This window comes from Salmo salar, chromosome 04 (assembly GCF_965601325.2).
Source record: "Salmo salar chromosome 04, fSalSal1, whole genome shotgun sequence".
In the NCBI taxonomy this organism is placed as follows: Eukaryota; Metazoa; Chordata; class Actinopteri; order Salmoniformes; family Salmonidae; genus Salmo; species Salmo salar.
Genome location: NC_138294.1, coordinates 62999859 through 63071798, shown reverse-complemented (window position 1 = coordinate 63071798; position 71940 = coordinate 62999859). Strand labels below are relative to the sequence as shown.

At 42.3% G+C, this 71940-nt stretch overlaps 5 protein-coding genes, 1 long non-coding RNA gene and 1 pseudogene across 12 annotated transcripts in view; 1 reads left to right on the top strand and 6 right to left on the bottom strand.

The window, feature by feature from the left end:
* The window catches only part of trpv1 (transient receptor potential cation channel, subfamily V, member 1), a 26412-nt gene extending 24521 nt beyond the window's left edge, over nt 1-1891 (bottom strand). For 2 of the 5 annotated variants that reach the window (XM_014197075.3, XM_014197074.3), the window contains exon 1: nt 1669-1891. The gene's annotated coding sequence lies outside the window, so the exon portion shown is untranslated. Of the gene's footprint in view, nt 1-661; nt 1135-1668 lie in introns of those variants that run through there. The other 3 variants (NM_001140498.1, XM_014197073.3, XM_014197072.3) reach the window with 3 other exon arrangements.
* A 13310-nt stretch (nt 1892-15201) lies between these two features.
* LOC145878659 (uncharacterized) lies at nt 15202-17079 on the bottom strand. Its single transcript, XR_014392168.1, has 2 exons — nt 16690-17079; nt 15202-15893 (listed from the first exon to the last, which is right to left on the bottom strand). It is a non-coding gene; the product is annotated as an uncharacterized LOC145878659 (long non-coding RNA).
* A 1605-nt stretch (nt 17080-18684) lies between these two features.
* Nucleotides 18685-19934, top strand: LOC106603502 (ER membrane protein complex subunit 6). 2 transcript variants are annotated; one of them, XM_014197278.3, is made up of 2 exons: nt 18685-18941; nt 19135-19934. In XM_014197278.3, the coding sequence occupies exon 2, from the start codon at nt 19171-19173 to the stop codon at nt 19501-19503; it is 333 nt and encodes a 110-aa protein (XP_014052753.1). In that variant the 5' UTR covers nt 18685-18941; nt 19135-19170; the 3' UTR covers nt 19504-19934. The 2 variants fall into 2 exon arrangements, with proteins under 2 accessions (XP_014052753.1, XP_014052752.1); XM_014197277.3 differs by having other exon boundaries at nt 18717-18941; nt 19138-19934.
* On the bottom strand, nt 19932-43423 carry LOC106603501 (P2X purinoceptor 5). 2 transcript variants are annotated; one of them, XM_014197275.3, is made up of 13 exons: nt 43040-43423; nt 30229-30379; nt 29267-29338; nt 28564-28639; nt 28155-28239; nt 27890-27970; nt 25424-25565; nt 24467-24600; nt 24019-24112; nt 23851-23916; nt 21653-21735; nt 21313-21504; nt 19932-20754 (listed from the first exon to the last, which is right to left on the bottom strand). In XM_014197275.3, exons 1-13 carry the CDS (start codon nt 43174-43176, stop codon nt 20742-20744), a joined length of 1326 nt encoding a protein of 441 aa, XP_014052750.1. In that variant the 5' UTR covers nt 43177-43423; the 3' UTR covers nt 19932-20741. The 2 variants fall into 2 exon arrangements, with proteins under 2 accessions (XP_014052750.1, XP_014052748.1); XM_014197273.3 differs by having other exon boundaries at nt 19932-21504; nt 43040-43422.
* Nucleotides 43424-47855: 4432 nt separating this feature from the next.
* LOC145878658 (ubiquitin) lies at nt 47856-48392 on the bottom strand. The gene has a single exon (XM_082974609.1). It carries the CDS (start codon nt 48182-48184, stop codon nt 47951-47953), a length of 234 nt encoding a protein of 77 aa, XP_082830735.1. The 5' UTR covers nt 48185-48392; the 3' UTR covers nt 47856-47950.
* On the bottom strand, nt 48334-49672 carry LOC106603500 (polyubiquitin-B). Its single transcript, XM_082973816.1, has 3 exons — nt 49628-49672; nt 48385-49104; nt 48334-48353 (listed from the first exon to the last, which is right to left on the bottom strand). The coding sequence occupies exons 2-3, from the start codon at nt 49094-49096 to the stop codon at nt 48334-48336; spliced, it is 732 nt and encodes a 243-aa protein (XP_082829942.1). The 5' UTR covers nt 49097-49104; nt 49628-49672.
* Nucleotides 49673-59907: 10235 nt separating this feature from the next.
* LOC106603508 (N-acetylglucosaminyl-phosphatidylinositol de-N-acetylase-like) overlaps nt 59908-71940 on the bottom strand; it is a 37132-nt pseudogene continuing 25099 nt past the window's right edge.

Sequence of the window (71940 nt, the reverse complement as noted above, 5' to 3'; positions counted from 1 at the left end):
TGATTACCAACCCCTCCCTACTTACAAAAAAACAAAACCACAGTGTCTACCAACTGTAGAACATCAATGATGAGCTCTCTCCCACCACAACATATAGTCTGTTCCTCATTAAACACATTGTTTTTCCTATGCTAATTTCATCTTTTCACATTAACTACAGTATAGCTGAAACTCAGGCTGAATAATCTAATTGTTGTGCTTGTTTTATTCTGCTCTGATACAGTCTTTATGTAACCGTGTACATTTGAATTGTCCTCCTGTGCAGATCTTGTTAAAAAACAACTAGACTGGTAGACAATGACATCATGGATCATCATGAAAACAAAGCATTTTAGAATCACAGTTTGAGACACATCTAACTAATATGCAAACATGTAAAACCAAACAGTGAGTAATTGTCATTTGGTTATATTCCTGGTTTCTATTAGTAGCCTGCTCTACAGTAGTTTCTCACAGTGAGCTCATGCACGACATGTTGACTGGAGTGAATGTTTACAGTTTGGAGTGAATTCAGTTATGGCAATAGAAGAACTGAAACTTTCCCACATAAACAAAGCAAATGCAAAGCCATCATCAACACCTGCTTATGATTCAATAATTCAAACATGGACATGAAGCCATCTGGGACCTGAAGGTTTAACATACAGATAACTGTACTTACACAGAGATGAATTAATTCCTTCCATGTATGTACGAAGACAACTTCACAGAGTGGTCTGTTGGATCACATTTTCTCTTATGTCTCTGTCTATCATATCATTCGTATATTAAATAAACACCTTAAATCCACAACCGCATGACAAATCAACCTCTATGTACAGAGCGTGTGTGTGTTTGAATCTTACTCAATACTACTGTGAGTAGTAGGGAGGGATGCTATGGATAAAGCGATGGGGATGATCTTGGAGAGCGGAGAGAGAGCCAGATGGAGAAAGATAGTTAGAGCCCATCCCCAGGGAGTATCAGAGTACATTACCACCAGAGAGAGCTCTGCTCTGAGAGCTTAAAAGGCTACATGGCTGACCCTTCTGTTGCACTGCTGAGACAGCAATGATATAGTGACCAGGAGATGCACAAAGGATCTTAGCTTATTCTTATGAATGTTGACAAATAACTGTTTTAATGTACATGTGTTTTGTTAAGATTATATTCAAAAGTAAATGGACATCAGTTTAGCCATTGGCTCTTATTTACCCTCTGCATCCGAACTATATGCATACTATATCCCTATTGATAGAAACATAGAATACCACATAAGTACATTGATACGGTGCTGAACCAACATTCTTAGTAAATCCTCAAAGTTCGCATACACACATATTCAGTGCACACAATGCAATGGTAAAATTCTGCATTTCACAATCTGTTTCAAAAGTAAATTCCAGTATCCTGATTTGCCCCTTGTTGTACAATATTATGTTGCAAATTCTTAAAGCCAAAATATCATCCCCTTCTCATTACTTCACACATTGAGTAGCCTACAAAATTTTGCACAGATGATAAATTTTCTAATATCCCCATAAGACCTAATGGAACAGTGTAGTTAGTTTGATGCAAAGGCATCTATCTTCTTGAGTACTGTATATGTCATAACAATGTAATAACACAAACATAGATGATTAATCTAATCGTACATAATTACATATTATCAGATAATACATTACTTACTTATTGTTTTGAATGTGTCTCGTCTCACAAGGGGTTTCCTTCTCCTTTAATACAACATTCAAGTCAGTAAGCGTTTCTTCTTTTTTCTTTCAGAACAACTTTGCAGAGCTTTTTGAGTGCCTGCCTTCTCTTAGATCTGCTGCCTCGTGAGCTGTGTTGTTGGTGAGTCTGTTCCTGTGACTAAGATTGTGGTCGGAAAAAAAAAACTTGTCTTGTGAGATTAGACTTCTATATACTGTAGTTAGAGGGATCAACAAACTTTATGACTTCTTTTACATGCGCCATGATAACATAACAATTTTATCATTTAGTAAAAACAGTATTAAATAATTGTAATCATTATAAATGATAGTTGTAATGATCAACAATACTAAAATCTTGTTAATAACACTGATGTGTAAGCTAGCAGTAGCAGAACAATGTTTTAGTTCAAATTTCAAATTCACCAATGTAAACATTTCAAATACAGTACATTATTTTACTGTAGTTAACTATGTCCTACATTACCACTTACCCATTAATGTAGGCCTAATTTAACTTTTAGTTTGTACTATAAATGTGAGACATCATTTTGATTGGAGATTGCACAATGAATTTCCAATAGTATTCATTCATAAACATTTCTGAGGATATCACTGGATAGTAAAATAAGCATGATGTTGATTGTAATGGTCACTGTTAGCAAATCAGAAAAAATACTATTCAAGTATTCAAATATTCAAGTAAACTGTCACGTTGGCATGAGTGATTCGGGAGACAGGTGCAGGAATGCGTAACAGGGTTTTTTATTTTTTATTTACCCAAATTACGGCGTGCCGTGTTAAGGCACGGGGACGAAGACCAAACAAACACGTAACAAAACACAGGGTAGAAACCCAAACAAAAGAGTGAGGAGTACCTTGAATAAATAACACAAGCGCACGATGATTAACACACGGGACGAGACACGTAATCATCTGCGCAATCCACAATGGCAGAAAAGACAAAAAACACAGCACAGGTACTCACACGAAACAACGGACATTGTAACAATAATCGACAGCACCATGGTGAACAAAGGGCACATATATACAAATACAATCAGTGGGAATAGGGGCCAGGTGAGCGCAATGAAAGTTCCAGAGGGATCCGTGACATAAACAAATAGGAATGCCCCTCTGTGTGTGAATTTATAACTCATAGTCTGCCATGAAAGACCATAACCACGCCCACAGCTGTCCACATCCTGCCCATATTCCACAGGTAAAGAAAACATCCTCTGCTTCCTGTCTGAGCACCGCGTTATGGGAAAAGGCACTCCCACTGCCCATGATCCTTTGCACTCCGACTTCCAGAAGGAAGATAGGGTGCATCATGGAGGTGATATTGTCCAGAATGCCCGGCACACCGCTCTGGTTATGTTGGCCAGGGAGAGGTTGGACGGGTGTATTTTTTACACCTGGCCCAGGCTGAGCGGGTTGTGTCTTTCCCCCTCGATGGTAAGACTTACCCTCAGGTCACTACTGTCCACTCTAAGGGCACATCTGATCAGCTTCTCATTTTTATTTCACCTTTATTTAACCAGGTAGGCCAGTTGAGAACAAGTTCTCATTTACAACTGCGACCTGGCCAAGATAAAGCAAAGCAGTGCGACAAAAACAACAATACAGAGTTACACATACGCAAACGGACAGTCAAAAACACTACAGAAAGAAAAATAAATTGAAAAATCTATGTACAGTGTGCGCAAATGTAGAAGAGTAGGGAGGGAGGTAAGGCAATAAATAGGCCATAGAGGCGAAATAATTAGAATGTAGCATTAACACTGGAGTGATAGATGTGCAGATGATGATGTGCAAGTAGAGAAACTAGGGTGCAAAAGAGCAAGAGGGTAAGTAATAATATGGGGATGAGGTAGATGGGGTGCCATTTACAGATAGGCTGTGTACAGGTACAGTGATCGGTAAGCTGCTCTGACAGCTGATGCTTAAAGATAGAGAGGGAGATATAAGACTCCAGCTTCAGTGATTTTTGCAATTCGTTCCAGTCATTGGCAGAAGAGAATTGGAAGGAAAGGCGGCCAAAGGAAGTGTTGGCTTTGGGGGTGACCAGTGAAATATACCTGCTGGAGCGCGTGCTAAGGGTGGGTGTTGCTATGGTGACCTGTGAGCTGAGATAAGGCGGGGCTTTATCTAGCAAAGACTTATAGATGACCTGGAGCCAGTGGGTTTGGCGACAAATACGTAGTGAGGGCCAGCCAACGAGAGCATACAGGTCGCAGTGGTGGGTAGTATATGGGGCTTTGGTGACAAAACGGATGGCACTGTGATAGACTACATCCAGTTTGCTGAGTAGAGTGTTGGGGGCTATTTTGTAAATGACATCACCGAAGTCAAGGAACGGTAGGATAGTCAGTTTTACGAGGGTATGTTTGGCAGCATGAGTGTAGGAGGCTTTGTTGCGAAGTAGGAAGCCGATTATAGATTTTATTTTGGATTGGAGATGCTAAATGTGTGTCACGACTTCCACTGAAGTCGGTTCCTCTCCTTGTTCGGGCGGCGTTCGGCGGTACCGGTTTTCTATTCATCGTCGATCCACTTTTAATTTTCCATTTGTTTTGTCTTGTCTTCCTACACATCTGGTTCTCATTTCCCTCATTAAGTGTTGTGTATTTAACCCTCTGTTCCCCCCATGTCTTTGTGTGGAATTGTTTGTTGTAAGTGCTTGTGCACATGTTTACTGGTGCGCGTCGGGTTTTGTACCCATGTTGGTTATTGCTTAATGCCGTTGGTTTTGAAATTAAACTGCTCCGGCTATTACCTAATTCTGCTCTACTGCGTCTGACTTCACTGCCACCAGTTACGCACGCCTTTACAGAATTCCACACCACACCATGGAGTCAGCAGGAGCAGGTACCCCGGTTATAGGAGTTGAGGAGCGTGTCAGAGAACACGCAGCGATGCTACAACATCTCGGCGTCGCGATGGACCCCGTCATCCAGACCATGGACCGCTGGGAGAGACAGGGAGTCCCTCCAGCGCCTCCACCAGCACAACAGGGGTTCCCACTACTCGTCCCTCCTGTACCCGGTCCCAGTGGGATGCGTCTCGCCCTTCCCGGGGAGTATGATGGGACGGTGCCAGGGGTTCCTGCTACAGCTGGACCTATACCTGGGCACCGTTTACCTGGCTCCCTCGGGAAGGGAGAGGGTGTCCGCCCTCGTCTCGTGCCTCTCAGGGAGAGCTCTGGAGTGGGCTAATGCCGTGTGGGGAGAAGATGATGCGACGTTGGACGACTTCACAGAGTTCACCCGCCGCTTCCGGGCAGTCTTCGACCCCCCGCCCGAGGGTAGAGCGGCGGGTGAACGTCTTTTCCACCTGAGGCAGGGGACGAGGAGCGCCCAGGAGTTTGCCCTGGAATTTCGGACTCGCCGCAGGAGCGGGATGGAACGACAGGGCCCTTATCGACCACTACCGTTGTAGCCTGCGCGAGGATATCCGGTGGGAGTTGGCCTGCAGGGATACCACCCTCACCTTCGACCAGCTGGTGGACCTGTCCATTCGGATGGATAACCTGCTGGTCACCCGCGGACGTCCCGAGAGGGCTCTGTCGATTCCTTCTCCTAGCACCACCACTCTGGTGCCTATGGAGCTGGGTGGTGCTGCGCTCAGGGAGGCGGGAGGAGGGGCTTTCCCGTGTACCGTCTGTAGGGGTCACTGGTCGGTGACGGGTTGGTTCCTCTAGGGGTCGAGGCAGCAGGCAGGGCACTCTGGCATCGCCCCAGGTGAGCATGCACCACTCTCATCCAGAGCCCTCTGTTGTACACCTGTTTGTGCTTGTTTACTTTCCTGAGTTTTCCCCGCATTCCCAGCATAAGGCGCTCATCGATTCAGGTGCGGCTGGGAATTTTATCGACAGAGCATTCGCCCATAGGTTAGGGATCCCTACTGTTCCAGTGGTTAGGCCTTTCCCAGTTCACGCTCTGGACAGTCAACCATTAGGGTCCGGGGTAATTAGGGAAGCTACCATCCCCCTGGGCATGGTGACGCAGGGGGGTCACGATGCGAGAATCAGTCTCTTCCTCATTGACTCTCCTGTGTTTCCCGTGGTACTAGGCCTTCCCTGGTTAGCTCGTCATGACCCCACCATTTCATGGCAACAGAGGGCTCTCACGGGGTGGTGGCGCAAGTGTTCAGGGAGGTGTTTAGGGGTTTCCGTTGGTGCTACTACGGTGGAAAGTCCAGACGAGGTCTCCACCGTGCGCATTTCCCTGAATATGCCGATTTGGCTCTCGCAGCCCGTGCAAAAAAAAAAAAGGCGACTCAATTACCACCCCATCGACGGGGGGGGATTGTGCGATAAATCTCCTGGTAGACGCTACACTTCCCAGGAGTCACGTGTATCCCCTGTCACAGGTGGAGACGGCGGCTATGGAAACATATGTCTCCGAATCCCTGCATCAGGGGTACATTCGGTCCTCCACTTCACCCGCCTCCAGGAGTTTATTTTTTGTGAAGAAGGAGGAGGGAGGTCTGCACCCGTGTATTGACTACCGAGGCCTAAATCAGATCACGGGGAGGTACAGTTACCCGCTACCTCTTATCGCCACAGCGATTGAGTCAATGCACGGGGTGCGCTTCTTCACCAAACTAGATCTCAGGAGCGCTTACAACCTGGTGCGTATCAGGGAGGGAGACGAGTGGAAGATGCCGTTCAGTACGACCTCAGGGCATTATGAGTACCTTGTCATGCCGTACGGGTTGATGAATGCTCCATAAGTCTTCCAAACCTTTGTAGACAAGATTTTCAGGGACCTGCGCGGGCAGGGTGTTGTGGTGTATATTGATGACATTCTGATATACTCTGCTACACGCGCCGAGCATGTGTCCCTGGTGCGCAGGGTGCTTGGTCGACTGTTGGAGCATGACCTGTACGTCAAGGTTGAGAAATGCTTGTTTTTCCAGCAATCCGTCTCCTTCCTAGGGTATCACATTGGCTTAAGGGGGCTAAACACCCTTTTCTCATCTGGACTAACCACCACAATCTGGAGTAGATCCGGGCAGTGAGGAGACTAAACCCTCGCCAGGCAAGGTGGGCCATGTTTTTACCCGTTTTGTTTTCACACTTTCTTACAGACCAGGTTCCCAGAACATGAAGGCAGACGCACTGTCCCGGCTGTATGACACAGAGGAGCGGCCCATGGATCCCACCCCCATACTCCCGGCCTCCTGCCTGGTAGCACCAGTAGTATGGGAGCTGGATGCGGACATTGAGCAGGCGTTACGTGCAGAGCCCGCTCCCCTCCAGTGTCCCGCTGGGTGTCTGTACGTTCCGTCTGCTGTCCGTGATCAGCTGATCTATTGGGCCCACACGTCACCTTCCTCTGGTCATCCAGGCATCGGTCAGACGGTGCGCTGTCTGAGTGGGAAGTACTGGTGGCCCACTTTGGCCAAGGACATGAGGGTTTATGTTTCCTCTTGCTCGGTGTGCGCTCAGTGTAAGGCTCCTAGGCACCTGCCCAGAGGTAAGCTACACCCCTTACCCGTTCCACAACGGCCATGGTCGCACTTGTCGATCGATTTCCTGACCGATCTCCCCCATCACAGGGAAACACCACGATCCTGGTTGTTGTGGATCGTTTCTCTAAGTCCTGCCATCTCCTTCCTCTGCCCGGTCTCCCTACGGCCCTACAGACTGCGGAGGGCTTGTTTACGCATGTCTCCGGCACTATGGGGTGCCTGAGGATATAGTGTCTGATCGGGGTCCCCAGTTCACTTCGAGGGTCTGGAGGGCGTTCATGGAACATTTGGGGGTCTCGATCAGCCTTACCTCGGGTTTTCACCCCGAGAGTAACGGGCAGGTGGAGAGTTAACCAGGATGTGGGTAGGTTTCTGAGGTCTTATTGCTAGGACCGGCCGGGGGAGTGGGCGGTGTTTGTGCCCTGGGCAGAGATGGCCCAGAACTCACTCCGCCAATCCTCCACTAACCTCTCCCCCTTCCAGTGCGTACTGGGGTATCAGCTGGCTCTTGGCATCCTTGGCATCAGAGTCAGACCGAGGCTCCTGCGGTGGACGACTGGTTCCGGCGCGCGGAGGAGACATGGGACGCCGCTCATGTTCACCTTCAGTGCACCGTGCTGCACCAGAAAGTCAGCACAGACCATCACCGCACTGAGACCCCGGTGTTCGCACCGGGGGACCGGGTCTGGCTTTCGACCCGAAACCTGCCCCTCCGCCTGCCCTGCCGGAAGCTGGGTCCGCGGTTTGTGGGGACATTTAAAGTCCTGAGGAGACTGAACGAGGTGAGTTACAGGTTACAGCTTCCCCCCGATTACCGTATTAACCCCTCGTTCCATGTGTCTCTCCTCAGGCCGGTGGTGGCTGGCCCTCTCCAGGAGTCTGAGGTGCGGGAGGTTCCTCCGCCTCCTCTGGACATCGAGGGGGCCCCGGCGTACTCCATACTGGATTTGAGGCATCGGGCGAGGGGCCTTCAGTACCTCGTGGACTGGGAGGGGTACGGTCCGGAGGAGAGATGCTGGGTTCTGGTGGAGGACGTGTTGGACCCTTCAATGCTGCGGGAGTTCCACCGTCTCCGTCCAGATTGCCCTGCGCGTCGGGGGGCTACTGTCACGACTTCCACTGAAGTCAGTTCCTCTCCTTGTTCAGGCGGTGTTTGGCGGTCGGCGTCACCGGTCTTCTAGCCATCATCGATCCACTTTTCATTTTCCATTTGTTTTGTCTTGTCTTCCTACACACCTGGTTCTCATTTCCCTCATGTTGTCTACTTAACCCTCTGTTCCTCCCATGTCTTTGTGTGGAATTGTTTGTTGTAAGTGCTTGTGCACATGTTTACTAGTGCGTGTCGGGTTTTGTAACCATGTTGGTTATTGCTTTATGCCGTTGATTTTGAAATTAAACTGCTCCGGCTATTACCTTGTTCTGCTCTCCTGCGTCTGACTTCACTGCCACCAGTTACGCACGCCTTTACAATGTGAGTCTGGAAGGAGAGTTTACAGTCTAACCAGACACCTAGGTATTTGTAGTTATCCACATATTCTAGGTCAGAACCGTACAGAGTAGGGATGCTAGTCGGGCGGGAGGGTGCGGGCAGCAATCGGTTGAATGCATTTAGTTTTACTAGCATTTAAGAGCAGTTAGAGGCCACGGAAGGAGTGTTGTATGGCATTGAAGTTTGTTTGGAGGGTTGTTAGCACAGTGTCCAAAGAAGGGCCAGATGTATACAGAATGGTGTCGTCTGCGTAGAGGTGGAACAGAGAATCACCAGCAGCAAGAGCGACATCATTGATATATACAGAGAAAAGAGTCGGCCAGAGAATTGAACCCTGTGGCATCCCCATAGAGACTCCCTGAGGTCCGGACAACAGGCCCTCCAATTTGACACACTGAACTCTATCTGAGAAGTAGTTGGTGAACCAGGCGAGGCAGTCATTTGAGAAGCCAAGGCTATTGAGTCTGCTGATAAGAATGCGGTGATTGACAGAGTCGAAAGCCTTGGCCAGGTCGATGAAGATGGCTGCACAGTACTGTCTTTTATTGATGGTGGTTATGATATCGTTTAGGACCTTTCAGAACATCAGCTGTCTGAATTTGGGTGAAGGAGAAGTGGGGGGGGGGGGGGTGGCATGGGCAAGTTGCTGCAGGGGGTGCTGAGATTTTGGCCGGAGTATGGGTAGCCAGGTGGAAAGCATGGCCAGCCATAGAAAAATGCTTATTGAAATTATCGATTATCGTAGATTTATCGGTGGTGACAGTGTTTCCTATCCTCAGTGTAGTGGGAAGCTGGGAGGAGGTGCTCTTATTCTCCATGGACTTTACAGTGTCCCAAAACTTTTTGGAATTAGTGCTACAGGAAGAAAATTTATGTTTGATAAAGCTAGCCTTAGCTTTCCTAACTGACTGAGTATATTGGTTCCTGATTTCCCTGAAAAGTTGCATATCGCGGGGGCTATTCGATGCTAATGCAGAACGCCACAGGATATTTTTGTGCTGGATAAGGACAGTCAAATCTGGGGTGAACCAAGGGCTGTATCTGTTCTTAGTTCTACATTTTTTGAATGGGGCATGCTTATTTAAGATTGTGAGGAAAGCACTTTTGATGAGCAACCAGGGATCCTCTACTGATGGGTTAAGGTCAATATCCTTCCAGGATATCCGGGCCAGGTCGATTAGAAAGGCCTGCTCGCTGAAGTGTTTAGTGAGCGTTTGACAGTGATGAAGGGTGGTCGTTTGACCGCGGACCCATCATGCACGCAGGCAATGAGGCAGTGATCAATGAGATTCTGGTTGAAGATAGCAGAGATATATTTAGATTGCAAGTTGGTCCTGATGATATCTAAGAGCCTGCCCATGGTTACGGATTTAGGGTTGTACCTGGTAGGTTCCTTGATAATTTGTGTGAGATTGAGGGGAACTAGCTTAGATTGCAGGATGGCCGGGGTGTTAAGCATGTCCCAGTTTAGGTCACCTAACAGTACAAACACTGAAGATAGATGGGGGGTGATCACTTCACATATGGTGTCCTGGGCACAGCTGGGGGCTGAAGGGGGCCTATAACAAGCGGCAATGTTGAGAGACTTGTTTGGGCACAGACCTGGATAGTAATACAGAACTCTGCAGGCTATCTCTGCAGTAGATTGCAACTCCGCCCCCTTTGGCAGTTCTATCTTGTCAGAAAATGTTGTAGTTAGGGATGGAAATTTCAGGATTTTTGCTGGCCTTCCTAAGCCAGCATTCAGACATGGCTAGGAGATCCGGGTTGGCAGAGTGTGCTAAAGCAGTGAATAAAACAAACTTAGGGAGGAGGCTTCTAATGTTAACATGCATGAAACCAAGGCTTTTACGGTTACAGAAGTCAACAAATGAGAGTGCCTGGGGAATGGGAGTGATGCTGGGGGCTGCAGGGCCTGGGTTAACCTCTACATCACCAGAGGATCAGAAGAGGAGTAGGAAAAGGGTATGGCTAAAGGCTATAAGAACTGGTCGTCTAGTGTGTTCGGAATAGAGTGTAATAAGAGCAGATTTCTGGGCGCGGAATAATAGATTCAAGGCATAATGTACAGACAAGGGTGTGGTAGGATGTGAGTACAGTGGAGGTAAACCTAGGCATTGAGTGACGATGAGAGGTTTTGTCTCTAGAGCGGGGTGGAACAAAGAGGGGATGGAACAAAAGGGCTAGCTAAGGCATATTGAGTAGGGCTGTAGGCTCTACAGTGAAATAACACGAAAATCGCTAACGAAAACAGCAATAGACAAGGAATATTGACATTAGGGAGAGGCATGTGTAGCCGAGTGATCATAGGGTCCAGTGAGTAGCTAAGCGAGCTGGAGACACGGCGATTCAGACAGCTAGCAGGCCGGGGCTAGTAGGCTAGCAGATGGGCCTCAGGGGGACGTCGCAATGGAAGAGCCTGTTGAAACTCTCTCGGACGGTTACATCGGCAGACCAGTCGTGATGGATCAGCGGGGTTCCATGTCGGCAGCAAAGGGCCCAGGCCAATTGGCAAAAGAGGTATTGAAACCCAGGAATTGTCTGATGGATCTCTTTGGCAAGCCGGGATATAGGCCTAGCTCGATGCTTGCTTTGGGACAGAGACGTTAGCCAGGAGTAGCCACTCGGATAGCAGCTGGCTAGCTGTGATGATCCAGAGTAAATGTTCAGAGCTTGCGGTAGGAATCCGGAGATGTGTTAGAGAAAAAGCAGTCCGATATGCTCTGGGTTGACATCGCGCTGTGCAGACTGGAAGGAATTGGCCGGGCTGAGGCTGGCTGATGTCTTAGTTAACGGTGAGGACCGCTAGCAGTGGCTAACTGACTACTAGCTAGTAGCTAGTTAGCTGGCTAGCTTCTAATGGGGGTTCTGGTTCTAAAGTATAAAAAATAGCAGATCCATACCACATTGGGTGAGGCGGGTTGCAGGATAGTATGTTCAGTCCATAGATTGAAATTGAGATTAAAAATATAAAAAATATATACGAAATATATACGAAGAAAGCGATATATACACGGGACAGGACAAGACAAACAAAACAGACGCCCGACTGCTACGCCATCTTGGAATCTCATGCAGGCTGGAGTCGCTCACCTCCACCTCTATAGGTAAAAATATGAAATAGGTGTAATGACTCAGTAGCTCTGTCTCTCGTGGACTTAACAGGATTTAACAATCCTTCTGTAAGTGACACAAATTTACAGGGTTTGTGACTAAGTCAGTGACAGTATGTGAATGATTCATAAACAATGTACCTAGCTCATTCATCCAGCCACTCAGCATGGCTACAAGAATGGCCACCACATTTCCCCCATTGAGCGATGCTGCCACCGCCAAGTAGGAGGCATCGAAGTAGAGGAAGTAGGAGATGGAGGAGGTGGGATCAGGGATATTTGGCGGAGTGAAATCAAGTGGCATGGCATAGGTCAGCTGGGCTGAGGTGCTTATATTGACAAATGCAAATAGGGATAGAAATAGTTAGCTCAGTATAATCAATGGTCAAGTTGTGATTTTTTAAAATGTATTTAACCTTTATTTAACTAGGTAGGTCAGTTAAGAACAAATTCTTATTTACAATGACGGCCTACACCAGGCAAACCCGGACGAAGCTGGGCCAATTGTGCGCCCCCCTATGGGACTCCCAATCACGGCCAGTTGTAATACAGACTGGAATCGAACCAGCGTGTCTGTAGTGATGCTTCTAGCACTGAGATGCAGTGCCTTAGACCGCTGCGCCCTCGGCGCCCCCCTACCATTAGCATTTAGGCACTACTGTAGATCTGAAAGATGGATAGGTGTAAGCACAGAATGGTTCGTTTTCCACCTAGGATATTAGGAAGTGTAAGGTGGAGCTACTACCATATAGCTTAAACCTATCCAATCCTCGTTCAGCAATACTATTGACATTCAAAGGTCAGACCACCCCTCTTCCCCAGGCTTCACCTGCGTCCGTCCTGTTAGTCATGCAGGAGTAGACAGAACACTGGAAGTCCCCCAGGGCTGCCCCTACAGGTGTGTTGGTGTGGACACCATGCCACTCAGAGCACGTCTGCCTAGCCATGCAGCCAGATGGCACACACTCAGGGAGCAGGTACACAGGAAAGCCAGCATCGTTCAGATTAGAGCATGCACACACACACACACACACAGTCTTGCGCAGCAAACCTTGTGGGGACATACAATTCAGTCACATTCAAAATCCTATTTTCCATAACCCCTAACCCTAAACCTAACTCCAACCCTAACCCGTACCCAGGGGCGGAAATCCCGGGGGGGACGGGGGGGACACGACCCCCCCATCCTGGGAAAAATATGATTTGTCCCCCCCAATATATCACTGAAACATAACTATGTAATTTAAATAATATTAATAATACGCAATGAAAGCAATTGTGCTGATTATAGACACTTAATAGCTCGTTATTTAAGTTACAAAAGATTGCGACCCCCCCCACCCTTTGCCTCACAATGGTTTGATCCACTGCCAATTCCTTAGCTTGCGAGGTAACGTAGAGGTCGTATCTACTGTCTGAAAGGCACTCAATGCACATAACTGACGTGAGGTTAATCCAGTCAATCGCGCACACACACTAGCTGAATATGCAGAGCTAGCGCGCAAATATTAACTATTAAGCTAGCTAGTACCTATTCCATTTATGTGGCGTCGTCAAAGATGGAATCTTTGCTATCGTCAATTTATTCCAAGATCAGCATGCATGTAAGTTAGTGCTTCAAAGTCCCTGTGATAAGGTTAGCGATAAACTGAACAGAACTACACTCTCTTCTACCATTGTTTTAAATATATTTAATGGTCTCGTTGCAAAAGCTAAATTGTCGCAAGGGAACTTTTATTTATATATTTTATTTCACCTTTATTTAACCCGGGTAGCAAAGATTATAGCAAACACCACTGAATTGGTGTTCGCTAGCTTTGCAAATTCAGCTATTGTTAGAAGCCAGCCAATATGAAACAAACGATTAAAATTACAAAAGGTTGCAGCATATGTTGTGTAAATGGTGAACTCATACAGCTGTCAACTCTTGTCATTGCAATCCGTTTCACACTTGCTAGCTACCTTTTAGATCGAAGCCCATATAGAATGATAGAAGATAAGATGATAGAAGCCCATCTCCTACTGTAAATAACCTACATACTGTGTGTGTGTAGCCAACCAGGTAGAAAAATGGCAGAAAAATGGCAGAAAAAAGACGGACATCAGAGTATTTTTCAGTACACCAAAACGCAAAGTAAGAACCCTAGTAGCCTAATATCTCAAAGACTAGTTGATAAAATGTTCATAAGAAAGAAATGAAATTCTAATGGAAATGTTTCACAATGATGTCATTAGGCAGAGCAGGCAACAGATGGCACACAGACAGCAGAGTTGGGGACAGATATGCAGGGTCAGACTGGCAGAGACAGGGAGTCTCAGGTAAGTTTGTTGAGTCTTTGTTTGGCAACATTATGAAAGGTTCTCAATTTTTTTACTTGTAAAATAGGAACATAATTGGAAAATGCCATGGATACCCCCACTCTCAACTTAAACTGGTGACTGAACTAAGATTTGTTAAAGGCAATGGTATTGCTGTTGTGATTAGTTGTGTAGTTTTGGGTACCGGTAGTTAGGAGTACGGCAAACACCTTATTTCTTTGCTTCCTCAATATACATTTACCATATTAAACGTAGGCTATGTGTTACAGCACTACTTTTGGTGTCCCCCTCAGGAATTGCTCTTGAGAAAATGTAATGTAATTGTCCCCTCCAAAGTTGATATCAGATTTTCGCCCCTGCCTGTACCCTTACCATAACTCTAACCCTGACCCTAACCTTAACCCTAACCCTAGCTCCTAACCCTAAAACTAAACCTAGCTCCTAACCCTAAAACTAATTCTAACCTCAACCCCCTACAAACAGCATTTGACCTTGTGGGGACCAACAAAATGTCCCCAGTTGGTAAATGTTTTGTTGGTTTACTATTCTTGTGCGGACTTCTGGTACCCACAGGTATAGTTAAACACGTCCACAGCTGCATGTTAGCTAACCTACAACATAACACAACACATCCATTCAAATAATGTTCAGTATGTAGTATGTTAGTGATAACATCCTTCTTTACTAAAATAGAATTAGTGCTAAAAGAAGAAGAACAAGAAGAACAAGAAGAAGGAGGCCAGGATATTGTGCTCACATATCTATGTTCCACTGGTTGGTGGCAGTTTGAAGTAGCCCCAGCTGGCTGCATTCTGGCCAGTCATCATGGCACAGCTCTCCGAACCTCAAAGAATGGACACCATATATTCATTGATGGTTCTTGTCACAGTGAAGTCAGACAGGAACCCCGGCCTGCATTCAAATGCAAAGTGAAAAGCAGAATGTCCAAGCTTTCTGAATCTATCAGTATATATAGTAAACTCCTGCACATAGGATAAGTGTGAACTGGGTGCATAGACATGCACTTATGAGGAGTCCACTGGCTGTATATGAAGTACACCTATTGCTCAAAATCAGCCCAGTCATGTAGACATGATATTATAGGCCTATCAAATCAATTCAAATCAAGTTTTATTGGTTACATACACGTGTTTAGCAGATGTTATTGAGTGTAGCGAAATGCTTGTGCTTCTAGTTCTGACAGTGCAGCAATATCTAACAATTTCACAACAAATACCTCATACACACAAATCTAAGTTAAGGAATGGAAAGAAGAAGAATATATAAATATATGGATGAGCAATTTCAGAGCGGCATAGGCTAAGATGCAATAGATAGTATAGAATACAGTATATACATATGAGATGAGTAATGCAAGATATGTAAACATTATTAAAGTGACATTATCAAAGTGACTAGTGTTCCATTTATTAAAGTGGCCAATGATTTCAAGTCTGTATGTAGGCAGCAGCCTCTCTGTGCTAGTGAAGGCTATTTAACAGTCTGATGGCCTTGAGATAGAAGCTGTTTTTCAGTCTCTCGGTCCCAGCTTTGATGCACCTGTACTGACCTCGCCTTCTGGATGATAGCGGGGTGAACAGGCAGTGGCTCGGGTGGTTGTTGTCCTTGATGATCTTTTGGCCTTCCTGTGACATCGGGTGCTGTAGGTGACCTGGAGGGCAGGTAGTTTACCACCGGTGATGCGTTGTGCAGACCGCACCACCCTCTGGATAGCCATGAGGTTGTTAGGTGCAGTTGCTGTACCAGGCGGTGATACAGCCCGGCAGGATGCTCTCAATTGTGTATCTGTAAAGGTTTGTGAGGGTTTTAGGTGACAAGCCAACTTTCTTCAGCCTCCTGAGGTTGAAGAGAGCTGTTGCACCTTCTTCACCACACTGTGTGTGTGGGTGGACCATTTCAGCTTGTCAGTGATATGTTTGCTGGTATATGCCTCATGTACCAAAAGATAGTGACACAATCAAAGCCCGTGGCTATGATGAGATGTGAATCTGGGTTTGGAAGAGTACACAGGAAATAACTGTTGCAGCACCCATCCTGCCTGGTGATCAGCTGTCTGGTGTCTCTAGGTCTGAAGAGCTGACAGCTGTCTACACCTGACCAATCACAGCCTGAGTGTAACGACAGTTGTCATGGAGAGAAGACCAAGGCGCAACAGGTATGTGAATACTCAAATTTAATTTACAAAAAGGAGTAAAGCATCCACTTAACAAAACAATAAAGGTGACAACAGCAACAGTTCTGCAGACTATTAAACGCAGTGCAAAAACAACCACCCACAACCCCAAAGAAAAACACACACACCTATATAGGACTTCCAATCAAAGGCAACTCAACACACCTGCCTTCAATTGGAAGTCCCAATCAACAACACAATCATTCACATACACAAAAACTGCCACGTCCTGACCCCAAAACTAATACAATAGCTCCATCTGCTGGTCAGGACGTGACACTGAGGGTATACAGTGATCATAAAGAACTTGTTTGGATAAAGAGATCTGGTATTTTCTAAATCAAAAATCTATATCACATAGGCCTAATAGTGGGTGACACACTATTTATGACCCAAAAAATGTTTTACCTGTTTGGGCTTTCCAGAATATAACCGCATGCATTTGTCCAGACACCCCAATTCTACAGACATTCTGGAGCTTGTCTCTAGGCAGAGATGTGATGCACTCATTCAGAGTTGTTATGATTTGTCACATGTCCTGATTTTTGACCTGCAAAAGAAAACCCAATCATATATTTTTTTACCAAAAAAGTGTTAAACAAATCAAAATATATTTTATATTTGAGATTCTTCAAAGTAGCTACATTTGGCCTTGATGACAGCTTTGCACACTCTTGGCATTCTTTCAATCAGCTTCATGAGGTAGTCACCTGGAATGCATTTCAATTGAGAGGTGTGCCTTGTTAAAAGTTCATTTGTGGAATTTCTTTCCTTCTTAATTAGTTTGAGCCAATCAGTTGTGCTGTGACAAGGTAGGGGTGGTATACAGAAGATAGCCCTATTTGGTAAAAGACCAAGTCCATATTATGGCAAGAACAGCTCAAATAAGCAAAGAGAAACTACAGTCCATCATTACTTTAAGACATGAAGGTCAGTAAATCCAGAAAACGTCAAGAACTTTGAAAGTTTCTTCAAGCGCAGTCGCAAAAACCATCAAGCGCTATGATGAAACTTCCTTTTCATGAGGACCCCCACAGAAAAGGAAGATCCAGAGTTACCTATACTGCAGAGGATAAGTCCATTAGTTACCAGCCTAAGAAATTGCAGCCCAAATAAATGCTTCACAGAGTTCAAGTAACAGACACATCTCAAAATCAACTGTTTAGAGGAGACTGCTTAAATCAGGCTTTCTTGGTCGAATTGCTACAAAGAAACCACTACTAAAGGACACCATTAATAAGAAGAGACATGCTTGGGCCAAGAAACACGAGCAATGGACATTAGACCGGTGGAAATCTGTCCTTTGGTCAGATGAATCCAAACTTGAGATTTTTGGTTCCTACCTCCGTATCTTTGTAAGACGCAGAGTAGGTGAACGGATTATCTCCGCATGTGTAGTTCCCACCATGAAGCATGGAGGAGGAGGTGTGATGGTGCTTTGCTGGTGACACTGTCTGATTTATTTTTAGTTCAAGGCACACTTCACCAGGATGGCTACCACAACATTCTGCAGCGATACGCCATCCCATCTGGTTTGAGCTTAGAGGGACTATCATTTATTTTTCAACAGGACAATGACACAACACATCTCCAGGCTGTGTAAGGGTTATTTGACCAAGAAGGAGAGTGATGGAGTGCTGCATCAGATGACCTGGCCTCCACAATCACCCGACCTTAACCCAATTGAGATGGTTTGAGATGAGCTGGACAGCAGTGAAGGAAAAGCAGCCAACAAGTGCTCAGCATATGTGGGAACTTCTTCAAGACCGTTGGGAAAGCATTCCAGGTGAAGCTGGTTGAGAGAATGCCAAGAGTGTGCAAAGCTGTCATCAAGGCAAAGGGCGGCTACTTTGAAGAATCTAACATATATTTTGATTTGTTAAAAAAAATAAGGTTATTACATGATTCCATGTGTGCTATTACATCGTTTTGATGTCTTCACTATTTTTCTACAATGTAGAAAATAGTCAAACAAAGAAAAACCCTTGAATGAGTAGGCGTGTCCAAACTTTTGACTGGTACTCTACATACATGCGTTTCGTCGCTGTAGATAGCCGTCTTGGTTTGCAAAGATAAGCTATCCGTTACTGTTTTTGATCTAATATCAAGTAACACAACTTTGACTGAAGTAATTCCTATATCTATGTCCAGAACATAGTTCGCCATGGTTAGCTGCTTCTGAGATTAGGCTCCTTAGCCTATTAATTATTGTACATTTTATCCAGAGCCCAGCGATTGTAAACAGAGGGCGTTACTAATTTGATCTAAGGCGGACACCATAGACCAAAGTTCGTTTTGGTCACAGGTCACAACAAATACAGTTTAAATATATTGCAAAATTGAATTCAAGAAAATGAATGTGTGATTAAATTGAATTGAAAAGCACATTCATCCACTGACTTCATCAAAAACGAGCAGTTGATACACAAATAAAAGTCCCAGAATGCATTTCACAAAAAAAGGGTAGATTCAGAAAGACTGGTGGCGTCGCAGTTACCTTTGCGCTATTTAGCTAGAATTAGCTTTATTTCTGTAATTACATTCCAGTAGTGAAGGGGTTAGTAAATCAATTGACATGGAATATTAAGTGTCACAAACTAGCTATGTGCCTTTGATGTGTTTGTGCAGTAAACGAAGCACTCGATATTATTTTTAATTCGGTGAGTAAACCGCTTGCTAGCTGCTAACGTTAGCTCCCAGTGTCCAGATGTCAGCTGGCAAGCCGGTTCGCTAGTGACAAAAATGCTTGCTTTAAACAAGATTATTCAGAATTTGTACGATACAATAACGTATATGCAGCAATGAAATCATTCAATATTATGTAATTATTTTCTAATTACCTCTTGTTTGCAGCAGTCATCGCTGGAAAACAAACAAGGGGGTGCCGACATGGCCTCAGTCGTAGCGAAACGAGAAGGGCCACAGTTCATCAGTGAGGTTGCTGTGAGGGGCAACGCCGCAGTGCTGGACTACTGCCGGACGTCGGTGTCAGCTCTGTCGGGAGCGACAGCGGGCATCCTTGGGCTCACAGGACTGTACGGATTTATCTTCTATTTCCTCGCCTCGTTCCTCCTCTCCCTTCTTCTCATCATCAAGGCCAGTCGCAGGTGGAACAAGTGCTTCAAGTCTCGGAGGATGCTCTTTACAGGAGGGCTTGTTGGAGGTCTTTTTACCTACGTCCTGTTCTGGACTTTCCTCTACGGAATGGTGCATGTGTACTAATAAAATTGACCAGAATGTTGAGCAAGTTTTAAACCTAATGTCATGTAAATCCAATTATAACTGTCTAACTGCCCGCAAACTTTGTAGATATAGGCGATTGATTAAATACTTTGTTAGATTAACTGTTTATTATACAGCTACGTGAAGTATGTCTGTCAGCAACTCTATACATAAACTAAAACATGTCCTGCTTTCTCTCATTTACTGAACTGTTAACTGCTGCAGTATGTTATTGTTTCTCTGCTCTATTGCATCTCTAGGATAACTGAATTTACCAAATTGTGTCATCTAGCAGTTGATACATGTTATAATAAACATTGATGGGAAGTGTGCATCAGAGTGATGTGCCTGATGCTAAAATATTTTTCAAGTAGTGTAAATAGGATATAACGGCTCTGGTTGGATCCTTCAAAATAAATAACTCCAACCTGTTTGTATAATTTATTGATCATAAGATTTGGCAGACAACTGATATGATTGTTCTGACAATGGCCATTAGCCCTAAAAATGCATTATCATACAATGTTTTCCATTTAAAGGAAATACATTCAACAACTTGCCTCATACTCCTCTAGTTCTGACTTTGTATATACAGACATATTGAACCGGACAAGGCAGAAGTTACAAGCAATCACAAATGAGAAGTATTTATGATAGACAACCTTAGACCCAGTGTATTTTTCAATTGTGTTAAAAAGCAACCGTTCTCTCACGATGTGGTATTCCATCATATGACTCAAGGATTCATTCTACTACAAGCGGTCTGTCAAGGTTTGAAGGAACACCGCTGCCAGCATAATAACCTAGTTGAGCACTCTGCAATGGTTTGATTGCATGGCCTAATTGACCCCTCAACAGATTCGATCTTGGAACAAGTAAATAAGACGTCAGAAATAGAATAGTGCTTTTTCTCTTTGATAAATATCTCGCTTCTTGGAGCGTCTGCATTGTCATTGCAGCAGTAAAGTGTAAGGAAAGGAGAGCATTGTCATTTCTATTTTCCAGCCCATCAGTCATCATGTCCAATTAGGACATGCATCACTCCTGAGAGACATAGGAAAACCAGAGCCATGCATCAGTAACCTCTGCTGGAAGAGGAGAAAGAGGGTGGGCATCGGGATCAGCACCTCACCCACCCTCATTTTACTTTCCACCTGCTACAGGACACAGTCTAGACATCTTGACAATAGCAGAACTTCTTTGTTTCAGGTCTCTCTTGAAAAACAGGTCTTCTGACCTCAATGGGACAACCTGTGTTAATAAAGGATAAATAAAAATGTGTCTCACAGATCCGCCTCTAGCCTTTTGGGAGCCCTAAGCGAGAATTTCTTAAATAACATCTACTGCAGTTCTACACATTTTGCCTTGACAAATGCCATGTTAGTACGATATCCGGGTGTATAAACAAAATCAATGGGGGCCTTCTGGAGGTAAAGGGCCCCTGGAGGTCAGGGCCCATGGGCACGTTCCCTTCGAGCCCAGCAGGTAATTCAGCCTTGAAGGTTTATTTTATTTATTTAACTAGGAAAATCAGTTAAGAACAAATTCTTGTTTAGATAGCTGGCTAGACTAACTTACCTAGCAATCCTATAAAATGTTAGCTGACATGGGCTAATAGACATTATAGAAGAACTGCTGATGCACTACCACATTTTTTAATTGCACGTAAAATCAACGTTTATTGGTTGCGTACACAAAGTTGTGTATTCTACTATGCTATCTCAACAGTAAGTTGTCCTACGTGCAGCTTCTAGTCTGCTGTCTCACTCTGAATTAATCGGTTAGTGTCGTGGAGGGTGAGTATTATACCGTTGCCCCACAGTTCGTGGAGAGAGAATGTGAACCTCGTTTTTCTCTCCGGTTTTAGGGTCCTGTTTCTCCTCGTTCTTCGTAGAGAGTGTGGTAAGCTCGTGTTGTTCCCCAGCATGTTTCCTGTGTTTTCTTGTGTCTCGGTTCACCAATGTCTTCGCAATCTCTTTGTGCTTCTTGATCCGTTCTTTCCTGTTAAAGGGATGTTTTATTTGTTTTACTGACAGACAGAGAGAAGTAGCAAGGCAAACAATTCAAGACTGAAATTATTTACTTTACTGAATAAACGACAAAGTGTAAATTCTGTAGTTAGTAGTAATACCATGTCATAGTGTCTTACTTGAGAATCTCAAATTTCCTGTCTCGGTAGAAGGAACTCGTGCTCAACATGTAGACAAATATCATATCACATGCAAATTTTCCCTGAAACAAAGACAAAGGCAAGGTTCAAGTCAAGACATACAATAGAGTCACATTAATCATGATAGAAATAAGGCCAACACCCCCAATAAAGCTTCAGGCAACTTCACAGGCCATAGTGAAAACAAAAAGACAAAAAACACTAACTGTCCTGTGGATGTGTACAGCAGACTTCAAAGAGCTGTCTCCTCAGATAAATAAGACTGAAATAGGGCACTAAACCTTTTGCTAGGGGGCAGAGGGCTTCTGAATGCCAAATTGACACCTATACACCCAAGGTACTCCTGTAGATATGACAGGTTTAGACAGTGAAAAGAAAATGTAGCGATATTGCTTAGACCTACTCGAATGTTTCAGATCTACAAACAAGGGGATAGGGATCAATTTGGAATGAAGAAGATTAGTATATTGTATGAAAAATGATAAGGGATCGCCCTCCTGTGGTGATACAGTGCATTCAGAAAGTATTCAGACCCCTTGACTTTTTACACAGTTTGTTACATTACAGCCTTACTATAAAATGGATGAAATTAAATACAAATCCTCATCAATCTACACACAATACCCCATAATGACAAAGCGAAAACAGGTTTTTAGAAATGTTCGCAAATTTATTAGAAATAAAAAACAGAAATACCTTATTTACATAACTATTCAGACCATTGGCTATGAGACTTGAAATTGACCTAAGGTGTATCTTGTTTCCATGGATAATCCTTGAGATGTTTCTACAACTTGATTGGAGTCCACCTGTGGTCAATTCAATTGATTTGACATTATTTGGAAAGCCACACACCTGTCTATATAAAAGGTCCCACAGTTGACAGTGCATGTCAGAGCAAAAACCAAGCCACAAGGTCGAAGGAAATCTGTAGAGCTCCGAGACAGGTTTGTGCTGAGGCACAGATCTGGGGAAGGGTACCAAAACATTTCTGCAGTGGCCTCCATCATTCTTAATTGGAAGAAGTTTGGATCCACCAAGACTTTTCCGAGAGCTGGCCACCCAGCCAAACTGAGCAATCAGGGGAGAAGGGCCTTGGTCATGGAAGTGACCAAGAACCCGATGGTCACTCTGAAAGAGCTCCAGAGTTCCTCTGTGGTGATGGGAGAACCTTCCAGAAGGACAACCATCTCTGCAGCACTCCACCAATCATGCCTTTATGGTAGAGTGGCCAGATGGAAGCCCCTCCTCAGTAAAAGGCATATGACAGCTCACTTGGAGTTTGCCAAAAGGCATCTAAAGGACTCTCAGACCATGAGAAACAAGATGCTTTGGTCTGAAGAAACCAAGATTGAACTTTTTGGCCTGAATGCCAAGCGTCACATCTGGAGGAAACCTGGCACCATCCCTACGGTGAAGAATGGTAGTAGCAGCATCATGCTGTGGGGATGTTGTTCAGCAGCAGGGACTGGGAGACTAGTCAGGATCAAGGGAAAGATGAACGGAGCAAAGTACAGCTAGATCCTTGATGAAAACCTGCTCCAGAGAGCCCAGGACCTCAGACTGGGGCGAAGGTTCGCCTTCCAACAGGACAACGACCATAAGCACACAGCCAAGACAACACCGGAGTGGCTTTGGGACAAGTCTCTGAATGTCTTTGAGGGGCCCAGCCAGAGCCCGGACTTGAATCCGATCGAACATCTCTGGAGAGACCTGAAAATAGCTGTGCAGCGATGCTCCCCATCCAACCTGACAGAGCTAGAGAGGATCTGCAGAGAAAAATGGGAGAAACGAGACTCGAGGCTGTAATCACTGACAAAGGTGCTTCAACAAAGTGCTGAGTAAAGGGTCTGAATACTTATGTAAATGTGATATCAGTTTTACATTTTTAATACATTTGCAAAAAACTTGTCATTATGGGGTATTGTGTGTGGATTGATGATAGATTTTTTTTTTTTAATCTATTTTTAGAATAAGGCTGTAACAAAATGTGGAAAAAGTCAAGAGGTCTGAATACTTTCCGAATGCATCGCATTTCAAAAGCATTTGATAGCATCCAACCTGGGCATGCTGCATGAAACAGAATTACAGAGAAATATTTGGGGGGGGGGGGGGAGTAAATAGACAAGCATGTGTATTGGAAACAAATTAAAACACAAATCTATTAAATGACTTACCATACCCATAATAGCGAGCCCAGACCCAATAGCTATTACTGTGGGAATGATGTTGAATTTTCCAGCCTGAAGAACAATAAAGAACATTTGATCTGACACAGACTGTAATATTACTACTACCAACACATTCAATTAGACAAGTAAGTGTAGCTAGAATCACTGTCATACCCGTCCATTCACCATGATATCAAAGCGAATCCCATAGACTTTATACAATGTCCGATAGCTCTCTCCAGCTTCATCTTTGTAATACCGGGCATATCTGGAAAACAAACAAATCAGCTGTTTGGAACAGAAATGTCAACAACTGCTTGGTAGAGATAGATCTGAGATTAAATACAGTACTTCGAGAGAGCTCAAGATAATAACTTTTCAGAATTAGTGCATGGATTATTATATCTGCATGAAGTAAAACGTGCTTAAGATGCAATACGGGGATCTTAAGCACAACAAATTTGTAACATGTTTTACCAATTGGATTCATAAAATATCATGCGAATTGCAACAACAACAAAAAAATGGGGACCCGATTCGGCTCATGAGCACCACTTTCAAAACTACTGGCTGAAATTATACAAAATTTGGGAACATTACTTTAATGCATGTCAAGATGTACCTGAAGTTGTAGCCTGATGTGACAGAGCTGTTTAAGTTCATATCCAAACGAGTAAAGCTGTACTCTGGGTTACACTGTGAGTAGTCCTTATCCAAATCACAGTTCCACTCAATCAGAATTCCAACTGACCCACCCTGAGAGACAGAGACAGAGAAAGATTACACTGTTTATGAATAAACATCTGTGCTTGACGTTGCTCTAAATATGGAGGATTACTCTATTGCCCTGCTATTCATGATTTACTTTCTTAACCTTGACTATGAACTGTGGTTACATTTACATCAACTCCTCGTTAAACATTAACAACTAGGAACATAAATATACTGTACTTCACAACATTAAAACTGGCAACTCTAATGATAACACAGTAGCTACTACACTGCTGATCATCTTCGCCATATATGGTAAGAATGGCTCTGGTTAACCCATTGTCTTGTTCTATGCTGGGTGTCCGGCTATATTAACAACAAAAGTTAGTGTTTACTTGTAAATGTCTACCCTGAGCTTACTAGGGAGTTGAGGTGAAAGCACTTTATGCAGGGCTCTGTGACAAGCCACTTAATACAGATCTAGCAACTGCTATGTTTCATACTGTTGTTGCAATTATGCAACCATCATTGTTATTCATTTAAATGTCAGGCCTAATGACTGCAGCCTACATGGCAAATGTCCAATTAAATGTAAACAAAATTATGGTAATTACCTAACTGCCTGAAAGCAAGCATCATTATCAAATGGACTGGAGGAAAATAGAATTACACCACTCCCGCACTGCTTGGATAGAATGATGAAAGCCTGAAAAGCCTAATTTGGATTCAGTGGACTCAGTGTTTAACAAGAAACCCAACCCTCTATGCCAGGTCTCTCTCTGCCAGGGAAAGCGGTCTCCTGACCTCAATGGGACAACCTGGTTAAATAAAGGATCAATTGAAAGATTAAAAAAATACATTTATGTACCACTACAGCCATGTCCTGAAAATCATGTCCAGTCCTGCTGACTAGGTCTCCCAGACGGAAGATGGGGCAGTAGGGATGTAGGTCATTGTCATAGGAACATCTCTTTAGATAGGAGTCATTACCGGTGTCCAGAACATTTGACCTGCGGGGAAAGGAGACAGAACAGGACATGTCATTTGTTTATATGTGATTAGTAGTCCAGTATCATACTTTTCCTTGGCTAAATCCAAAAAAGGTCATAGGCCTAAACCAAATAGAATGAACAATTAAGTTATCTTATCAGCTTGAAATGACACGCTTCTCTCTTTAGGCCGTGAAAATACTGCCCCCTAGCCCCAACAGGTTAAGGAATAGCACAGAGTTACATATATTATCTATCATTTCTTAAATAGCTCATATGGCACGTAAATATATTATGCTATTTCAAGCTGCACATCTACTAAACTGTTCATTTTATTCATGCTGCTCATTCAAGTAACTTCAAATCTGTCGTTCTGCCCCTGAACAAGGTAGTTAACCTACTGTTCCTAGGCCGTCATTGAAAATAAGAATCTGTTCTTAACTGACTTGCCTAGTTAAATAAAGATTTAAAAAATATATATATATATAAGTAACGTCATAGTTCAAGCACTTCATAGTTTAGACACTTTCCATTCAATACACACAATGTAGGGGGGAGAGGGGTATGTTGAGACATTTTTTACATTCAGTATCACTACGTCAAGGGAAATATAGTATTCTTTCTAACAAACATATGTACATTTATTTCAGGATATTGTGTATCCTGGAACTAATCTGAATTATTGTAAACATAACCGTTTTAAAAACATTGTTTGTACAAAACAAGTGGTCTCTTGGCACAACTTACCCTGGGTATGGGGTAAATTGAGCATAGGGACAGGGTAAGTTGAGACAGCTTGGGGTAAATGGGTGATGGTGTCCTGTGCCAGTGGCGGGTGATGGTAGGTCAAAGTTTAATTAATGGAATGGGAGTGTGGTATAATTGTACATCTTCAATGCATGCCTACATTCAGCTATACACGGAGTATACGAAACATCGTTCCATGACATAGACTGACCAGGTGAATCCAGATGAAAGCTATGATCCCTTATTGATGTCACTTGTTAAATCTACTTCAAATCAGTGAAGAAGGGGAGGAGACAGGTTAAAGAAGGATTTTTAAGTCTTGAGACAACGGAGACATGGATTGTGTATGTGTGCCATTCAGAGGGGGAATAGGAACGTTTTCTGCATTTGAGGATACTAAGCCCATGAAACTGGTCCACGAGATTCTTGATATGATTAGCAAGCTCAGACTCCATTGTCATCAGATAAGACCTTGTGTACCTCTGCCACTCTATCATAGCTTCTCTTTCACACAGGTACATGTTCATTTTATTTTTTGTCAATGTACCTCTTCAGTGTCATTCAGTAAATTTGTTCAGCCCTTACTGCTGCTCAAATGGACTTCTTCCCTTCTCTCACTTCCTTGGCTGCTCTCTCAAGAACCTCAAGGGGGGCTAGACCCCTGCTTGTTTTACGTTTGTATACACAGGGCATGATGATGTCTGCTCTGTAACAATAAACATCTTGAGTTCATATGCATGACACATTGCAAAAATACTATGCATAAAAATGACAAAATGTAAACAACTTTACCCAAGGCAAACATTTTGACTATATTTGCCCACACAGCTTCCAGGATGCACTTTCACGCTAGGTTTAGGACTTCATATTGTAGCTTATAAGAGACCCCAACTGATGTACAAAACTATCTGCTTTGGTTTAGATAAAGAATCCTGAAACCTCTAACACAATACATTCATTTTTTGGACCTAACTTGCTTACCACTTTTTCCATGTGGTTTCTTCCTTCACAGACTCAATGAAATGATGACCTCTTCTTAAATATTTGGTCACATTATTAATTTTGTGTATGGTTTCCTAGAAACACTCTCCCCTAATCAAAAGATCTACAACTGAAATGATGAATCATGAATTGGCAGAGGTCTGATGTCTCTGTGCTTTCCTATTAGGCTTGGAAAGAGAACACCGATGTTCTGGCTGATGAACCCTTCTACAACAACAGCCTTACTTACTGACATGAGAGCACAGTGAGCCAATCAGATCTGTTCTGACACCTGTCCTGGACTGGGCCTGCTCTGCTGTCAAGGACATCTCAGATGACCGCTACACTGTCTCACTGAACACACATACACACACGCACCCAGTATGCACGTGCACAGACACACACATTCACTGGGCACTGGGCGATATGGCTGTATATAAATAGAAGGGACTGTGCACCCTCATAGCTATCCAAAGCAGTTCTAGGACATGTATCCCCCACTGCCCTACTTACACATACTTAATGATCTATGTCACTGACAGTTTCCCTAGAGACAGATAGCCTCTACTACCCTGAAGTCTGAATGAACAAGCCCCACTTAACACCACATCACTTACTTGGAGAATTCAAACTTCGGAAACCTGACAGAGTTCTTGATGTAAATTGTGAAGATTTCTGCCTTGCTTAATAAAGCCTCCCTGGAAAGTAAGGGGGAAAGTGTTAAATCAAAGTGACTTCTCCATAATGGTAGATGATCAGGACAAGGTACTTCAGAATACTGAAGTACATAACATAGTGTATGTAGTGGGTACACTTATACTGAGACTCAATGCAAAAGTGACAATTTCATTATTTTCACAGCAAAAGAGGATGAATTCTCACAAGGGTTTACGTCCCGTCTCAACGGGACACCAGCCATGTATCTCACAGGTCCCAGTAGAGTTTAAACACAGGCCGGTCTTCACCCCTGCAGGGAAAGGAAAAGATCGCTGTCAACATCCTGGAAAGACATAATAATCTTGGGGGAAATTAGGGTGAAGGGTAACGCGTAGGAGTTACCAAAGTTGAATAATTTTGGCATGCAACATTTTTCGAAGGAATTTCCTAGAGAGACATTTGTCCAATTCCAACACTGGTGATTCTCATAAGCCTTCTACACATTAGCGGTGTACTTGTGCATTTTAAGAGAAATGTGATCATAGCCAGTGTTAATCTGTAAATAAATGTTCATCTTGGAAATGTAAATAGAAATTAGATAAAGACTGCCCCAGTTGACCATATTAGTCCTTACCATTGCCAGCAACTACCGCCTCACCCTCAGCACAATCCTCATTGTTTACACATTGGCCATCTGGCACCTTAGGGCTCTGGAGAACATAGGACACGTTGATGCAGTTAAAAATGCAAGCCTGTATTCAAAGCAGTGTATTGAAGAGCCTAGAGATGATGACAACATACAATACATGGTGACCACAGTGGGGAGCACCATTTGAATGCTAAAGCAATTTAGGAAAACACAATGTTATTGGACCAGTGAACAGTGACACACTGAACCCTTCATACTATGAAGTTTTTATCTTCATTAAATATAATGAATCAATCATTCATAACTTATCATAGCGGCACCGAAAGCGTACTTTAACATCAAATAAGCAATTATTGGAAGACAATGGCAAGGTCAAGCCATCTTTCTCTGAGGAAAGAACTGTTGGGCCTGAGGCATTACAAATAAAGCTCTAGGCAGTTTGGATTCTGACATCCGCCTCAAATTACTAGCCGTTTTTTTCTGCTTGCTTTGCCATATATGGTAAGAACCATAGCATTATCAATGCTGACTTAGTGGAGTTTCATTTCCTTGTTTGATTGGATCATTAAAGTATTGCTATCTCAGCTGCACAGTCATCCAATCTCTATCTCAGGGGGATCTTTGAAAATAAATTCAATAAACAAGATTTTGTCTAGATTATGGTAGTACGAAATTGCTTTTCACTCACCTCAGCACAGAACCCAAGGCTCTGATGCGGGGTCTCGATGTAATTTGTAACAATGAAGAAAACCTGTTCACCCTGAAAAACAACAACAAGCTAAAACTATACTTTCCTCAATCAGGTTAGTCAGTGGACTGATGGACTGTGTGTTAACTATACAAAATTAAATCCCTAAATACATATTCTTTTGTCTAAGCTTTTAATAAGCTTAAATATAAATAGCACAGTTTCTCACCACATATTAATATAGTTTTACAAAATAGAAAATGAAGGAGATCCAGTGGTGGCTGACTGGGCTCACCATGTGGACAAGAGCAGGCTTTTCTATTGAATCTGTTTATCATTGAGTCGCTAAAGGTTAAGTGAATAATACTGATTAGAGTTGAGAATCAACTCCTTATCTTTTATTTAACAAGACAGATGAAATGGAGTGTCTATTGAGGAAACAGACTCATAGCTAAAATGCATATAACGATTGTTCTGTTGCTCTACAGCCTGTACAGTATAACGTCCAATGACTCTAATCATCGCCATTTCCATGACCATACAAGATAAACATTATTTAAAGAAGAGCACTCTAAACACGTGTCAACTTCTCATATTCTAAAACAGTACCAAATGGATGTTCAAAATAGCTGACAAAGATGCTTATGCCAATGTTTCATAAAGTGCACTACTCTCATGCCATAGCCAGATATACTGCCAGATATACTGTCTCTATGGATGTGATGTAAAGCTGTATGTGGTGGCCTGTTACTTTAAAAATCAGTTGGGTGTGATTGAAAACTGATGAAAGTGAGTTAATGGAGAGACCTCATAAAAATGTTACTCATTGTACTTGAAAACATACAATATCAATGACATACTGTATCACTAAGACTTGAATGAATCATTTAGCAGTAGGCTGTGTACTGTGTGTCGGCTCTACCTGTATACATAAAACCTCCCAAAAAGTCCCTGAATCTCACCGTTGGAGGTATGACATAATCCTCAGGCCCCCACAGGCGAAGTCCAGTTTCCGTGTTGTTGGTCATGACCACTCCTTTCAGCTTGGTGATGACAGAACTCTGGACGGTCTCTTCCCTCGATTGGTACCCCTTCTTAAACACTAAAACCCACCTGAGAATTTAAACACACTGATTATTGATTGATTGATTTTTTTCTGTAAATTCATTCATTTTAACTCTCGGTCACTTGTGAAAATAGAGTAGTTGTCAGTCACATATAAAATTAACATGGATGGTTATTTGAACAAACTTGGATCCTTCATGTGCTGAGTGTTCATAAGACACATGCATGTCAAATGCATTCTATAACACTTATAGAATACTGTAAAACATGGTAATGAAATGAAGGAGAGGAGGTAGTCATGAAAGGATACTTTCATTTTGTGAAGGAATGATTTGTCACTGTGACATAGGTGGATTATTTAGGGTCAAAAGTAAAGTAACAAAAACAAAATGCTTTATTTACATTTACCCGAACTGCAATTATTAATTCGATTTTTGTTGAGAATTTCTCTAATTGTATGAAGGAACATAGGAACAGATTGACAAGTTGAACTGGTAGCCTACTAGCCTAATACACACTTTTTACAAGGGTACATGATGTAAAAAGTTAATGACGGTAGCCTCGGGAAGGGGAGATATATATATCCTTCTGGAATTCTAGGTCTCTGGAATTATTATTGCAAAAATATATTTGAAAAAGTATATTGTCTGTATACTCTCATAGTGCATCAATATAGACACCTGAGGGTACCTTGGTAAAGCTGGTTTGAGATTCGATATTCACCAGACATTAGGACCTAAACTTCAATAGCTCCCAAATGATTTGAGCTACATACCTCAGGTTGGGTTATTTATGAAGGAAAAAAGGTGTACAACATTGCAAATGTCTTATTTTCCAGATTCCGACCCGAGTTTCATAATCATGTGGCAACAGTGTAGGCAGCCTGGTGCTGTGGTAATGCAAATAGTTAGGAACTGTCAAACAAAGTGCATTATCACAATACTCAAATTTCACCACGTGACTTTGCAACCTTATTTCTACTGTCCATTATTCCTTATATAGTGAAGCATGTTGCACATCCTTTAGTTTTCTCATACAATGAAAAAGGGGGATACCTAGTCAATGATTCATACATTTAAAAAAAAAACACTTAAAATTCAATACCTCCTTGACCATGTGACCAAGACACCTCAAACCAACCTTTGGTTTTCTGAAGTTTAAAAAAAGTTATTTTACTGTAATTTATTCTTTCTAATCTTTTTTACTTAGAAATTCAATATCTCCTTGATCACATGACCTAAGCACCTTAAACCAACTTTGTATTGTTCACATCATGGGGAAACACATTGCACACCCTTTGGTTTTCCTGTAAAGTGTTTACACAATTTTATAAATCAATATTTGAAAATGTAACAATTCAATAGCTCTTTAACCACGTGACTTAGCAACCTCATTTCAACTGTCCATTATTCTTTATATAGAGAGGCATGTTGCACACACTTTGGTTTTCCTATAAAATACATGATTTAATATAAATATATGAAACTTTAAAATGTCAATAGGTCTTCAACCACGTCACTTAGCAGCCTCATTTCAACTGTCCATTATTCATTTGTTTTTATATACTGTATATATTTATTTTTAAAAAATCACTCCAAATGCAATAGAACCTTAACCATGTGACCTTGACACCCCTAACCAACTTTGGAACATTCACATGATAGGAACACACATCACACTCCCATTGGTGGATTCATTTATTTTACCTTAATTAATGTACTAGTAACATTTTTTACTTAGAATTTCTATAGCTCCTTGATCTAAGTGAGCAGCCGGATTGCAGTGGTAATTAAGCTGCCCCTGCCTAAGTCGGTCATGAATGTTGGTGTATGTACTGTATCTCAGACCAGAGGGCAGACTCTGGAAGAAGCCACACAGATTGTGAATTGAGTCCCCTGCTCTTTGTGTTGGCTTCTTCGTTTGCCTGTGTGTCATACAGCCTCTAAAGGCCTGAGCACTGCTGCTCTCAGACAGCAGAGCCCATACTGACTACCTTCCTCAGCTTGATGTAACATGTGGCAGGTGTAATAGCTCTGCAGGATTGTGGGAACTACGTTGAGGCTCCTCAGTCTCCATAGCAGGTAAGTGTTAAATGTACTGTGTTTTCAGTGAAGTTAAGGCATCTGCCTGTAATAGTCCCTAAATAATTGAAACTGATGCACCTCTCTACCTGTTCTCAATTGAGTGTCAGCTGAAGTAATGAAATCAGCCTTCTTTCTGAAGTCAAAAAGGACCTGCTTCGCTTTCTCCACACAGTGATTTGTGAATGGTGTACTCTTTAATAGACTCCATTGCTTATTACATGTCTATCACCAATTTCTTATGCATCTTTATTTCTTATTTTATTCCATGTTTCCAGACACTGCTGATGATCATCTATTACCATGTCTACATCCAGTTTCTAAATATAGCTTCAATCTCTAGCCATAGCTAAAAGACTCCTGATATCTCCAAGAGTGATAAGTATAATTGTTTGTCTTAATCTGTTGTTGTCTAGTACGGCCTTTTTGCTAGCTAGGGCCATCTACTTAAAGTGCTGCCTGTCTTTCCAGTAGCATACTTGGTGTGTGAACTGCTGATTGCTCATAACTTGCAGCTGATTGTTGACACATCAACCAGGATTAAGGGGCAAAACTAAGACTGTCGCTGAAACAAAGACTGTTCTGCAGAGTTTTTCGAGGAAGGAAGGTGAGGAAGACTCCACACCATTCTCTCACTTGATCTTACCTAGTTATTTTCAGATTATCTAATTTTGCTCTTTTGTAGCTTTGTCAACTATGTGTATGTTTTCTATACTGGTTTGCTCCTCTCACTGTAGGCTTTACAGACAATCCCCACCCCTTGGCCGCAACCCTTCTATCAGAACAGGGCTGCAGGCAGCTGAGCGAAAATGGAGGAAAAACTAAACTCCTAGGATGACCTATCATCCTTTCACTCCCTCCTCTCTACCTGCTGCTAAAGCCACTTTCTATCACTCTACATTTCAAGCTTCTCTCTTTAACCGTAGGAAACTATTTTCCACCTTCTCCTCCCTCCAGCCACTCAAGCCATAGACTGACAACAACAGGCTCCTGAATAGCTTCTATCCCCAAGCCATAAGACTGCTAAATACCTAACAGAATGGCTATACAGACTATTTCATTTGTATCTTTGCACTGTCTTTATGCACACTCCCAGGAGTCTACAGTCATGGCCAAAAGTTTTGAGAATGACACAAAAACTAATTTCCACAAAGTTTGCTGCTTCAGTGTCTTTAGATATTTTTGTCAGATGTTACTATGGAATACTGAAGTAATATTAAAAGATTTCATAAGTGTCAAAGGCTTTTATTGACAATTACATGAAGTTGATGCAAAGAGTCAATATTTGCAGTGTTGACCCTTCTTTTTCAAGACTGCTGCAATCCGCCCTGGTATGCTGTCAATTAACTTCTGGGCCACATCCTGACTGATGGCAGCCCATTCTTGCATAATCAATGCTTGGAGTTTGTCAGAATTTGTGGGGTTTTGTTTGTCCATGTTATGTTCCCCAGTTTCTGTGTTGTGGTTTGTATTTCAGGAAATGGCTTCCTGAAATTCCTCCCAAGCAGCTGATTGGTCGGTCACATCGATGATTGGAGATCTGACCCCGCCCTCTCGTCAGGGGATACAGCTGTATCCCATTACAGACTCCTTCTCAGCTATATAAGCCAGTGTTCTGTTGATCAGAAGAGAGATGATTGATATGTCCGTGTGTGTGTGTGTGTGTGTGTGTGTGTGTGTGTGTGTGTGTGTGTGTGTGTGTGTGTGTGTGTGTGTGTGTGTGTGTGTGTGTGTGTGTGTGTGTGTGTGTGTGTGTGTGTGTGTGTGTGTGTGTGTGTGTGTGTGTGTGTGTGTGTGTGTGTGTGTGTGTGTGTGTGTGTGTGTGTGTGTGGTAAATTCTGTGTTAGTTGTTGCTAGTTTTTTGTTAAGTATTGTATAGCCGCTGATTCTGAGGTATGTGTGTGCCAATAGGATGCAGTGGTTTTGATTATTGGAATTGTTTACTTACATTTGTGTTATTCTGTTTCATTTGTTCCCAGGGGGGAAGGCACCTAGGGAGTGCTTAGGCAAGAGGCCTGCGGGCATACATAACCTGTAGTAGTTACTGTCTATACACACTAGGTAAGACCTGGGCGGACCACCCCTTGTATTTTGGTTAGTGCACCAGGTGGTGCTAAGTTAGGTAAGTAGTGGGTAGGCAGGTAAGGTAGGAGAGGGGGCTTTGACATTTACTTTCTTTGCTTTGGTTCCGTTCAGCCACTTTTTCCCAAATTTACCGTGTGAAGGAATAAATTCCCAGTAAACAGTAAATTCTCTGCCTTTGTCATCCTTACTCGCACCTACAATCCCATACCTCTTTTACTCCACGGGGAGTTGAGTTGTAGCAGGGTGTTGCGTACGCCTCTTACAGTCCACCCGCCTCTTGAGGATTGACCACAAGTTCTCAATGGGATTAAGGTCTGGGCCATGGACCCAAAATATCGATGTTTTGTTCCCCGAGCCACTTAGTTATCACTTTTGCCTTATGGCAAGGTGCTCCATCATGCTGGAAAAGGCATTGTTCGTCACCAAACTGTTCCTGGATGGTTGGGAGAAGTTGCTCTCGGGGGATGTGTTGGTACCATTCTTTATTCATGGCTGTGTTCTTAGGCAAAATTCTGAGTGAGCCCACTCCCTTGGCTGAGAAGCAATCCCACACATGAATGGTCTCAGAATGCTTTACTGTTGGCATGACACAGGACTGATGGTAGCACTCACCTCGTCTTCTCCGGACAAGCTTTTTTCCGGATACCCCAAACAATCGGAAAGGGGATTCATCAGAGAAAATGACTTTACCCCAGTCCTCAGCAGTCCAATCCCTGTACCTTTTGCAGAATATCAGTCTGTCCCTGATGTTTTTCCTGGAGAGAAGGGGCTTCTTTGCTGCCCTTCTTGACACCAGGCCATCCTCCAAAAGTCTTCGCCTCACTGTGCGTGCAGATGCACTCACACCTGCCTGCTGCCATTCCTGAGCAAGCTCTGTACTGGTGGTGCCCCGATCCCGCAGCTGAATCAACTTTAGGAGACGGTCCTGGCGCTTGCTGGACCTTCTTGGGCGCCCTGAAGCCTTCACAACAATTGAACCGCTCTCCTTGAAGTTCTTGATGATCCGATAAATGGTTGATTTAGGCGCAATCTTACTGGCAGCAATATCCTTGCCTGTGAAGCCCTTTTTGTGCAACGCAATGATGACGGCACATGTTTCCTTGCATGTAACCATGGTTGACAGAGGAAGAACAATGATTCCAAGCACCACCCTCCTTTTGAAGCTTCCAGTCTGTTATTCGAACTCAATCAGCATGACAGAGTGATCTCCAGCCTTGTCCTCGTCAACACTCACACCTGTGTTAACGAGAGACTCACTGACATGATGTCAGCTAGTCCTTTTGTGGCAGGGCTGAAATGCAGTGGAAATGTTTTTGGGGGATTCAGTTCATTTGCATGGCAAAGACGGACTTTGCAATTAATTGCAATTCATCTGATCACTCTTCATAACATTCTGGAGTATATGCAAATTGCAATCATACAAACTGAGTCAGCAGACTTTGAAAATTAAAATGTGTCATTCTCAAAACTTTTGGCCACGACTGTACACACACGCACACTGACACTCCAACACACACATAACATGCACACACATTTATACTGACTCTACACACATGCACACACACTCACATGCAATCACTTACACTGCTGCTACTCTGTTTATCATATATCCTGATGCCTTGTCACCTTACCTCTATACATACTGTATCTACCACTATCACTCCAGTATTCCTGCACATTGTAAATATGGTATTGGAACTGACCCTGTATATAACTTCTTACTTTCTCGAGTTCTTATTATTTCTTATTTTTATTTGTGTGTTTTTGTTCTACCTTATGTTATTTTTAGCTCTACATTGATATTGATTACTGCATTGTTGGGTTTGGAGCTTGCAAGAAAGGCATTTCTTTCATTTCGTTCTGCCCCTGAACAAGGCAGTTAACCCACTGTTCCTAGGCCGTCATTAAAAATAAGAATTTGTTCTTAACTGACTTGCCTAGTTAAATAAAAAATTATAAATAAAATGGTGCATTTGAAACTTAACTAATCCTCCACCCCCTCCCTGTCTGCGGACAACTTTGTCAACCACTTTGAAAAGAAGGCTGATGACATCCGCTCCACATTCACTCAGCCTATTCAGTCCACTGTTCCCACTCACACAGAACTATCCTACGCTGACCTCTTTCTCTCCCCTCTCTCCAGATGAAATCCTGCAACTCGTGAAGTCCAGCCGCCAAACAACCTTCCCTCTCGACCCCATCCCATCCTCCCGTCTCCAGACCATCTCTGCTGACCTCCCATTCCTTACTTCCCTCATCAACTGATCCCTGACCACTGTCTACGTCCCCTCTGACTTTAAAATGTCCAGAGTCCCTTCACTTCTCAAGAAAAAAAACCTCGACCCCTCTGACATCAAAAACGACAGACTGGTATCTCTGATCACATGCCGTCTCTGATCACATATCTCGTTATCACTCTCAGAATGTTCTTCTTGACCATAATCAGTCAGGCTTCAAGACGGGTCACTCAAGTGAGACTCCTCTCTGTCTCACGGAGGCTCTCTGCACTGCCAAACGCTTACTCTCTCTCCTCTGTTCTCATCCTCCTAGATCTATCCACTGCCTTTGACATCGTGAACCATGAGATCCTCCTCTCCACCTTCTCAGGGCTGGGTGTCTCAGGCTCTGGACATTCTTGGATTGTATCCTACCCTGCAGAGCGCTTCTACTAGGTAATGTGGAGAGGATCTGTGTCTGCATTACGTACTCTCACTACTGGTGTCCCCCCAGGGCTCGGTTCTAGGTCCTCTCCTCTTCTCTCTATACACCAAGTCACTCAGCTCTGTCATATCCTCAAATGGTCTCTCCTATCATTGCCATGCGGATGACACTCAAATACTTTTCTTCTTCCCCCCCCTTCTGACACTCAGGCGGTGACATGCATCTCTGCGTGCCTGGCAGATATCTCAGCTTGGATGTCGGCCCACCACCTCAAGCTCACCCTCAACAAGAGGGATCTGCTGTTCCTCCCGGACAAGGTCTGCCAGCTCCAAGACCTCTCCATCACGATTGACAAATCCACACTGTCTCCCTCCCAGAGTGCAAAGAACCTTGGCGTGACCTCAGACAACACCCAGTCATTTTCTGCAAACATCAAAGCAGTGACTCATTCCAACAGGTTCATGCTCTGCAACATCTGTAGAGTACGGCCCTACCTCACATAGGAAGCTGCGCAAGTCCTAATACAGGCACTTGTCATCTCCCGTCTGGACTACAGCAACTCGCTGTTAGCTGGGCTCCCCACTTGTGCCATTAAACCCCTGCAACTTATCTAGAACGCCGCAGCCTGCCTGGTATTCAACCAATCAATTCAACCAAGTTAATAGAAGAGATTAACCACAATGCCTTTCATATTCAAACTACGGAAGGACTTGCAAGAGAAATATACCACTAGAAATTGGATTTAAATATTCTATTCAATTTAATAAAACATTTGACAAACTATGACAAATTAAATAATTCCAGCAACACACTGAACACTTCCCATCACAGGAACTGAATGGCAAATGAGAGTGGATTATTGTTGTAGAAAATATAGTCTACTTCTGCTTGTCCCCATAAGAGAACCACATTTGGTGCTAGGTATAAACGTTTGCAGAGGGTTCTACTTAGAACGAGAAATGTACAATAAGATCAATCAATCACTGTGTACAGTGTGTGTAAGGAGAAACCGAGAGATAGAGGAGGATCAGAGGGAGCATTCCTAAGATCACACCAGATAGGAGAGGCTACGGGATTTGGCTCCCTGACTCATCTAGTGCTACTCTTTGGATCATATGATCACTCGGCTACACATGCCTCTCCCTAATGTCAATATGCCTCGTCTATTGCTGTTTTGGTTAGTGATTAATGTCTTATTTCACCGTAGAGCCCCTAGCCCTGTCCAATATGCCTTAGATAGCCTTTTTGTTCCAGCCCCCACACATGGGGTGACCTCACCTGGCTTAACTGGTGAGAAGAAACAAAACCTCTCATCGTCACTCAAATGCCTAGGTTTACCTCCACTGTACTCACATCCTACCATACCCTTGTCTGTACATTATGCCTTGAATCTATTCTTCTGCGCCCAGAAATCTGCTCCTTTTACTCTGTTCCGAACACACTAGACGACCAGTTCTTATAGACTTTAACCGTACCCTTTTCCTACTCCTCTTCTGATCCTCTGGTGATGTAGAGGTTAACCCAGGCCCTGCAGCCCCTAGCACCACTCCCATTCCCCAGGCGCTCTCATTTGTTGACTTTTGTAACCGTAAAAGCCTTGGTTTCATGCATGTTAACATTAGAAGCCTCCTCCCTAAGTTTGTTTTATTCACTGCTTTAGCACACTCCGCCAACCCTGATGTCCTAGCCGTGTCTGAATCCTGGTTTAGGAAGGCCATCAAAAATCCTGAAATGTCCATCCCTAACTATAACATCTTCTGACAAGATAGAACTGCCAAAGGGGGCGGCGTTTCAATCTACTGCAGAGATAGCCTGCAGAGTTCTGTCATACTATCCAGGTCTGTGCCCAAACAATTCGAGCTTCTACTTAAAAAAAAAATCCACCTTTCCAGGTGGATGCCCTCAATCTCACACAAATTATCAAGGAACCTACCACGTACAACCCTAAATCCGTAACCATGGGCGGCACCCTCTTAGATATCATCCTGATGAACTTGCCCTCTAAATACACCTCTGCTGTCTTCAACCAGGATCTCAGCGATCACTGCCTCATTGATTGTGTGCACGATGGGTCCGCGGTCAAACGACCACCCTTCATCACTGTCAAACGCTCACTAAAACACTTCAGCAAGCAGGCCTTTCTAATCGACCTGGCCCGGGTATCCTGGAAGGATATCGACCTCATCCCATCAGTAGAGGATCTTAAATAAGCATGCCCCATTCAAAAACTTTGAACTAAGAACAGATACAGCCCTTGGTTCACCCCAGACTTGACTGCCCTTGACCAGCACAAAAACATCCTGTGGCGTTCGACTCTGTCAATTTTTATTTTACTAGGCAAGTCAGTTAAGAACAAATTCTTATTTTCAATGACGGCCTAGGAACAGTGAGTTAACTGCCTTGTTCAGGGGCAGAACGATAGATTTTTACCTTGTCAGCTTGGGGATTTGATCTTGCAACCTTTCGGTTACAAGTCCAACACTCTAACCACTAGGCTACCTGCCGCCCCAATCACCTCATTCTTATCGGCAGAGTCAATAACCTTGGTTTCTCAAATGACTGCCTCACCTGGTTCACCAACTACTTCTCAGATAGAGTTCAGTGTGTCAAATTGGAGGGCCTGTTGTCCGGACCTCTGGCAGTCTCTATGGGGGGTGCCACAGGGTTAAATTCTCGGGCTGACTCTTTTCTCTGTATATATCAATGATGTCACTCTTGCTGCTGGTGATTCTCTGATCCACCTCTACGCAGACGACACCAATCTGTATACATCTGGCCCTTCTTTGGACACTGTGCTAACAAACCTCCAAACAACACTCCTTCCATGGCCTCCAACTGCTTATAAATGCTAGTAAAACTAAACGCATGCTCTTCAACCGATTGCTGCCCGCACCTGACCGTCCGACTAGCATCACTACTCTGGACAGTTCTGAATTAGAATATGTGGACAACTACAAATACCTAGGTGTCTGGTTAGACTGTAAACTCTCCTTCCAGACACACATTAAGCATCTCCAATCCAAACCTAAATCTAGAACCCGCTTCCTATTTTGCAACAAAGCATCCTTCACTCATGCTGCCAAACATACCCTCGTAAAACTAACTATCTACCGATCCTTGACTTCGGCGATGTCATTTACAAAATACCCTCCAACACTCTACTCAGCAAATTGGATGTAGTCTATCACAGTGCCATCCGTTTTGTCACCAAAGCACCATATATTACCCACCACTGCGACCTGTATGCGCTCGTTGGCTGGCCCTCACTACATATTCGTCGCCAAACCCACTGGCTCCAGGTCATCTATAAGTCTTTGCTAGGTGAAGCCCCACCTTATCGCAGCTCACTGGTCACCATAGCAACACCCTCCAGTAGCACCTGCTCCAGCAGGTATATTTCACTGGTCATCTCCAAAGCCAACATTTCCTTTGGCTGTCTTTCGTTCCAGTTCTCTGCTGCCAATGACTGGAACGAATTGCAAAAATGACTGAAGCTGGAGTCTTATATCTCCCTTTCTAACTTTAAGCATTAGCTGTCTGAGCAGCTTACCGATCACTGTACCTGTACACAGCCAATCTGTAAATAGCACCCCATCTACCTCATCCCCATATTATTACTTATCCTCTTGCTCTTTTGCACCCTAGTTTCTCTACTTGCACATCATCATCTGCACATCTATCACTCCAGTGTTAATGCTACACTGTAATTATTTCGCCTCTGGCCTATTTATTGCCTACCTCCTCATGCCTTTTGCACACACTGTATATAGACTTTCTTTTTTTCTACTGTGTCATTGACTTATTTAGTGTGTTATTGGCTTGTTTATTCCATATTATTCCAAGTGTAACTGTGTTCTTGTCTGTGTCACACTGCTTTGCTTTATCTTGGCCAGGTCGCAGTTGTAAATGAGAACTTGTTCTCAACTAGCCTACCTGGTTAAATAAAGGTGAAATAAAAAATAAAATAAATTGCCTTACTTCCCTACTCTTCTACATTTGTACACACTGTACATAGATTTTTCTATTGCGTTATTGACTGTATGTTTGTTTGTAACTCTGTTGTTTTTGTCGCAGTGCTTTGCTTTATCTTGGCCAGGTCGCAGTTGTAAATGAGAACTTGTTCTCAACTGGCCTACCTGGTTAAATAAAGGTGAAATAAAATACAAATGACCTGATGCACCCTCATAGGAACGGCATGGGAGAGCACGAGCAGGCCAGTGACTCGGCCTCCGTAATAGGGTCAGAGGCAGAGAATCCCAGGAGAGAGTGGGGACCCGGCCAGACAGACACAGAAAGGGTGGTTCCTCTTGCCAGTGCCTTGCCGTTCACCTCAATCATAAGACCTACTGAAGAGATGAGTCTTCAGTAAAGACTTAAAGGTAGAGACAGAGTCTGTTTCTCTCACACGGATCGGCAAACCATTCCATAATAGAGGAGCTCTAAAAGAGAAAGCCCTGCCTCTAGCTGATTCCTTTGAAATTATTGGGACAATAAGGGGGCCTGCGTCTTGTGACCGTAGCGTATGTGTAGGTACATCATGTATGGCAGGACCAAAACAGAGACACAAGTTGGAGTAAGTCCATGCAATGCTTTGTAGGTTAACAGTTAAACCTTGAAATCAGCATTAGCCTTAACAGGAAGCCAGTGTAGAGAGGCTAGCACTGGAGTAATATGATACAATTTTGGGGTTCTAGTCAAAACATCTAACAAGAAATGTTGCTAAAATACCCATAAAACCTAGCGGTCAAAACAGGGAAATTGTTCCAATTGTTTTTCCACCATTCCTTTTTCCCATGGAGAATTTTAGAAATACTTAAAATAAGGGCAGTGTTTTGTGTAGGCTTACACTGGTGTGATGTTTTGATAACCGTGCAAATCTCTCTCGGACAAGGTGACGTCTATTAATATATTTGGCTCTATTTACACTCAGATTCGAAAATGCTAATTATCATCAACGTGGACATCATGCAAGACTACAAATCCCTGCAAGCTCCTGCACATCATCTCTAGCTGACACCTTTGGTAACAGGTATTGTGTCAATTTAAAACTTGCACAAGACTGTTCACAGAATTGTTAATTTAAAGAAATGTTGCCAATTTATTAATTACTAAATGTAGCTAGCATTAGATCGTTAATCCAGAGATTCTTACCTTTGCCTCAATTCCACAGTCTCATCCAGATCATCACGGCATTTGTGGTTCTTTATGATAGCCACATTTACAGCTAATTAGCATTGCATTTGGGGGGTAAATACAGGCAAATATATTGATAGAACTCACCTTGTCCTAGGGAGATTTATACTGTTATCAAAACTTCACACCAGGGTAGGCCTACACGAAACACAACCCTTATTTTAAGTGTTTCTAAAATCCCCTATGGGTAAAATGAATGGTGGAAAAACGATTGGAACCATTCCTTATTTGACCGTTGGGTTTTATGGGTATTATGACTCATACTGTGGTTCTCTATTGAAGGAGTGCCAGGCTACCCACACAATTAATGTGTGATTATGAAACTTGAGTCTGAAAATAAGACATGCACACCTTTTTTCCATCATAAAGAAACTAACTGGAGGTATGTAGCTCAAATCTTTCGTTAGCTATTGAAGTTTGAAGGTCCGAATATATGACGAATATCAAAACAACTTTACCACAGTCCTGAACCGTGAATATTATAGTCTTTGAGGGAACAACACCCGAACTCCCTAGCCCCGTTTCATGATGACAGCTTGAACGACCTCAAAGACACCCACGATTGACAATTACATCTATTTGCAACTTTGTATGGAAATAATTATTGCCATTTTAATACATTATTCATGCTGTAGTATTGATTATTTCTACATTGTTAGCATGCAATAAAAAAATACATACACCTCACCCGATCACGTATGCCAGCACACATATCTGAAAAACTCTGAATGAGATTCCCAATTTTCTGTTTTCGGCGATGACATATTTTTCTGTCTTGAAATTAAGGAAACCCAGGAAAAATGATCCCCAAGTCAATTCGCCCATATTCCTGTCCCCAGAGTTCGACAGCTGGTGATCGCGCGTGTGAGACTGGCAGCACTGAAGTTAGTGTCACTGGCAACTGCATGGGCTTTCATTAGTCCAAGTAAATTGCTGCAATTCCAATGACTTGTGCCTCGGCTAACCTACCATGAACGCGGTTTTAGTTTCTGCTTTAAATTGATAATAAAACGAAGACTGTAATGAAACACAACAATAATGTGTATAAATTATCATTCTTAAATCAGATATCTGGTCAGCTAATAATTAACAGCGAATTCTTGCAATGAACATATTTATTCCCATGACTGCCAATCTTAAACATTACCCTCACCCTATACCAGGGGTCGGCAACAAGCGCCCCAAGAGATTTTTTTGAGGCATCAAAAAAGACTGTAAAATCACCAGGAATTCATAAAAAAAAATATATATATATATATATTCCCACAAATAATTTAAAAAAAAAGAGACATGTGATCGTGTTTCAATGTAATCACGGTATGAAAGCATAGTTATTTTCAAATGCAACCTCTCTTTGGATTCAGATGCGATCAATTAGCAGTTTAAAAATTATTATAATTATGTTCCGCGCCCGACCATTCTCTCTGACAAAAATGTGTATTGATTAGGGTACTCGAGGACTGTAGTTGGGAAACACTGGACTAAAACAACAGTTTAATTTGTATGAGCTATCAAATATGGCAAGAGCAGCCTACAGGCACCCGGCTGGGCTGGGCTGCAAAAATACAATTGTTCAGTTGAGTAGCTAACTAGAGCAAAGGTTAAAAAAAATATTCTTACATTGGGAAATGTGGCCAGGACTGTCTGGGTAATAGACCAAATCTTATGTCCATTCTAACAAGCAATATGGTGTTAGGTCTAATAAATACCAAAACACATTGCGCTCATTAGGCGTGTGTGTGTGTGCGTGTGTAATATGACATTGTAGACTACTGAACTGTGTCACCTGAACTGCAGTACCATCCCATTTAATTCAATCAAACTGTATATACAGAATATACAGTTGAAGTCGGAAGTTTACATACACTTAGGTTGGAGTCATTAAAACTCGTTTTTCAACCACTCCACAAATTTCTTGTTAACAAACTATAGTTTTGGCAAATTGGTTAGAACATCTACTTTGTGCATGACACACGTAATTTTTCCAACAATTGTTTACAGACAGATTATTTCACTTATAATTCACTGTATCACAATTCCAGTGGGTCAGAAGTTTAAGTTGACTGTGCCTTTAACTTTCTGGAATTTTCCATGCTGTTTATGTCATGGCTTTAGATGCTTCTGATAGGCTAATTGAAATCATTTGAGTCAATTTGAGGTGTACCTGTGGATGTATTTCAAGGCCTACCTTCAAACTCAGTGCCTCTTTGCTTGACATCATGGGAAAATCAAAAGAAATCAGCCAAGACCTCAGAAAAGAAATGGTTCATCCTTGGGAGCAATTTCCAAATGCCTGAAGGTACCACGTTCATCTGTACAAACAAAAGTATGCGAGTATAAACACCATGGGACCACGAAGCTGTCATACCGCTCAGGAAGGAGAAACGTTCTGTCTCCTAGAGATGAACATACTTTGGTGCGGAAAGTGCAAACCAACCCCAGAACAACAGCAAAGGACCTTGTGAAGATGCTGGAGGAAGCGGGTACAAAAGTATCTATATCCACAGGAAAACGAGTCCTATATCGACATAACCTGAAAGGCCTCTCAGCAAGGAAGAAGCCACTGCTCCAAAACAGTCATAAAAAAGCCACGGTTTTTCAATTTATAACATTTTTGACGTGTTTTTCTGTATTTTTTGTTGTTGTTATTCTGTCTCTCACTGTTCAAATAAACCTACCATTAAAATTATAGACTGATCATTTCTGTCAGTGGGCAAACGTACAAAATCAGCAGGGGATCAAATACTTTTTTCCTTCACTGTATGTAAACTTCCGACTTCAACTGTATAAGCTATAACACTTTTCACAACAATATTCTCACACAGACAATCCTTATCTAAATACTGTTGGAGGGGTTCAGGGGTCACAGGCTGCTTTTATCATGTTCTGTGGGTGTTCAGCTCTTCTCCAGTTCTGGGTTCAGCTCATTAGTGTAATGTAGACATTTAGGGAGTTCAATTCTCATTCTATAGTATGTATGTACTATATGGGCTCCTCTTCAGGTTGCAAACACTTTGATTACAGAAGCTGGAAAGGTCACTGCATATGAGAAACTTTTAGTCGGTTTGCTTGAGCCAGCTCATTTTTGTGTGGTAGTAATCCTGTTTTATGAGGGGAATGTAAATACTGTTTACTTGATCCAATCCTATTTCAGATTCTGATGGAAAGATAAAACAGTCCTATGATCTTTTTCAGCGATCATATTTCAAATAACACCAGTCAGGTGTAAAGTAACGGGGAAAAAAATATTTGACGTACTTCTTCAGTAGTTTTTTGGGGGATATCTGTACTTTACTTGAGTATTTAGTTTTGACAATTTTTACTTTTTCTCCACTACATTCCTAAAGAAAATGTGTACTTTTTACTTCCATACATGTTCCCTGACACCCAAAAGTACTTGTTACATTTGGAATGCTCAGGCAGGACAACAATATGGTCCAATTCACGTACCTATCAATATAACAAGTTGTCATCCCTACTGCCTCTGATCTGGCAGACTCACTAAACACATTGTTTCTTTATGTAATTGTTGTACTGTATGTGTCTATAGTTTTGTTCAATGTTGTGTTAGTGTATGTAAGTTGTTTTGTCTGAAACTTTGTTCCCCCTGCTGCTGTTTCACCAGGTCTCTCTTAAAATCTATTTTTCATCTCAATGGGAAAAAACGGTATAAATAAAGGTTAAATTGAAATAAAAAAAACTGTAAATTGTTTCTGAATGTTGTGAGTGTGCCTCTGGCTGTCAGTAAATACAATTTAAAAAAGACAACCATAACGTCTGGTTTGCTTAATATAAGGTATTTGATGTATATAATTTACTTTAACGTTTTACCTTTACTCAAATATGACAATTGAGCCCCCCCTAAGAGTGTGCAAAGCTGTCATCAAGGCAAAGGGTGGCTACTTTGAAGAATCTCAAATATAAAATATATTTTGATTTAACATTTTTTTGGTTACTGCATGAGTCCATGTGTTCTTTCATAGTTGTGATGGCTTTACTATTATTCTACAATGTAGAAAATAGTAAAAAATAAAATAAAACCCATGTGTGTCCAAACCTTTGACTGGTACTGTATATTTTGGATCAATTGTTGTGAAAAATGTCTCCAAACAAAATGAATGCAGAATAAAAAGTTTTGAATATAAAACGTGCTACATTACTAGTGTTACCAGTTTGTAGTTTTGTATAAAAAGTGTTAAATTCACCACATACAAAGTGATAGAATATAACTTTAATGCTCCATTCCATACACTACAGCTTTGGTTTGTTTTAATATTTAGTCAACAGGGGGCAGCAAAGGCCCATTAACAGGAATTCAGGTACAAAACAGTACCTGCTACCTTTTTTACGTTTGTAGTTGGAGTATTGAACTACATATCGTTGAACTTATCATTGAACTAAATGCAAATCTTGGTAGTGTTTTCAGTAGTGAATTACTTTCTTGCTATGTAGCAGTGTAGTTGAGTACTGGAACTACACTACTTATTTAGCAAAAATAAAATATGGGTGAAGAAAGCAATAACGATTTTTATAGCCAAGAAACCACAGCCTGTCATTTCCAATGGGAGCAAATGAATCCTACTGGGCAGAGCCTATTGGCACGTTCTAGCATGCATTTGGATATTTCGGCAGGTAGCCTAGTGGTTAGAGCGTTGGACTAGTACCCGAAAGGTTGCAAGATCGAATCCCCAAGTGGAGAAGGTAAAAATCTGTTCTGCCCCCTTAACACTTCCTAGGCCGTTATTGAAAGTAATTTTTTCTTAGCTGACTTGCCTAGTTAAAGGTAAAATAAAAATGTCTGTTACAATGCCTCTGAAGTGCGCACCCATGCACTAAAAGTTATGGAAACTTTGGCAACGGGTAGTCTCATGATACTGTTGTCTAAATTACACATTCACGTAGCATAACCCCAAAGTGAGCCGTCTTGCAATTTGACTTCAGATTTATATTCTTACAAAATATATTTAATTAAGACTATATAGCCCACGTGTCACTTTTAGTGTACCTTAACTTCCAGCGGGAATCAATTGGTAGCATGGTATACTACATTTTCAGAGTAGCTTCCAACACTACATTTCTTCATTTTACCCACCATAAAAAACTAAATCCTAGTGGAGTTGATCTGACAGGAAAATTGCCCCTTACCATCAGTATGGCACAGAAGTTGATTTGGAGCGTGAGACTAGGAATATGGTGGCTACATTGTCAAATGTAGACCAGATAAGTCGAGTTGCTCCAGCTTTAAAACTAATGAAGTAATACCGTGGCAGAATTAATTTGACAAAAAAATAAATCACTAAACCATCCTGCGATACACCGCTGTAAATAAGGCATAGGTAAGTAATAAGCGTGAACTGCTCCTGACCACTCATAGGCAGCTGTATTCACACTGCAAGTGTGAATTAATGTACCATCTTCATGAATGACCTCATTCAACCAATTAAAGATTAAGTTGCATTGTTTCAAATCAGAACATTTCAGAAAGCTATGAAAACACTGAACAATTTAATTAAATGCATTAATTTAGCCTTTAATGACTTCAATAAAAAAAACATGTGAAAACTGAAAACATTTGTCAGAACAGAAGCAGGGGAAACTTTCACTGTCCTCCCCTGAGACGCAGCACAAGATGGAGGGTGGACTCTTTCTGGATGTTGTAGTCGGAGAGGGTGCGGCCGTCTTCCAGCTGCTTCCCGGCGAAGATCAGACGCTGCTGGTCTGGGGGGATGCCCTCCTTGTCCTGGATCTTGGCCTTCACATTCTCAATGGTGTCACTGGGCTCCACCTCAAGGGTTATGGTTTTACCGGTGAGGGTCTTGACGAAGATCTGCATGCCTCCCCTGAGACGCAGCACAAGATGGAGGGTGGACTCTTTCTGGATGTTGTAGTCGGAGAGGGTGCGGCCGTCTTCCAGCTGCTTCCCGGCGAAGATCAGACGCTGCTGGTCTGGGGGGATGCCCTCCTTGTCCTGGATCTTGGCCTTCACATTCTCAATGGTGTCACTGGGCTCCACCTCAAGGGTTATGGTTTTACCGGTGAGGGTCTTGACGAAGATCTGCATGCCTCCCCTGAGACGCAGCACAAGATGGAGGGTGGACTCTTTCTGGATGTTGTAGTCGGAGAGGGTGCGGCCGTCTTCCAGCTGCTTCCCGGCGAAGATCAGACGCTGCTGGTCTGGGGGGATGCCCTCCTTGTCCTGGATCTTGGCCTTCACATTCTCAATGGTGTCACTGGGCTCCACCTCAAGGGTTATGGTTTTACCGGTGAGGGTCTTGACGAAGATCTGCATGCCTCCCCTGAGACGCAGCACAAGATGGAGGGTGGACTCTTTCTGGATGTTGTAGTCGGAGAGGGTGCGGCCGTCTTCCAGCTGCTTCCCGGCGAAGATCAGACGCTGCTGGTCTGGGGGGATGCCCTCCTTGTCCTGGATCTTGGCCTTCACATTCTCAATGGTGTCACTGGGCTCCACCTCAAGGGTTATGGTTTTACCGGTGAGGGTCTTGACGAAGATCTGCATGCCTCCCCTGAGACGCAGCACAAGATGGAGGGTGGACTCTTTCTGGATGTTGTAGTCGGAGAGGGTGCGGCCGTCTTCCAGCTGCTTCCCGGCGAAGATCAGACGCTGCTGGTCTGGGGGGATGCCCTCCTTGTCCTGGATCTTGGCCTTCACATTCTCAATGGTGTCACTGGGCTCCACCTCAAGGGTGATGGTCTTGCCTGTGAGGGTCTTCACGAAGATCTGCATCTTTACACCTGAATAGACAGTGAAACGTAATTACCAGACCAATTTATTTATTAAAGCATACCACTGACGTCAATTTCCGCAAGATGAAAGAAAACATTATACTTTGCTAGCTACTGGGGTAAAGTTACAATTGTTTGAACTGCGTAGCGATCGTTTCGCTTCCGAATTCGATCGGGCGCCATTTTGTTAGTCCAATTTGTTCAGCCAGCTAAAAATACGTTAACGAAAGAAGCATACAAATTGGGGAGAAAAAAAAAAGGACAACCATAGTCATGGTTAGCAAACTAGTAAAATGGTAAGACATACGAGGCGTATAGTAACAAGGCTTTATTTAAAATTTGGGCACAAAAATCAAAATATTTGTTAAGGGAAGGGTGAAAGACGACGGTTGGTGAACAAAACCATTCGACAAAACTAGGTCAAGCCGAATTCTAGCAAGTAACGTTACAACCCTAGCACAGTAGTTAACACATGACTATCTGTAAAATACAAAAGTTAACACTAATATCAATATCGAATGTATCTACTTACGATAACCTCGAAGTAAATTTCACAAACACGTCTTCTTAGTAACTCTTCTTATTCTGCGTTCAATATGATTCACGAAGGGCGCGGACACTGTATTTATACCAAGAAAACATTGCGACGTGGAAAAGCGTCATGTGACAATATCCATCCGCGATTGAAAATATAGTCCGTGCTTTAACCTTAAACTTACAATATAAATGTAATTCATTCGAATAAATACACATATAACACATACACGAATTATCGATTAAGAAAATATGATTTTAAAACAATTACTCTCGGCGGAGTTACATTTATTTAATGTGTGCTGAGATGTCTCTAGAAATTGCTAGAACCACCCACATCAAGAACCCCCTCCAGTAAGTCTGTGATTGGACGCTTATATTGTTTGTCTGAACAACGATTGGTGGATACTGTGTTGGTAATGTGACTTTTTTCAAACCTGTCTGACTGTACCGTGAACTGTGTCAACAACACTGATATGTTGGAAAAGCCAGCTACATAAAAAACAAACGTGGTTTGTGTCATTTGAGATTTGAGAAACTGTAAAAACAGTTTTAGGCTCAAATGATTATTTCCTTTGTTTCCAATTCACAATGTTTTCTTAGTATAAATACAGTATCAGTGTTGAGGGATAATTAATGAAACAATGGAAACTTTTGACACTTGTGTGTTATGCATTTTAACAACATGTACTGTCTGTCTCATCTATTGATATAGGTCTACTCATATCAACACCAAGACACACCCCTTCATTCACGCTATATGGCACAACCTGTTCAAAACAATTATTTGTCAGTTGTCACATTTGCTTCATGTAAACATATTATATAGAGAGCAAATGTCATGGTATTTCCCAATCCTAAAAAAATCCCAAAATACTTCTGAATGTAGAGCAGAAACTTGTAGCATGAGGTCCAGCCTCCAGCAGATGAGAACATGTTTCCCTGCTTGATCTGCACAAGTAAAGTATGTCAGGTTGAAGAGAAAGCTGACACTACTACCAGTACAGATCTCTACCTTTCTTGCTCTACAGAGCACCTCCATGAGAAATGAATGAGAAATTCAGAGATATAAAGCAGAATGAGAAAAAAAAACATACCGGCATGAAGGACCAAACTATTTTCAGACAGAACAACATGAGGATTGTAATGTATAGGCTATTTACAGTGCATGGTAAATATAGGTTGCTTGGTAACACACCATAGTAACTAAATACTGGTTTGCCCCACAAGTAAGTGCATATATTTTTTGAAGGCCAGATATATACTTTTAAATGAAATTAATTACATTGTTTCAACTTTGAACGACTCCTTTGACTCCTGATTCAGGATGAGATACAGATCAACCCAGTTCTAACCTTCATCATCCTTACCCAATAACAAATCTGGTTTGGATTGAATTTACACTATTGATTCAGTTGGTGAACGATTGCACCGTTGGAGGTCATGTCCAAATGTATACATTTGTTTATTCAGAATGAACAAGGCAGAAATTGTAAAACGGTGCTCTTTGGCTCTGCTTATCTGGATCCACTGCACTGTGAAAATGTTAACATTGTTGGGTCAGGGGCTATGAAATGAATTCCACAGGCAGGGCCAACAGCTGCCTGACACCAGATTGTTGAGCCAGTTGGGTCCTGTAACAGCAGCAACTACTAAAACACAAGGCTGACATTTTCCATAACCTTCACAGTCTTTTCTTTTCATACATTATTTAACACGCCTTTCCTGTTGCTATAGTCCTATTTTATTTCAAGAGGAGGCATAGAGATGGTCATAATGACCAAGCAGTTATCATCAGTTATTTTTAGGTGCACTGATTTTGCAGTGTGAAGGTTAAATGTATATCTGTCACATGTCCATACTGAGCACCATCTAGACTAAAGACTTGACATGACCTGGCCCACTGTAGTCCAAAACATGATTTTTCTGTGTTTTATATATATTTCCACACTATGAGGTTGGAATAATACTGTGAAATTGTGAAAATTATGATAATGCCCTTTTAGTGTAAGAGCTGTTTGAAAAGACTGCCTGAAATTTCAGCCTGTTTTGGAGGGATTGAGTTCTGACCTGCCAGACCACTCCCATGGTCCTAACAACATTCTTGCTTTAGAAATTGTTACTTGCTAAGAAGCTATTTTAGTGTCTTTTTGACATTTTTAATTGAAAACATTCACAGTAAGGTACTTAATTGTTACCCAGAAATGTTTTGATATTGAGATAAAAACAGCTGCATTAATTATAATATAATATTTGTGACATTATTGAATTCAAGCATTTTCATTTAAGTTTGATGAACAGTGTACCAACAGTCATTGAGCTGCTGAGGGCCTAGTTTGATATTCTACTTCCTTCCAGGAACTCCGTAACTGGCCAACTGTACAATATATTGAGGGCAAAGAGTGGTCTGGTCTGGTTTAGGTCAATCACAGTATTCCCATGCGGATACACAGCAGCATTGTGGACTGTTGGTTCTTCATGTGACTCAATCCCAACGCGTGATCTCCACGTCACTCTTTCCTCAGGACTGGTTGAGCTTCACTGGAATGTGGTTGTGCAAGCCTCCTGTACTTTGCAACCCAGTCTGACTGTTTATAATTATGGGAAGGAGGACAGGTTTTCATGCAAAACATGTTCCATAAGTCTCTGTTGAGCACTATATACAAAGAGCTTCTTCAGCAGTGTTGTGATTTGAGAAAGTGTAAATTATTTTAGAAAATATGTGAAGCGATTTCAGACAGACAGACATATGTCAATATACGTTTCTTGTGTGCTACAATAACCACAGCCCTTTTTACATAAGGTTGTTTTATAATAACCCTCTACTCGATGTGGTCATCTTTATAAAAGGGATAGTTAACCCAAATTACAAAATTACATATTGGTTTCTTTACTCTGAAAGCAGTCAATGGATAAGGTAAGACAGCAATCCATGATTTGGTTTTATTTCCCTGGCATATTTCCCAAGTCATATTAAAATAAAATGTTATTTGTCACATGCTTCGTAAACAACAGGTGTAGACTAACAGTGAAATGCTTACTTTAAATCTTTATTTTTGGAAAAGTGTAAGATAAAAGAAGGCCAGCACCCCGGAGTCGCCTCTTCACTGTTGATGTTGAGACTGGTGTTGTGCGGGTACTATTTATTGAAGCTGCCAGTTGAGGACTTATGAGGCGTCTGTTTCTCAAACTAGACACTAATGTACTTGTCCTCTTACTCAGTTGTGCACCGGGGCCTCCCACTCCTCTTTCTATTTTGGTTAGAGCCATTTTGCACTGTTCTGTGAAGGGAGTAGCACACAGCGTTGTACTAGATCTTCAGTTTCTTGGCAATTTCTCACATTGAATAGCCTTAATTTCTCAGAACATGGATAGACTGACGAGTTTCAGAAGAAAGTTCTTTGTTTCTGGCCATTTTGAGCCTGTAATCCAACACACAAATGCTGATGCTCCGGATACTCAACTAGTCTAAAGAAGACCAGTTTTATTGCTTCTTTAATCAGAACCACAGTTTTCAGCTGTGCTAACATAATTGAAAAAGGGTTTTCTAATGATCAATAAGCCTTTTAAAATGATAAACTTGGATTAGCTAACACAACGTGCCATTGAAACACAGGAGTGATTGTTGCTGATAATGGGCCTCGGTACGCCTATGAAGATATTCCATAAAAAATCTGCTGTTTCCAGCTACAATAGTCATTTACAACATTAACAATGTCTACACTGTATTTCTGATCAATTTGATGTTATTTTAATGGACAATTTTTTGTTGTTGCTTTTCTTTCAAAAACAAGGACATTTCTAAGTGACCCCAAACTTTTGAACGGTAGTGTACATTCAATACACACGCTGCCATACACACCTTCTGTAGGACCTGTGGAGTCCAAGGTTTCTACACACCACACTCCAATCCTGATGGAGATGTTAAGGATGACTACTAACAAACACAGAAACAGTCATGTTTACCTTTGCTTTCTATGTAAACCTGAAACGCGCCCTGTATTGTTGTTTGTGGTACAACAGGGAGGATAGCAACGTGTTGGAGTGTCTCACATGCATGAAACTGAACCGACAGGTTTGGGTGTGTGTGTTTGTTCCAACCAGGCATAGCTCAACACTGTTTGGACCCAGGTACGGTACGCAGTGTGACAATTGAGAAGTTCTGTGGGCAGAAGTATGAGGAGACCATGTAGAACTACCCAAATATCAGAGACTTGTCTAAGCCTGTAGCAGACACACACACACACACACACACACACACACACACACACACACACACACACACACACACACACACACACACACACACACACACACACACACCCACACACACATCGGAGATAAAACAGCGGAGATAAAAAGTTTACATACACATTACCCAAATACATTTAAACTCAGTTTTTCACAATTCCTGACATTTAATCCTAGTAAAAATTCCCAGTCTTAGATCAGTTAGGATCACCATGTTATTTTAAGAATGTGAAATGTCAGAATAATAGTAGAGAGAATGATTTATTTCAGCTTTTATTTCTTTCATCACATTCCCAGTGGGTCAGACGTTTACATACACTTAATTAGTATTTGGTAGCATTGCCTTTAAATTGTTTAACTAGGATCAAACGTTTCGGGTAGCCTTACACAAGCTTACCACAATAAGGTGGGTGAATTTTGGCCTTTTTCAGTTCTGCCCACAAATTTTCTATAGGATTGAGGTCAAGGCTTTGTGATGGCCACTCCAATACCTTGACTTTGAATGTCCTTAAGCCCTTTTGCCACAACTTTGGAAGTATGCTTGGGGTCATTGTCCATTTGGAAGACCCATTTGCGACCAAGATTTAACTTTCTGACTGATGTCTTGAGATGTTGCTTCAATATATCCATATAATTTTCCTTCCTCATGATGCCATCTATTTTATGAAGTGCACCAGTCCCTCCTGCAGCAAAGCACCCCCACAACATGATGCTGCCACCCCCGTTCTTCACGGTTGGGATGGTGTTCTTCGGCTTGCAAGCCTCCCCCTTTTTCTTCCAAACATAACGATGGTCATTATAGCCAAACAGTTATATTTTTGTTTCATCAGACCAAAGGACATTTCTCAAAAAGTACGATCTTTGTCACCATGTGCAGTTGCAAACCGTAGTCTGGCTTTTTTATGGCGGTTTTGGAGCAGTGGCTTCTTCCTTGCTGAGTGGGCTTTCAGGTTATGTGAATATAGGACTCGTTTTACTGTGGATATAGATACTTTTGTACCTGTTTCCTCCAGCATCTTCACAAGGTCCTTTGCTGTTGTTCTGGGATTGATTTGCACTTTTCACACCAAAGTACGTTCATCTCTAGGAGACAGAATGCGTCTCCTTCCTGAGCAATATGACGGCTGCGTGGTCCTATGGTGTTTATACTTGTGTGCTATTGTTTGCACAGATGACCGTTGTACCTTAAGGGTTTTGGATACCAGACTTGTGGAGATCTACATTTTCTTTCTGAGGTCTAGGCTGATTTCTTTTGATTTTCCCATGATGTCAAGCAAAGAGGCACTGAGTTTGAAGGTAGGCCTTGAAATACATCCACAGGTACACCTCCAATTGACTCAAATGATGTCAATTAGCCTAGCAGAAGCTTCTAAAGCATTGACATCATTTGCTGGAATTTTCCAAGCTGTTTAAAGGCACAGTCAACTTAGTGTATGTAAACTTCTGACGCATTGGAATTGTGATAGTGAGTTATAAGTGAAATAATCTGCCTGTAAACAATTGTTCGAAAAATATATTGTGTCATGCACAAAGTAGATGTCCTAACCGATTTGCCAAAACTATAGTTTGTTAACAAGAAATTTGTGGACTGGTTGAAAAACGAGTTTTAATGACTCCAACCTAAGTGTATGTAAACTTCTGACTTCAACTGTGTATTTTTCAGACTTGCCCAGAGGAAATGTTTAATACATTATGTTGTAAAACATATATTCTAGATAACATTTTCTTTTTAAAAAATGCACCAAAAAACGCATTTAAAGTATTTTACAGATAGAAAGATGAAAAAAGTATTAATTCACAATTTGCTCTGGACAAGTCCGGTCTTTGAGTGTTTTAACAAAATTAAACCAAAATAATTAGGCTGACTTCATCCAGTTTCCAGATAAATTAATTTGCGCTATGTAAATATGCACATATTTACAGTGCATTCGGAAAGTATTCAGACCTCTTCACTCTCTTCACATTTTGTTACGTTACAGCCTTATTCTAAAATGGATTACATCGTTTTTTTCCCTACACACAATACCCCATTATGACAAAGAATAAAAAAGAGAAATATCACATTTACATAAGTATTTAGACCCTTTACTCAGTACTTTGTTGAAGCACCTTTGGCAGCGATTACAGCCTTTAGTCTTCTTGGGTATGACACTACAAGCTTGGCACACCTCTATTTGGGGAGTTTCTCCCATTCTTCTCTGCAGATCCTCTTAAGCTCTGTCAGGTTGGATGGGAAGTGTTGCTGCACAGCTATTTTCAGGTCTCTCCGGAGATGTTCGATCGGGTTCAAGTCCGGGCTCTGGCTGGGCCACTCAATGACATTCAGAGACTTGTCCCGAAGCCACTCCTGCGTTGTCTTGGCTGTGTGCTTAGGGTTGTTGTCCTGTTGGACGGTGAACCTTTGCCCTGGAGGTCCTGAGCGCTCTGAAGCAGGTTGTCATCAAGGATCTTTCTGAACTTTGCTCCATTCATCTTTCCCTCGATCCTGACTAGTCTCCTGGTCCCAGCCACTAAAAAACATCCCTACAGCATGATGCTGCCACCACTATACTTCACCGTAGGGATGGTGCCATGTTTCCTCCAGACGTGACGCTTGGCATTCAGGCCAAAGAGTTCAATCTTGGTTTCATCAGACCAGAGAATCTTGTTTCTCATGGTCTGAGAATCTTTAGGTGCCTTATGGCAAACTCCGAGCGGGCTGTCATGTGCCTTTTACTGAAGAGTGGCTTCCATCTGGCCACTACCATAAAGGCCTGATTGGTGGAGTGCTGCAGAGACAGTTGTCCTTCTGGAAGGTTCTCTCATCTCCAAAGAGGAACTCTGGAGCTCTGTCAGAGTGACCATCGGGTTCTTGGTCACCGCCCTTACCAAGGCCCTTCTTCCCCGATTGCTCCGTTTGGCCGGCCGGCCAGCTCTAGGAAGAGTCTTGGTGGCTTATAAACTTCTTCCATTTAGGAATGATGGAGGGTACTATGTTCTTGAGGACCTTCAATGCTGCATAAATTGTTTGGTACCCTTCCACAGATCTGTGCCTTGACACAATCCTGTCTCGAACCTCTATGGACAATTCCTTCAACCTCATGGCTTGGTTTTTGCTCTGTGAGACCTTATATAGACATGTTTGTGACTTTCCAAATCATGTCCAATCAATTGAATTATTACAAGTGGACTCCAATCAAGATGTAGAAACATCTCAAGAATGATCAGTGGAAACAGGATGGACATGAGCTCAATTTCGATTCTCATAGCAAAGGGTCTGAATACTTATTTACATACAGTCGTATGAAAAAGTTTGGGCACCCCTGACAATTTCCATGATTTCCATTTATAAATAATTGGGTGTTTGGATCAGCAATTTCATTTTGATCTATCAAATAACTGATGGACACAGTAATATTTCAGTAGTGAAATTAGGTTTATTGGATTAACAGAAAATGTGCAATATGCATCAAAACAAAATTAGACAGGTGCATAAATTTGGGCACCCCAATAGAAAAATCACATCAATATTTAGTAGCCTTTTGACGCTTCCTATAGCCTCTAATGAGTGTCTGGATTCTGGATGAAGATATCTTGGACCATTCCTCCTTACAAAACATCTCCAGTTCAGTTAGGTTTGATGGTTGCCGAGCATGGGCAGCCCGCTTCAAATCATCCCACAGATTCTCAATGATATTCAGGCTGGGGACTGGGATGGCCGTTCCAGAACATTGTACTTGTTCCTCTGCATAAATGCCCGGGTAGATTTTGAGCAGTGTTTTGGGTCGTTGTCTTGTTGAAATATCCAGCCCCGGCGTAACTTCAACTTTGTGACTGATTCTTCAACATTATTCACAAGAATCTGCTGATATTGAGTGGAAGCCATGCGACCCTCAACTGGCCACACAGCATGATGGAACCCCCACCAAATGTTACTGTGGGTAGCAAGTGTTTTTCTTGGAATGCTGTGTTCTTTTGCCGCCAAAACGTCCCTTGTTATGACCAAATAACTCAATCTTTGTTTCATCAGTCCACAGCACCTTATTCCAAAATGAAACTGGCTTGTCCAAATGTGCATTTGCATACCTCAAGCGACTCTGTTTGTGGCGTGTGTGCAGAAAAGGCTTCTTCCGCATCACTCTCCCATACAGCTTCTCCTTGTGCAAAGTGCGCTGAATTGTTGAACGATGCACAGTGACACCATCTGCAGCAAGATGATGTTGTAGGTCTTTGGAGGTGGTCTGTGGGCTGTTTTTGACCGTTCTCATTTTTGACCGCCTTTGCCTCTCCGATATTTTACTTGGCCTGCCACTTCTGGCCTTAACAAGAACTGTGCCTGTTGTCTTCCATTTCCTCACTATGTTCCTCACAGTGGACACTGACAGCTGACATCTCTGCGATAGCTTTTTGTAGCCTTCCTCTAAACCATAATGTTGAACAATCTTTGTTTTCAGGTCATTTGAGAGTTGTTTTGAGGCCCCCATGTTGCCACTCTTCAGAGGAGAGTCAAAGAAAACAACAACTTGCAATTGGCCACCTTAAATACCTTTTCTCATGATTGGATGCACTTGTCTATGAAGTTCAAGGCTTAATGAGCTCACCAAACCAATTGTGTGTTCCAATTAATCAGTGCTAAGTAGTTACAGGTATTCAAATCAACAGAATGACAAGGGTGCCCAAATTCTTACATAGCCTATTTTTCACATCTGATTTAATTTCATACAACTTAATATTGCTACACTAAAAATCTTTGTCTGGACAATACCCCAGTACTCAGCTTTTATTAGAAAATGAATGGCATGTCACTGTGATCCTTTTCTGTGACGACAGAGTAAATTATTATGCCGCCTCAGAGGGGTGCCCAGACTTTTTCATACGACTGTAAGGTTTCTTTTTAAAATATTTTATAAATTTGCTAAAATTTCTGAAAACCTGTTTTGGCTTTGTCATTATAGGGTATTGTGTGTAGATTTATCAGGATTTTGTATTTTATTTAATCCATTTTAGAATAGGCTGTAATGTAACAAAATGTGGAAAAAGTTAAGGGGTCTGAATATTTTCCAAATGCACTGTAATTACATACTGTGCAATTTGCATATTCTAATAAAATATTTCAGAGAACTTTTAATACAAAGAAGTATTATATTTTTGTCTACATTCAACTGGTAAAAGTTGATTGTGATATGATTATGGGAAAACAATTACCCTATGAGGGTGTGGTGGCTAGCCTTATTAAGCAACATGTCTATGAAAAACACTGATCATTTACATATTTTAAGGAGACTGTGAAACTTGGATATCTACAGTAAATGGTTCACGGGGCAAAAGAGGCTTTAGGTAATCTAGTGAAAATGAGAGGGGAGAATAGTATGCAGCTTTGCTAACAAGCTTTAGAATCACATTGAGGCTTATCTCTCCCGCTCATCACCGAATCCAGAGTACCAATGTGAAAGCACACTTGAAGGTCTGGGTGTGGCATGTTTACAGCTAATCAACTAGTAGTGAAAAAACATCCCTCTCTCAACAATGCTCATAATTAAATAAAAGGGTCCTGGCAGAAATCAGCTGTCAGAGCAGCTTACAGATCATTGCGCCTGTACATAGCCCACTTGTAAATAGCCCATCCAACGACCTCATCCCCATATTGTTATTTTTGAAATTTTCTTTCTCCTTTGCACCCCAGTATCTCTACTTGCACATTCATCTTCTACACATCTATCACTCCAGTGTTTAATTGCTAAATTGTAATTACTTCGCCACTACGGCCTATTTATTGCCTTACCTCCCTAATCTTACCTCATTTGCACACACTGTATGCAAATGCACACACCTTTCTATTGTGTTATTGATTGTACGTTTGTTTATTCCATGTGTAACTCTGTATTGTTTTTTGTGTCGTACTGCTTTGCTTTATCTTGGCCAGGTCGCAGTTGTAAATGAGAACTTGTTCTCAACTGGCCTACCTGGTTAAATAAAGGTGAAATTATAAAAATAAAAATAAATTGTAATGAACAGTTTGATCTCACATCCTATAGTAATAGAAATGTGTCATCTCTCTCGTCTGTTCCCTAGGTTAAGGGAAAGGAGGACAGGGTACAGAGTGGTAAATGGTCTTATTTGTTCAAAACAGTGATCAAGAAAGTGTCACTCTAAAACATGCAATATTTTCTACTGTGAGCCATAATGTATCTAGTAATAGCAGTAACTACTTCATTTACAAATAAGAGTCAAGATCCAGACAGCTGGGTTCAAGGGTCTGAATATTATGTAAGAGGAAGGTTTGAATCAGTCAGGCAGTCAGGCAGATTAATCTTGGCCAAGATGGAGTTAACGAGAGAGATCTGCCCATCTGCTACATTAAGAGGAGTTTAAAAGTTGGACCCTGGCCTGAGCAGTGCAAAGCTTTAGGAGGGGCTATGATGATGTGGTTCCACTATCTTACAAAGGCCAAAGCCATAAAGTGTTGGCGGAAATACAAGTGTAACAGAGGAGGGAGGGGGTTGTTGTATGGCAATAGATTCACATCCAGTCGGGAGAAAGAGACAAATGGCGACTGTGATAAAGGGGAGTTATAGGTCCACTTGTAAAATGCCCTCTGTCTTTTATTATTGTAATTGTGAATAGGCTGACTAAGAATAAAGTCCTGCAGGATTTTTAGGTACTTCATTCATATTCAGTCTATTTACAATTACAGGAATATCACCTAGTTTGTTGTGTCCCCATCTACTCCCTACTGCCACCAGCTGACTAAGTGCAAGCGACACACACTCATTTCAACACTAGATGGCGGTCTTTTCTTAGGCTCCAGTTCCAACTACACTGCTTTAGATCAGTTCTCCCTTGTTGTCCTTACGAGCTTATACGTGTACCAGTTTAGATTTGTAGTTCAAAACTCAATTTACCAACATGCAACATATCATGTAACTGATGCAAATGGTTTAAGATATGTAATTTCTGATAAGGGCTCGGTAAAATAAAAAATACTCACCATCTGGAACTTTCCCAGTGGAAGCGAGATAGCTGTTGGGAGGGGCAAGAAAAAAACCCAGTAGTTATTGAGGACTAAGCAGACAAACTTTGACTTGCAAGAAAATCCTACACATAGGCTTACTTGCTTTCCCCAGGTTTTCCTATGAGACAAATAGTTAAATAAAATCTGGACTGGGAACTAATTACATTGCCAAAGTTCTGGGCAGTGAAAGACTTTGTATGAGTGAACAATACACAATAATTATCAGGACACAGTATGGCCCTTCCAGCCATATTAAACCCGAAGGTTCCGTTTCCCTGGCTGCAGCTCAAATGGGTAAAAGGTCAGCATCTTTAAGCCTTCACAAGGGAAAGTATCAAGGCAGCAAAGTAACCTCTGAAATGTTAGGAATAAGATAATATGCCATTGGGGATGGTTGTCAACCTGTTGATGTTTTCTAATGAATTGTCATGTGGTTCATGGTAATTTATGGATGGATTATGGTCTCTGGATGTTCCATGTCACATTTCACAGTCGCTACAGTAACTCTCCCTCTCCTCTTCCACTCTCATCAGTGACTGAAAGCTAGAGAACGCTTCACTCCTCCTCTTCCCTGTTCAGTACAGGCTCTCATTGGAGACTTAATCCAAGTTGATGAAATACAGATGGCCTTATACATTCACTTCCACAATGTTTTTTTTAACCAAGAGACAAAAATAAAACTCCACACAGCAAATCCTGAGGATTTGGCATGGTGGAGAAAACGGTGTGCATCACTTGTGGGTCTAAGTCTAATGGGAATCATGGGATGTGATCTGGACAACACAACACACTCATCTTCCCAGACAAGAGATGAGGTCTGGGTGTTGGAGGAGAGCCATGGAGGCTCAGCTCAGAACAACCTGGTCTTGGAGCATTTCATATTATTATGTACGTAAATCTGAGATTTACATGGCATGTATTAATTTCTGAATTTCCATCACCCATTTCGTATTATATGTTACGAATTTGCAAAAAGTACAATATGTTACGAATTTGCTAAACGTATGATATGTTACGAATTCTATGCTAGGTGGCTAACGTTACCTTTGGGTTGCTAGACATTCACGTTATACACCCTGACCTTGCCTTAAGTAATCATCTGTCTTATATAACCATACCAAACGTAACATATCATACTCATTTCAGTGTTTTCTTCACTCACTGTGTAAACCTTACTACACTGTAATGTAGCTATGTACACATCACAATAATTCCTGAGGGAACCCAAAACCAAATCTCCTGTGGGTGCTGGCCAGCTACTACATTTTTATCATGTATTAGTTTATCATCACAGGAGACTATGACACGACCAAACATTCTTCATTTCATTTCACAATAGTCTGATGCAACTGTTGGACTGGTGTCCTCTCCAGTTCTCCAGACCTCCTCTCTCATTCGCTAGTTCTCCTCCCTACTCTCGTTAGGAAGTGATTTTATGTGGGTTTCTGAGAGCAGGGCCATCTGCAGATCCAGCGGTGGAGTGTGGGTTTGGTCGACCTCTCAACTATGTAACAATGTGCTTTTGTATGTGTGTGTGCGTGCGTGTTTATAGGGGGTTGGGGGGAAGGGAGGTTAATGTGAGCAGAGATGTTTAGCATGTGGTGTGTGTATGCTTTATAATTATGGTGTCTAGGAATGTAGCCTACAGGGCTGGTTCCTGGCATAGGTCCTGGATCTGTGGACAATATGTGTTTCCTAGAGTACTTCCCTTGGGACGGCATGTGCTTGCCACAAACGGATCAAAAACACACTATTAAAATACAATTAAATCTAAAGGACACACACAGGTCCGCCTTACAATGACGGACAGTGTTTTAAGGACATAGTCTAGTCTAGTTCGTACCTGATAGACTTGTAGATGGCAGTGTGATTGCTATGGCCACTCCTCTTCCATCGAAGGTCAGCACCTGAAACAACAAAAGTATTAATTTGAAGATACTTTATGCCATAACATAAGATAGCTATCAAATATCAATGTGAAATGTATGCTATATGCAAAATAAATACATTGAACAAAAATATTCCAACAATTTCAAAGACATTACTGAGTTAAATTCATTAAGCCCTAATCTACAAACATGGGTTGTAAACTATTTAATAATTTCTGCATCTGTTGGTCACAAAAAAAGTAGGGGGCATGGATCAGAAAACCAGTCAGCATCTGGTGTGACCATCATTTGCCTCATGCAGCGCGACACATCTCCTTTGCATAGAGTTGATCAGTACACACAGCCATTGAAGAGGAGTGGGACAACATTCCACAGGCTACAATCAACAGAATGTTGTCCCACTCCTCTTCAATGGCTGTGTGAAGTTGCTGGATATTGGCGGGAATTGGAGCACTCTGTTGTACAAATTGTGTACAGATCCTTGCCACATGGGACCGTGCATTATCATGCTGAAACATGAGGTGATGGTGGCGGATGAATGGCAAGACAATGAGCCTCAGGATCTCATCACGGAATCTCTGTGCATTCAAATTGCCATTGATAAAATGCCCCACTGCCACTATGGGACACTCTGTTCACAACGATGACATCAGCAAACCGCTTGCCCACACATCGCCATACATGCTGTCTGCCATCTGCCTAGTAAAGTTGAAACCGGGATTCATCCATGAAGAGCACACTTCTCCAGCGTGCCAGTGGCCATCGAAGGTGAGCATTTGCACACTGAAATCGGTTACGGCACTAAACTGCAGTCAGGTCAAGACCCTGGTGAGAACGACAAGCACGCAGATGAGCTTCCCGGAGACAGTTTTCTGACAGTTTCTGCAGAAATTCTTCGGTACTGCAAAGCCACAGTTTAATCAGCTGTCCGGGTGGCTAGTCTGAGATGATCCCGCAGGTGAAGAAAGCAGATGTGGAGGTCCTGGGCTGGTGTGGTTACACGTGGTCTGCAGTTATGAGGCCTGTTGGACGTACTGCCAAATTCTCGAAAACAATGTTGGAGGTGGCTTATGGTAGAGAAATTAACATTCAATTCTCTGGCAACAGCTCTGGTGGACATTCCTGGAGTCAGCATGCTAATTGCACACTCCCTCAAAAATGATATCTAAGAGCCTTTTTCTGCCTGCATGCATGTTCACAAGAGAACTAAGGGGAGATGGGAAAAAGCAGGTCAAAGAGAAAGAATAATTACTTGACTAAAGACGCAGTAGTTTGAGAGTGAGTGAGGCAGAGGCTAAATGCTGACCATGACTATGCCCCTGAAACCAAACATAAAGTAGGACACCACCCACCTTCTAATCTAACCCATGTACTGGCCTGAGGGGAGATATATAAAATCTGCCAGAGGTGGCTTAGAAGTAGTGATGGGGGGGGGGGGGGGAGTGAATCGATATTATTTTTGACGATATATCGTACTGTATCATTTTTGACAATATCGCAATATAATTTGTGCTAGTTTGGTGTAGCTGCACCAAAACTCCAGTATTTTTTATTCAGAGCTTGTTCTCCATCGTTTTCAGAACTTTTATTTCCATGACTGATTAAAACTCATTTTCTCATGGCTCTCTCTTGTTCCTCTGTAGAAGACATACGGTGAGCAATATGTTTGGAACATCGAATCGCAATAAAATCACAGTATCGAATCGCAATACATATCGTATCGGCACCTAAGTGCTGTGATAATTTCGTATCGTGAGGTTCCTGGCAATTCCCAGCCCTACTTGGAAGAGAAAAATATATATAATTACACATAAACACCAGTTTCTAGAAATATTTGTTGTTGCCAAAGCAAACAGATAATAACAATGGCTTCCAAGAGGGGAGAGCGGTGGATATCTGCTTTAACTCTTTCTTTGCTTATTCTAGGCTTGGACTTAACATGCTAAAAACTCTAACAGCAGTAAACCAATAGGAGGAATAGGTTATATTATGGGAAAAGTGAAATATTATATTTCTGTAGTCTCTTTTATGATCTAGTTCATCTTTGTGCATTATCCTTAACAGGATGGGGAAGACATGACCATCCAATATAATTTTGTCTTTGATAAAAAACACAGATCAAATTCCTTTTGGTAAATGTCCTGTAACAACTAAACATGCCAACAATGACCCGAGCTCCAACCAGCACCACAACCACATTCTGCTGCTACAGACGGCAGCCATGTTGTTCCTGAGAGATGTTTACATGTAGCCAAGTCCCAGATCAGTTTGCGCCGTCTTGCCAACTCCTATGCTCATTGCCATTATTTTGCATGACAATGACTATAGAAATTGACAAAACAGACAGCACAAACCAATCTGGGATTAGGCTAATTTACATGTAATGTGGGGTTAATACAAAGAAAGAAAGACATGGCCCTCTTTCATTTCATTATCGGTGGATCTTGGGAAGCCTGTGAGAGACATACGCAGATACAAAACACTATTGACAATGATCAGAAAAATGTGGTGCAAAAACCGATTCACACAACAGTCTAAACAAATTTTCTAGCATTTTTCAGGATGAGAAATAATAGTGAGATTCAGTGATGAGTTGATCATCATACCAGGTTGATGGAGTGTGCTCTGATGTGCTTCAGGATTAAAGAGGGGGCCATTGAGATGCTCCATTCTACATTGGGATTGTCTGGCAGATCTCTGAAAGATGAAGAGGGGAAAACGTTACGAGTTACACTGGGGCTCTGGTTGAAAGTACGAACAACAGAGGCCTATGCAGGCCCTTCTCTGCCTGACTAGAATACTGCAGCACACCAACCAACCAAAACAGTAGCCTGACAACAATTTAACAAAATGGTGGCCCAGTTTTAGAATTAAAAGTTTGTTTTTGCCACTGAAACACACCGCTGGATTTACCAAATGTAGCCAACTTCTTACTATGCAGAAGATTCACACACTAGAAAATGTGTTCTTTCACATTTCACTAACCCCTACCTACATGTACAAATTACCTCGACTAACCTGTACCCCCGCACATTGACTTGGTACCGGTACCCCTGTATATAGCCTCCTTATTGTAATTTTATTGTGTTACTTTTTATTATTTTTTACTTTAGTTTATTTGGTAAATATTTTCTTAACTCTTTCTTAAACTGCATTGTTGGTTAAGGGCTTGTAAGTAAGCATTTCACGGTAAGGTCTACACCCGTTGTATTCAACACATGTGACAAATACATTTTATTTGAATAGATTTATACCATCGAGGGTATACTGTGGCTGGGAGGTTAGGGGTCAGTGGAACCTTAGCATAGCCTGGCTGACGCAACCGACGTGACTCACAGCGCACGGAGAGCTTTGACCACAGTGGTCTGGAAAGGAGGCCGTTTGTTAATGCAATATTTACTCATAAATTGTGCAACAGGTTTGATTTGTTCTCTAATATGTAATTTTTTTCTCAGGGGTTGAGACCTCTCGTTGTTTGGATTTGAAAATCCAACCATTATAATTTAAAGGGCCGCGTTGGGGGCTGTGTGTGGCTGGGTGTTTGAGTGATAAAGACACAGAGGTGAACCAAACAGTAAAAGCACAGCCCCCTTTATTGTCGACGCATTGTGCCGACAACATCATAGTCATTCCAGACTCTGAAGTCAGGAGGATAAAGTTTTAGGTGTTAGCTAGACTAGCCTTAGCATCCTATTATCTGAAACTACAGCCCAGCGAGAACGAAGACCATAACAGCTACATCACACACACAGCACTGGGTTCAAATAGTATTCAACCCTTTTCAAATACTTTAGATGTGCTTGATTGAGCCATAGAGTTTCTAAACCCAGAGGCGTAACATCGTAAGACTTCCGGGAACGCTTGCAAAACAGACCAGGCCGGGGTTTGAGAAGTCAATGAGAAGTGAAAAATTCTTCCTTAGTTGTTAATTTTCTCAAAATCTAAAGGCACAAGCTAGATTTGAGCCATTGTCTTAAGTAGTTGAACATATTCATATCCAACCACGTGAAAGTGACAAACTGACATGTTTTCATTTTTGTAAAAAAAAACAACGTTATATTGAAGGAGTGCCTTTGATTTGATGGCCTGTAAATGCACAGTTTGGCGCGAGACGACCCCTTAGTCCCGATGAAGCATTTCTGCGCATGAGCTTAGCTAGCCAACGTCGCCATGACATTGCATACAAGTGTGATCAGGAATTTCTACTGAAGAAGCCGTTTCTGCCTATCTTCATACTGTACTGTCTTCGATTGAGCTTTCCTGGCACCAGAGGCGGCATTGCCCATAGGAGAAAAATGTGCACGTGCCCCCTCACGACAAATCTGAGGGGGCACATGCTCTACCAATTGAGCTACAGAGGACCACGTTACATGTTTTGTTGTTGTTTCTCTGTAATAATACTAGCCAGCTAGCAATTTTATGAAGTTGGCTTTAGCTAGTCCAGACAGGTTCCCAATCTCCCAACCTCATAACTAGCAACCAAGAAGCCATTTCAGGCTGTCAACCAAGTTAGCGCTAGCTTGTCTAACTAGCTTAGCTGGCATACCTGCTGGCAAGATTGGTAGACTTTAGAGAAGCAAGCAATTACTAAATGTACTGAATAAGACTCACATTCCTTTCAATCTTTTATCCAGATTTTTACAGAGAAACATATTTTGTTTCTTAAAAAAATAAAAATCTTACATAAAATTAAGCATTATGATTATGGCTCAGATCGCAGGAAAAAGTTGTTTCAGGTGTCAGAAAATTGCTAAAATTGGAGGCCTAACCCCTATTCCTGACCACCCCCCATCTTTCCTTACATACTTAATGCACATTCAGATTTTTGGGATGCATGGGCCCTGCATGACACAATGGAACCAATGGAATAGACCCAAAAGTGCAAACCCACCCATCTCGAGGCAGAATCAATCAAGCAGTCATAGTATTTGAAAGATTTCAAATACTATTTGGACCCAGGTCTGCATCTCACACTTTCCTGAGCTACCCAAGTCTGTCCATCAGACAACCTGATCACTCAATACACCATCTATCTATGGGGGGCACTCATTGGCTAAATGCTGATCACTCTCACAGCTTCCCCCCTCACTCTTTCTCTCTTGCACACTTTCCCTCGCTCTCACTCCCGCTTTAATTCTCTCTCTTGCTCTCGTGTAGTCTTTCATTCCTCTCTCCTGCCTCTCTCTCCCAACGTCGTCTTTCATTCCTCTCTCCTGCCTCTCTCTCCCTCCAGAGACATCAAACATTAAAAAGAGAGAGAGGGAGAGAGGCAGTGGAGCATGTCAAGAATGATTCCGACACACTCGGGTCGACGACGCAGTTCAGATGAAAACAAGGCGGGTGGAGGCAGTACAGTTTCTCTCTCTCCGGTTAGCCATTTCTCTGCTAGCAACATGTTGATCTGAACCACAACAAGAATAGGAGGTTTGACTGGTGCAAAATGGATGCGCAGGGCTAATAGAACGCATGACGACATTGGACGTACTTGGTTAAAAAACACAACCACAGCTCAACCTCGGGGAACCATATGAAAGAGAGGGAGCGAGAGGGCGGTTGTGTCGAGAGAAAGGGTAGACACTGGACAGACAGCAATGACCTGATGTCTTGTACATTTTGAAATGAGGATGGGGGCAGAGATGATTGGGTAGTGGGTGAAAAGAGGTTGTCCCACCTCCCCTTGGTTCTTCACAATGGGGCAGGACAGTTGTTCCTGTGGAGGGGCTGATGGATCAGGACACAAATCAAATGCCTGCCCGTGCTATGGGGGTCAGGCCTGAGGGTTCCTGTGTCACAGGGATGGGGGCTGGGTGCAGAGGGCTGGGGGACATGGGGAGTATTGGGTTTGACGTAGTCTGCACTCCTACATCATTATGATGATTCCTAATTATGGTTATGTTCCATGTTGTCTTATGTTTTGGACTTTGGTCCAAAGCATTAATAAATGGTTATTAGGTTAGTATGCATGGAGGCACAATGTGAAAAAAAGTCAAGCGTGACATACATTTTGAAATTTCCTCTGGTTGCAAAGGCATGAGACGTTGAACAATAATGTTCGGCTTCACAACCACATCTCCAATAACAAGACATGCAAATAACACTAAAACACATCATCAACTTTAATCCTCACATACCCTTCACAGCTATTGTCTATTTGTTGTAAAATGTTGTGTTGAAATGCAAATGCACCTTCCTGTTCTTCCACAAGTCTGTAAAAAAAGTAAGATTCAGTTTTTACCCAGGCAACCGTAGCGAAGCAAGAGGTCAAGGAGAATAAAAAAAGAAAAATGAACAAAAGACAGATGATCTACCTGACCTTTCTTCAAGCTGGATGCAGGCAGCAGAGTGACTGTCGGCTTTTCTATGGCAACAGTGCCAAACGCCCTAAAGTAACCTCCCCCTCCCCTTCCCTAGCCCCCCTCCTGCTGCTTTGCATGTGGATGTCTAATTGCTTGCAAGCATCTGGATGGAGTGGTTGAACATTGGCCCAGTAGACTAGAGGGCACTGGCTTGTTTAGGCTGGTCAAATGGGTCAACCAGAGGCCGAGGAAACAGCCAGGCAAGTATGAGCTGCTATCCCCACTGTCAGGTTTATAGGGCATGCTGGGACAATGCTGAAACCCACCACTGGATGGTTGACTCCTTCACGGCATATTGACCTTATATGGCACGCAAAATGTCTTATATAAAAGAAAACACTGCAATATTGAATTTATTTACTTAGGAACCGTGGGAAGTCTAGTGTAGTCTAAATTGACTGTTACGCAATGTGTTTTGTTAAATGTTATTTTTTACAGAGGGGATGATAGGCTGTGATTTTACTTTCAATATTTCTACAATGTTTTATTTGTACCCTAATAGGCCTACATGTATTTAACCTTAAAAAAACAGCTGTAGCAAATACAGTGTTCAGTCAGATAAGGGCTGTGATGCAAAAACACTGCTTCTTCTCAATACACACACACATTATTTACTATAAGCTGAGCTCCATGTCACTTTATTTCCCCCATCCAAAATGGCCAGGTGTACCCTTGAGGTGATGAAGCTTTTCAACCATCAACAGACGATTTTTTACTCTGGGGAAATTCCATGGTAAGAGAGTGACACTGAGACAGAGATTTTATACTCTAAAATGTATGTCAAACAAAAACCAGTGATTGCAAAGTTAAACACACCATACAACTACGCACAAGGACTACTTTTAACAATTTCCACAGAACATTTTACAAAAACACATCAACTTAAAAGAGCAAAGTTTGGTAACAGAATGACTGCACAAACGGCACAAACCGTCATTGTGTTACCAAACTTTGCATTTGCACTGTTTTTCAGGTAAATGTGCTTTTTTTTACATTTTCTGTGGAAATTGGTAAAAGTACCCCATGGTTTATTTAACTTTGCAATCATTGTTTTTTCTTACTCTTAACGCCATGGAATTGCCCTCTACTATACGCCCCCAATGTGTAGCTGTGATTGCATTAGCAGGAGGCCAGGACATGGGAACACAGTGAGGGGTCAATGCCAGGGATGGCGCCACTCACAACTAGATTCTCTCTGTCCTTAGTGTGTGTGTTTCTCTGAGTCCCTGGCTCGGCTCTGCCAGCGTCCAGTAAATCAGCCAGAAATATTTTCACCAGTAGATCAAGGTATAATTAAACACCGTTGGGAAGGATGATACTCGGTGACTCTGCTGAGTGACTCCTGCACACTCTTTACTCTTACTGGATACCAAAACAACAAGTTGGCTAGGACACTTATATCCTACTGAACTATCAGGGTCATCTTCCTTAGCAAATATTGTATCTACTTGGTGCAATGGAAAGATCAACATAAACACATGACGTATTTGAATTTGTGGAGAGACGCTGAGGTCCAAATGAGGCTGTGATGGGGCCACTGAACTTAGTCACATCTGCAGATGTTATAAAGCAGTTAGGTGGGATGTATCTCAAATGGCTCCCCATTCCATATATAGTGCACCAATGACCATAGGCATCTTGTCAAAATTAGTGCACTATATTTGGAATAGGGTGCCATTTGGGATGCATCTATGAAGTTGGTGCTGTAGTCAGCCAGAGGGAAGACTACAGTACAGTCTGTTCCATGCCAATGCGGCGACCGACAAGTTCTCTCCCTCTCATGTTGTGCAGGGAGTGGACAGGATGAACAGAGGTCACGCCAGTGCAAGTGGAGAGGCAGTGGAGCGTGCTCAGATCAGGGCTGATCACAAAGCCCATGCCCCATGATGCACTGGGGCCCTGCACAGAGACTGTCAACACAGCTGTCCTATTCAGCGGGCATTAAGGTCTGATGAGGACGAGGGGCCAGCCAGCCAGCCACCAGTACAACTGACTGACTGTTTAGAAGAGAGGCAGAACACTGACTGACTGACAAGAGAGCGATAGATAGAAGATAAAAATAGAGAAAGGAACAGCATGCTTCACATTTTTTTATTATTTATTTATTTCACCTTTATTTAACCAGGTAGGCAAGTTGAGAACAAGTTCTCATTTACAATTGCGACCTGGCCAAGATAAAGCAAAGCAGTTCGACACATACAACACAGAGTTACACATGGAGTAAAACAAACATACAGTCAATAATACAGTAGAAAAATTAAGTCTATATACAATGTGAGCAAATTAGGTGAGATAAGGGAGGTAAAGGCAAAAAAAAGGCCATGGTGGCAAAGTAAATACAATATAGCAAGTAAAACACTGGAATGGTAGATTTGCAGTGGAAGAAAGTGCAAAGTAGAAATAGAAATAATGGGGTGCAAAGGTGCAAAATAAATAAATAAATAAATACAGTAGGGGAAGAGGTAGTTGTTTGGGCTAAATTATAGATGGGCTATGTACAGGTGCAGTGATCTGTGAGCTGCTCTGACAGCTGGTGCTTAAAGCTAGTGAGGGAGATAAGTGTTTCCAGTTACAGAGACTTTTGTAGTTCATTCCAGTCATTGGCAGCAGAGAACTGGAAGGAGAGACGGCCAAAAGAGGAATTGGCTTTGGGGGTGACCAGAGAGATATTCCTGCTGGAGTGCGTGCTACAGGTGGGTGCTGCTATGGTGACCAGTGAGCGGAGATAAGGGGGGACGTTACCTAGCAGGGTCTTGTAGATGACCTGGAGCCAGTGGGTTTGGCGACGAGTATGAAGCGAGGGCCAGCCAACGAGAGCGTCCAG

Coding starts and splice junctions, on each gene's coding strand:
- LOC106603502 (XM_014197278.3), top strand. CDS start 19,171: ATGGCCTCAGTCGTAGCGAAACGAGAAGGGCCACAGTTCATCAGTGAG.
- LOC106603501 (XM_014197273.3), bottom strand. CDS start 43,176: ATGGGCGAATTGACTTGGGGATCATTTTTCCTGGGTTTCCTTAATTTC. Junction 28,240..28,563: donor GGCGGTAGTTGCTGGCAATG/GTAAGGACTAAT, acceptor CTTTCCCTGCAG/GGGTGAAGACCGGCCTGTGT. Junction 24,601..25,423: donor TTCAGGACATGGCTGTAGTG/GTACATAAATGT, acceptor TCTGTCTCTCAG/GGTGGGTCAGTTGGAATTCT.
- LOC106603500 (XM_082973816.1), bottom strand. CDS start 49,096: ATGCAGATCTTCGTGAAGACCCTCACAGGCAAGACCATCACCCTTGAG. Junction 48,354..48,384: donor CTTCGTCAAGACCCTCACCG/GTAAAACCATAA, acceptor GGTGGAGCCCAG/TGACACCATTGAGAATGTGA.
- LOC145878658 (XM_082974609.1), bottom strand. CDS start 48,184: ATGCAGATCTTCGTCAAGACCCTCACCGGTAAAACCATAACCCTTGAG.